We start from the raw sequence: 72,089 nt of genomic DNA on the forward strand, positions 1-72,089 counted from the left end.
AATTTCCATATATCCCAATTTCCTCCTGATCTGCTTGACCTATCCACACCACTTACAAACTTTCTTCCCTTTCCTACAATATCTTCGCCTCAATACTGATCTGAAGATCTTGTTACACAGAAATGTTCATGTCAAATATTAAAGTTAACTAATCAGCTGGCTTCATGTATTTGAGTTTTTTTAAAAAAAGAAGATTTCTAATTAGCCTCTTCAGTTATGTTATACACACCTCTGAAGCAATTAGAATTGAACCCAGGACTCTTGGTACAGAAGCATGGACATTACCACTGGAATACAAGATAGACAGTTTTAACTGAGCAAGGAAATGTGGTTTGCATTACAGTGGCTGCTCCAATTAGCATTCCTATTCAGTCTACATTCCACCTCATTACAATGGAGACGATGGATCTGTGGAGACCCCACGGAGATGATAAACCCTTGAGGAGTATAAAAGATTTATTTCCTAAGCTATTAACCAACCACTGAGACAAGCACCTGAAATTCCACTGGAACCATGACATTAATAAATAATCATTTAGGCATGAAAAAATGGCTGAGGTAATTGTGCAGACAGGAGCTGACCAAGCCATCTTTCACACTATATAATTAACTTTCAACTATTCCTGGCAATTTAAGCTGTGATAAGTCAATCACTTTGTGATTCTGAGCATAGACTCTGGCAGAAGAGAAGAAGAACAAGATTTGAAGGAGGGCAAGGAGCTGCGCTCCACATCCCTCTCTCTCTGGATCTATGTCAGACTGTGCTCTGTTTGTTATTGATCATGCCTCTATTTCCCATGCAGAGATTTCAATTTCCACAGCAGCAGTCCCTGAAGAAGAAGGTAGAACATAGAACAGTCCAGCATAGGAAAAGGCCCTTTAGTCCACCATGTCTGTATCAACCATGATGCTATTCTAAATTAATCCTATCTTCCTGCACATGGTCCAGTGGTAGGGCCCTGCGGAGTGTTGACAAACAGAGAGCCCTAGTGGTTCAGGTACATAGTCCATTGAAAGTTGCATCACAGGTAGACAGAGTGGTAAAGAAGGCATTCGGAATGCTTGCCTTCATTGCTCAGAGTATTGACTACAGGAGTCAGGAAGTCATGTTGCGGTTCTACAGGACGTTGGTAGTACTGTGTACAGTTCTGGTCACCCTATTGTAGGAAGGATATTATTAAATTGGACATAGTTCAGTAAAGGATGTTACCGGGACTAGAGGGTTTGAGTTTTAAGGGGAGGCTGGATTGGCTGAGACTTTTTCACTGGACTGTAGGAGTTTACGTGGTGACCTTTTAGAGGTTTATAAAATCATGAGGGGCATAGTTAAGATGAAAAACAAAGGTCTTTTTCTTAGGATAGGGGAGTCCAAAACTACAGGGAATAATTTTAAGGTGAGAGGAGAAAGATTTAAAAGTGATCCGAAGGGCAACATTTTCATACAGAGGCTGGTTTGTATGTGTAATAACTGCCAGACAAAGTGGTAGATGCAGGTACAGTTACAACATTTAAAAGACATTTGGATAGGTACATGAGCAGGAAAGGTTTAGAAGGATATGGGTCAAGCCAGGCAGTTTAGTTTGGGAAACTTGGTTGGCATGGACAAGTTGGACCGAAGGGTCTGTTTCCATGCTAGATGACTCTATGACTCTATTCTCTGCCTGTTCATGTGTTTGACTAAATGGCTGTTAAACTTTGCAATCGTACCTGCTTCTACAACCTCCCATGGCAGTGTATTCCAGTCATCCACTACCGTCTGTACAAAAAAATTTTCTTGCACATCTCTTTACCTTAAACCTATTCTCCTTGTATTTGGCTTTCATGCCTGGGAAAAAGATCCCTGGGAAAAAGACTCCAACTATCAATCCTATCCATGCCTTTCATAATTTTATATACTTCTATCAGATTGCCTCTCAGCCTCTGACGCTCTGATGATAACAGTTCAAGTTTGTTGAACCTCTCCTTATAGCTAATATACTCCAATTAAGGCAACATCCTGGTAAACCTCTTCTGCACCATATCCAAGGCTTTTACATCACTCTTATAGTGCAGCGACCAGAACTGCGCACAGTACCCCAAATCTGACCTGACCAAAGTCTTACACAGTTGCAGCATTTTCTGAAGAAGGGTGCCTACCCAAAATATCAACTTTCCTCCTCCTCTGATGCTGCCTGGCCTGCTGTTTTCCTTCAGCTCCACACTGTCTTATCTCTGACTCCAGCATCGGCAGTTCTTACTATCTCTGCAGCATAACTTGCCAGCTTTTATACTCAATGCCCTGATGATGAAGGTAAACATGCTTTATTTTCTTATCTTTTCATATCCACTTGTGTTGCCAATTTCAGAGAGCTATGGACTTGGATTCCAAGATCCTTCATATATCAATTCACCTAAGGGTCCAGCCATTTACAATATATTTTCCTCTTGCATTTGACCTCCCAAAATGCATCACCTTGTAGGGACCGCTTTGTAGAGCACTGCAGTCTGTTCGCGACAAACGACAACACCTTCCAGTCGCGAACCATTTCAACTCCCCCTCCCACTCCCTGAGCGACATGTCCATCCTGGGCCTCCTCCAGTGTCACAATGAAGATACCCATATACTGGAGGAGCAACACCTCAAATACTGCCTTGGGAGATTACAACCCAATGGTCTCAATATGGACATTATGACTTTAAAATCTCCCCACCCTCGGCCTCATCCCATGACCAACCCTCCCTCTCATCCCCGCTTCTTTAACCTGACACAACCTGACACAACCTGTCCATCTTGTCTCTCACCTATCTGCTCCTCCCACCGCACTGACCAATCCCCACCACTGCCTACCTGCACTCACCTATCACCATCCCATCTACCTTCCCCAGCCCCACCCCTCCACCCTCTATTTATTTCAGAGCTCCGCCCCGGCTCCCCCCCCCCCACCCCCCTCCCACCAATTCTGAAGAAGGGTCCTGACCCGAAATGTCAACTTTCCTGCTCCTCTGATGCTGCCTGGCCCGCTGTGCTCTCCAGCTCCACACTGTGTTATCACTTCATATTTGTCCAGATTAAACCCGAACCCTATTGCCATTTCTCTGCCCAACTTTTCAGCTGTTCTATATCCTGCTTCATCTTTTGGTATCCTTCCTCAGTCTTCACAACTCCACAGGTTTTCATGCCTCACTAATCAAGCTGCCTGATCAGACCACTGACATGTGCATCCAAATCATTTATATATATCTATAATAAACAACAGAGATTTTAGTAGTGAATCTTAGCAACACCACTAATCACAGACCTCCAGTCAGAAACATGCCCCTTCACAATTAACCTTTGTCTTTTATGGCCAAGCAAATTTTGTATTCAAATTGCCAACTCGCCCTAGATTCCATACATTTTGATCTCCTGGACCAGCCGACCATGAGGGACCTTGTCAAATGCTTTAGTAAAGTCAATGTAAATAACATCCAGCGCCTTAGCCTTATCAGTCATCTTTATCACTTACTCAAAAAACTCAATCAAGTTTGAGATTTAGCAGCAACAACATTCAATTGTTTTAGCTGAGAACAAAAGCCTTTGGATAACCACAGCCAGACAAAACCATCTGCTACCAACCGTGAAGTAAAGTACAACAAAGAATTGTAGATGCTGGAAATCTGAAACAAAAAACAGAAATTACTGGAAGAGCTCAGCCGGTCTGGCATAATCTATGGAAAGAAAGCTGAGTCAATGTTTTGAGCAGGGACTATGCTTCAGAATGTTCTAAAGAAAGGTTACGGAACTCAAAATGTTAACTCTACTTTCCCACCAACTGTGAACTGTTCCCTTTTATATCTCTTTAAAAGATTTAAGCCAAATATAGCCTCTACTGTTTATTTTTTCTCATAACAATGTGAATGTGCATTCATTGTTTACGGAAATGGAGAATTATTTTCACGTCTTAAAATTTTCACCTGTGTTGGATTTTAGTGTAATAAACTAACCCCTTGGTAAACTCAAGAAAACTGGTCTGACTAGTTCTTTGTAATGATGTGAAAGTGCACATAGTTTCAAACACTGAATTGATAAATGAAATCTTATTAATTTAAAAAAAATCTTGTTTGAATCAAACCAGGATGAAGCAAAGAGGGTAACAATTCAAGCCTTCCTTACCTGGCTCAATCTTTTACAGAAACAATTAAAAATAGAGCTATTATTCTGTTGAATGATGCTCAGTCTGATGAGAGATATACTTAAATCCTGCAGATCTTCTAATTACTGTGTTTAAAAACTGAGCTCCCAAAATTAAAAAAAAAGAACAAATTACATCTTAAAACTATTAAGTCATTGATGTTTATTTAAGAAACACAGTGATAAAAAAATGATTTGAAGCAAGTTTATTATGTTACTAGACATGTCTTAACCTGCTATACAAACATTCTCAAAATCTGCACATTTAACTTACTTGTTTTAGAAATCTGAGCATATGTTAACAGTTGATGTTCACTGACAGAAGGAACTGTTTTGGACCATTGAGCTCAATGTTAATTTATCAGCAGTTTCACAACACTCGGGTGATATTTTGTAGGTGAAAACCAGACGATAATTCAGAGGGTCTGAACCTACTCACAACTCAATTGAACCAGTTCACATTGACGTCTGTGTTTGTGTTTCTGAGCTGTGCAGTGGGTGTGATTTGACATGATTCCACTCTAAAGGTACTCCACTCTAAAGGTTGTTGATTTGAATGATGGAATCAGAGCATGGGGAACACCCAGATTTGCTGCTTATTACAATTGCTACTTTGTTCAGTCAGGCGCTGCAGATACATTTCCAGCAATGCTTGTTCCACCAAGTATAGTTAGAGGTAAGGGAGTTGGTCAGCTCAAATGGAAATTGCTGGTGAAATTCAGCAGGTCTGGCAGCATCAGTGGGGAGAAAGCAGAGTTAACGTTTTGAGTCCAGTGACTCTTCATCAGAACTGGACTCGCAACGTTAGCTCTGCTTCTCCCCATAGATATGCCAGACCTCCTGAGTTTTACCAGCAATTTCTGTTTTTGGTTCAAACTTCCAGCATCCAGAGTTCTTTGTTTTATTGGAAGTGGTAGAGGCATGTAGAATTACAACATTTAAAAGACATTTGGCCAGGTACATGAATAGAAATATTTAGAGAGATATGGGCCAAATGCAGGCAAATGGTACTGGATTTAAGATAACAAGGTGTAGACCTTAATGAACACAGCAGGCCAAGCAGCATCAGAGGAGCAGAAAGGCTGACATTTTGGGTCTAGACCCTTCTTCAGAAATGGGGGAGGGGAAGGGCGTTCTGAAATAAATAGGGAGAGAGGGGGAGGCAGATAGAAGATGGATAGAGAAGAAGATAGGTGGAGAGGAGACAGACAGGTCGAAGAGGCGGGGATGGAGCCAGTAAAGGTGAGTGTAGGTGGGGAGGTAGGGAGGACATAAGTCAGTCCAGGGAGGACGGACAGGTCTACACCTTGTTATCTCAGATTCTCCAGTATCTGCAGTTCCTATTATCTCTGGTACTGGATTTAGTTTGGGAAAACTGGTCGGCATAGATGAGTTGGACCAATGAGTGTCTTTCAGTGCTGTATGACTCTATGGTTAGGTCAGTTGGCTGGATGGCTGGTGGGAGATGCCAATAGCATGGGTTGAAGTTCAGTATCAGCTGGTGGTACCATGAAGGTCTCAATTTCACCTCTATCCTTAGAGGTGCTGGTTAAACCACTACCAGTTGTCTCTTTCTAATGAGAGAGTGGGTCTATGGTGACTTTGCGTTTTAGTTGGAGGTGACTGAGCAGAGCACCAAACTAAGTACTAAGTGGATACTAAGTGGATAATAACCTACCAAAGTCATTTACTAAATTAAATACAACTTTTGGTTTAAGCTCCAATTCTTTTCCACTAAACGTTCTCCTGATTAACATACACTCAACTTTCAATGGCACCCAGCCTTCAGTAGCTATGTACTACATCATTTCTTCATTTAATTTGCTGCTATTCATCTTAGTCCGAACGTAAAATGACTATTTGACTCATACTTCTAAGAGGATGAGCACTGGCCACAAATAGAAGAAGTAGAAAAAGATGCAAAGGAGGAGACCTTGTAATATGTATTGTTGCATTGTCCGTAAGGAGCTAGGAACTGATTAGCCAGGAATCAATTGTTACATATACGTATTGCTGGGAGCTTCATGCACATCTGTGCTAGAGATCCATGTGGCACGTAACATGACACTGGCCTAAAGCAGGCTCCCTACAGTTATGTGACAAGCTGCATTAAAGACAAAGAGTTCTAACTCTTCCAATTCTGAACTGTGATTATTTCTGACTCATGAGAACTAACTGACATCAGTGTACAGTCATTCCTCGGTATCCGCAAGGGTTCCACTCCTGAGTAACCCCGCGAATGATGAAATTTGCAAGTCTCGAACTCATTAAAAATAGGTTAAAAATTGCAGATATGTGAGTTTTGCCCACAGATTTGATTTTTTTTGTTATTACTTATTTTTTGACGTGGATAGGTGAATTCACGGTTCGTGATTTCACAGATGTAGAGGATTTACTGTGCCACTCATTTGGAGATAGAGATACTAGGAACTCACAGATATCCATGGACAGAATGACAGTCACCTGTGCCACACACTTACTGATTTTATTTCACCAAGGACAGAACAACATGAAGACTGAGTGTGGCAATGACTGTGCCACACCTAAATCAAATCAATTTATTTTGAGTTCCAGGACATATAGCCAGCAAGCAACCACAGGACATCCACAGGACATCCACAGGATGTGGATTCCCTCATTCTCCTAAGCTGAACCTCTGCTAGTCAGTGAAAATTTTAGGTGGCAAACTAAAGGTACATCTTCCAATATCTCAGGCTACCCTGGAATGCTTCACAGCTAACACAGTATTTCTGAAGAGTAGACATTGCCGTGAGGCAAGGAAACAAAACGGCCAAATTTCACACAAGGTCTCACACAGCAATAAAATATCTAGCCAGTATTTATTGCCATTTGAGAATAAGCTGCTTTCTTGATCCACTGCTGTCCCTATATGAACATAAGAACAAGGAGCAGAGGTAAACCATTCAAACCTGCTCCTCCATTCAATAAGATCACTTCTAATCTGATTGTAACTTGAAATCTATGTTTCCATCCATTCTTGGTAACCTTTCAATCCCTTGCTTAACAAAAACCTATTTACTTCTATCTTAGAAATATTCAAGGTATCAGCATCCATCATCTTTTGAGGAATAGAGTTTCAAAGACTCACAATCAAAATATAGAACATAGAACATAGAACAGTACAGTACAGGCCCTTCAGCCAACGATGTTGTGCCGACCTATTATCCTATTCTAAGATCAAACTACCCTGCATATCCTAATGTTACTATCATGCATGTGCCTATCCAAGAGTCACTTAAATGTCCCTAGTGTATCTGACTCCACTACCACCGCTTGCAGTACATACCATGCAGCCGCCACTCTCTGTTTAAAGAACCTATCTCTGACATCTCCCCTATACCCTCCTCCAATCACCTTAAAATTATGTCCCCTCATAATTGTCATTTCCACCCTGGGAAAATGTCTCTGGCTATGCACTCTATCTATGCCTCTCATCACCTTGTACACCTCTAACAAGTCACGTCTCATCTTTCTTTGCTCCAATGAGAAAAGCCAAGTTCCCTCAACCTTTCCTTATAAGACATGCCCTCCATTCCAGGCATCCTGGTAAATATTCTCTGCACCCTCTCTAAAGCTTCCACATCCTTCCTATAATGAGGTGACCAGCACTGAACACAATATTCCAAGTGCAGTCTGATCAAGGCTTTTATAGAGCTGCAGCATTACCTCGCAGCACTTAAATTCAATTCCCTGGCCAAAGAAAGCCAACACACCATATGCCTACTTAACAACCCGATCAACTTTGCTAGCAACTTTGAGGGATCTATGGACATGGACCCCAAGATCCCTCTGTTCCTCCACACTGCCAAGAATCCTGCCATTAATCCTATATTCTGTATTCAAATTCAATCTTCCAAAATAAATCACTTCACACTTTTCTCGGTTGGATTCCATCTGCCACTTCTTTGCCCAGCTCTGCATCCTGTCAATGTCCCATTGAAACCTACAACAGCCCTCCACACTATCCATAACTCCACCAACCTTTGTGTCATCGGCAAACTTACTAACCCACCCTTCCACTTCCTCATCCAAGTCATTTATAAAGATCACGAAGAGCAGAGGTCCCAGAACAGATCCCTGTGGAACATCACTGGTCACTGAGCTCCAGAATAAATAGTTTCCATCTACTACCACGCTCTGTCTTCCATTGGACAGCCAATTCTGTATCTAGACAGCCATATTTCCCTGAATCCCATGCCTCCTTACTTTCTGAATGAGCCTACCATGGGAAATCTTATCAAATGCTTTGCTAAAATCCATATACACCACATCCACTGCTCTACCTTCATCAATGTGTTTTGTCACATCCTCAAAGAATTCAATAAGGCTTGAGAGGCATGACCTACCCTTCACAAAGCCATGATGACTATTTCTAATCAAACTGTGCTTTTCCAAATTATCATAAATACTATCGCTCAGAATCCTCTCCAATAATTTGCCTACCACAGAAGTAAGACTGACTGATCTGTAATTCCCAGGATTATCTCTATTCCCTTTCTCGAACAAGGGAATAACATTTGCCACCCTCCAGTCATCCGAGTACTATTCCAGTGGACAGTGAGGGTGCAAAGATCATTGCCAAAGATGCAGCAATCTCTTCCCTCATTTCCAGTAGCAACCTTGGATATATCCCATTTGGCCCAGGGGACTTATCTATCCTCCTTCTTAACATCAACCTGTTGGAACATATCAGCCTGTTTCACGCTGTCCTCACAAACATCAAGGTCCCTCTTACTGGTGAATTTTAAAGCAAAGTATTCATTAAGGACCTCCCCTACCTCCTCTGCCTCCAGGCACAAGTTCCCTTCACTATCTCTGATCGGCCCTACCCTCACTCTGGCCATTCTCTTTTTCCTCACATAAGTATAGAACGCCTTGGGGTTTTCCTTAATCCTACCCACCAAGGCTTTTCCATGCCCCTTTCTAGCTCTCTTAAATCCATTTTTTACATCTTTCCTGGTTACCTTGTAGCCCTCTAGAGCCCTGTCCGATCCTTGTTTCCTCAACCTTAAGTAAGCTTCCTTCTTCCTCTTGACTAGATGTTCCACATGTCTTGTCATCCAATGTTCCTTCACCTAACCATCCCTTCCTCGCCTCAGTGGGACAAACTTATTCAGCACTCGTAACAAGTGCTCTAAAAGTCCTCTAAAAGAAAAAAATAAATGACTTATCTCTGTTTTAAATGGACAACCTTTGACTTCTATACAGCAACCTGTATTGCTTGATTCTCCTTTGAAGGGAAACATCCTGTTAACATTTACAGTGTCAAGATCCCTCAGAGTCTTATATGCTATAATCAAATTGTCTCTTACTCTTCTAAATTCTAGCAAATATAAGCTTAGCCTATGCAACATGATCTAATAGAACCACCTGCCAGTTTCAGCTATTAGTCTAATAAACCACTTCTGAACTGCTTCCAATGTGTTTATATCTTTCTTTAAATAAGGTGACCAATATTCTGCACAGTGCTCCAGATGTGGTCTCACCAGTACCCTGGATAATGAAACATAACTTCCCTACGTTAGTATTCAACTCCTCTCTCAATAAGTAATAACATTCTTTTGGCTTTCTGAATTACTTCCTGTAGCTGCATATTAGCCTTTTGTGATTCATGCATTAGGACCCAGATTCCTCTGCAGCTCTGAGCTTTGCAATCTCTCACCATTTAGGTAATATGCTTCTTTTTTTATTCTACCTGCCAAAATAGATAATTTCACATTTTCCCATATTCTATCTGCCTCATCTTTTTCCACTCAGTTAAAGTATCACATACCTTTTTGTAGCCTCTTTATATCCTCTTCGTTACTTACTTTGCTATCAATGTAGGTTTCATTGGCAAATTTGGCAACTCTAACTTCCATCTCTTCATCCATGTGATTTCTGTAAATTGTAAACAGTTGAGGTGCCAGCACTGATCTCTGTGGCACACCTCTCATTATATCTTTCCATCTTGAAAAAGACCCTTTTATGCTGACTCTCTGCTTCCCGTTAACCAGTCAATCCTTTATTCCCAACAATATACTATCCTTGATACAATGAGCTTTAATTTTCCACAACAGTTTTCAATATGGCACCTGATCAAATATCTTCTGGAAATCTAAGTACTGTATATACTACTGGCTAATCCTTAACCAAAGCATGTGTTGCCTCCTCATGGAACTCCAATAGGTTAGTAAAACTTGATTTCCTTTTCACAAAATTATGTTGACTCTGACCAGTACCTTGAACTTATCTAAGTGTCCTGCAGTAACTTCTTTAATGATAGCTTCTAACATTATCCCTATGATAGAAGTTAATTTAACAGACTGTAATTTTGCCCTTTATGTCTCTTCTCTTTGAATTTTTTGGAGTAGCCTCAGAGTGAAGGGATGACCCTTTAGACCTGAGAGGAGGAGCAATTCATTGCTCCAGAGGGTGGTTAGTTTTTGAAACTAATTGCTGCAAAAAATTGTGGAGGCCAAGTCATTGAATGTCTTTAAGATAGAGATAGATAGGTTCTTGATAGGCTCTGGGGAGAAGGCAAGAGAATGGCATTGAGAAACATGTCAGCCAATATCAAATGGCACAGCAGACATAATGGGCTGATGGCCTGATTCTTCTCTGACATCTTATGGTCTTCTGGGATGTGGGCACCCTGTCTGTGCAGTACCTTGTCCAGTGGGTATTCCAGGTCCCTGACTCTAAAGCAGGCTGCTAAATTCCCCTTGTTTGCCACATTCAGGACAGATGTCAGGAATTATGCAGGGAAACTCTGGACTGCCAGCACCCATCCAGGTGCAAAACAGACTTTTAAAGATGGTGCAAGGGCTGTGGTATTTTTGCAGATATTGACTGAGTGGCAGGTTCTTCTGGGAATGACACATAGTATGATAGGCTAAAATCAGACAACAGGGATGTCTTGGGGTGGTTAGGTGATTAAAGAAGCAAATGTGGTAATGTTTGGGAGAAATCTCGCTGGGTCTCTTAGTAAGAATTCCTCTGAAGACCTCAATGTAATTTGCTCTCAGCCAAGAAACAAAAAATTCATCCCTGAATTAATATTCCAGATTTGTAGTAATCAAAAGTATTGCCAGTTGTTACTGCATGTTTTCAGCAGTTTCTATTTCTATTTCAGATTTCTAGAATCTGCAGAATTTTTTTGAGCTGTGTTAAGAAAAGTTAGGAGTTGTCTTTTTGAAATGTTAATGCTGGTCACCTTGTATTTTTTGTCATTTTCTCTGGGTTAAAAAATATATGCTATGATGATCCTCTGTCTTTAAGAGATGTATTTTGTCCTGTCTTTTTTTTCTGAAGAAAGGTTGCGACAGAGGTATTGAGTGGTTGGCCAAAGCCAATAGAGTAAACAATTTGTAAGGCCTTGTTTCTTTTTAGATTGAAACAATAGAAGCAGCTTGAATAGGTCAGTTCAAGCTTTCACAGAACCAGGATTTTTAGTTTTAGCTTTCAGCAGTTGCTTGAGTCTTGAAGCTGAATGTGGAAGCTAAAAGCTGGGGTTCTCTTCTTGCTGCTAGAAACAATCTATTTTACTGAATTTGCCCTTTCCAAGAGTATGTTTATGAGTTGTTACTACGTGAGAATTAATAGTAGTTTACATATATATGTATTATTTTGTTAAGCATTCGATAGAGTTACAGTTAAGCTAATTCTTTTCTTTCATTTTTATTTTATTGTTGTTTTAACTGTGGTAGTGTAGTGTAAAAATAAAGTGCGTTTTGCTTAAAGTTGAGTAGTTTGACCAATCGAATTGCATCTGGAACGCAATGCCTTATACTTAGCTTTAAAATAAGAAAAAGTTAGGGTCTAGGCTATCTTCTAATATATTTTGAGATGGTTTGGTCTAGTCCATAACAACATACATTACCTGAACAATTGTGTCCCCTATTTGAACACATATTGCTTGGAATTTCCTCATGACTTGCATTTTTAAATAAAAAATTTGAAACCACTACTGACCACCAGAGGGAGATACAAAGCAGTTTCCTGGGTCCTGCTCCAGATATTTTCAAATCAACCTGTTCAGAAATGTTAGAACTCATCTCTGGAACAGTAGGGACTTGAAGCTGGGGCTCCTGGCTCAGAGGTAGGGACACTATTGTTGCACCTGTCCTAATTGGATGTATAATATTTATGATTTTTTGATCACAATTTATATGAAGAATCATTTTTTGAGCTTGTTTGTTCAATCTACCACTGAATGTTCCCTCTTAGATGATATGTTTGTCTCTCATTCCCACTTAATTTGAAACATATATGATTCTTGGAGGACTTGACAGGAAAGATGCAAAAGGGATGTTTCCCCTTGACCACACGGCATAATCTCAGCATGGGTGGTTGCATGTTTAAAACAGAAATGAGGTGGAATTTCTTCTCTCAGATGATAGTGGATCTGTGGAATTTTTTTTACCATAGAGCGCTGTCAAAGTTGTGAAATATATTCAAGGCTGAGATGGCAGATTTTTAATCTGTAGGAAATCAACAACTATGGGAAAAGAGCAGGAAAGCAGGGTTGAAGGTTATTAGATGAGCCGTGATCTCATTGAATGGCAGAGCAGATTTGATGGGCTGAATAGCCTCTATCTGCTCATAATTGAATCTTTTCAGTTTTGCCCAGTCTTTCCTCATTATTTGGTCATCTAATACTAAAGGGTAAAATTGGGTAGTGTAGCAAAGCAGAACAGGAACATAATTAACCAGCATGTGGTTGCACTCAATTTTCTTGATTCCAATGTAAAATTAATTGTCGTGTGAAATTAGATGTCAAATGGATTCCTGACCATTTTATATGACTCACAATGACTGTTTCAGGCTTTAGTTATCATTCTTATTTGCTATGCTGTCTTAGAGTTTGAGTTCAAATTTCAATGAGCTAAACTGGGCAAAGTACTCAGTGTGTGGTGTGACTGCACTTTGATTTGTGCTTTCTGCAGAACTTGAGCCCACTTTTGTTTCATTTCAGTTATTTTGGTATCATTTGTGAAGTAAATTTAACGCTCACTTGTCCCAAGTTATCTATGCATTTTCTAGTCCTCTACAAACTTGTACAGCCTTGGATTCTATTAATGGAGAAAACCACTTACAGGTTAGTACAAAGTTGCAGCATGAGATAGCTAGTCGCTGTCAGAACAAAAAAGATGTTTTGCCTACTACACAAATGAGTAAAATGATATGAGTTTCAGTGCTGGGGTGATTTCAGGTAAGTTTGCCATATGTCTCAACTCCTAGTGTACTGTTTCAAACAATATTCCCCATTAACCATTTACAGGGGATAGCATGTTAATTGTACTCAAAAGCCTGTGTTTGCCAGCTACAGAAAATATATCCACACTTATTTGTGATTCTGCAACTAGAAATCATTTACTGAATAATCCAAACTGCACTAAAAATGAGGGAACTTAAGTTATGAGGATAGATTGGAAAAGATCAGTCTGTTTTCCTCGGTGAGGAGAATAATGAAAAGAGGGGATTTATAGGGGTATTGAGATTCATGAGGAATATGGTCAGAATAGTTTAGAAGAAACAATGCCTACTTGTGAAAACTCTGTGAATGGGAGGGCACAGATTTAAACTAATTGGCAAAAGATGCAGAAGTAGCAAGTGGAAAAATTTCATCATACGACAAATTGTTAAAGAGTGGAACGCACTGCCAGAGTGTGTCTTGGAGGTAGGTTCATTTGAGACATTCATGAGGGAATTAGGTAGTTAGTTGAAAAGGAGCAATGTACATGGTTATGGGCAGAAGGTGGGAGAATTTTACTGGATGACTTGCTTATGCAGAGAGACAGTGCAGCCTTAAGGGACTGAATGGTCTTTTTCTGTGTTGGAATAATTCTTTGATTGTGTGATATTGCATGGTTCTTTGAAATAGGAGTAATACTAGGATTGCTGGGCCAATGAGTTGTTAAAATATTGACCCGTTAAAACACAACATTTGTGTTTGAAACAAATCTTCCCTTGATTTGTCACTTTAAGTTGTGCTTTTCCTTCTTCATTTTATATCTTGCTGAGGTCATTCAGTGATATGTCATTAATAAATTAATCATACTTCCTGGTGTGCACTGCCTGATGCTTTTTCTCAGTATTGTGGTCACGGTTAAGAGCTACAATCACTTTTTCTTTATCCAACCTTGCTGCCTGGTGAAGAAGTTGTATGATCATTAACTCCATCACAATAAGCAAAGGCACAATTTCAAAATCCAAATATTTGAAGGAAGGAGAAAATACACTATGAGAAAAAAAATGTCCCTCCGGAACACCTTGTTATCACTGTATGTACCACTGGGTCTGTGGAAAGACATTGCTAATGATGTTAATTGTGTCTTGCTTTCTGAATAGTTATTTTCATCCTTCACAGAATTGAGTGTAGAAATACCCATCTATTCTGTTCATGTACGATTTAGCTCATTACTGAATAGTTAAGAGTCAGAGCTTCATCTGAGCTGGAATTGGAAGCTGGGCTTTTTCAGATGAAATAGCTTGTGCTTTGTGAGCTAAAAGCTTGATATGACTCACTTGTGGTCTCATTTGAAGATTGCAACACACAGTTATGATCTTGGTGGATCGTGGTGAAGCAGACAGCATGCAAACTTTGCATTGCTTGTTCATCTCCATGATTGTGGTGAGTATCGGTAGGGGCCTACTTTTATGCAAGGTTAATGTGAATGCAGGCTTGCTTTAAAGCCAGTGAAAGAGCAGCAGCATCTGAGAGTGTTTCTCACAATAAAGAGAAGACCCTCATGCTATCTGATAGAGCACTGGGGTCCTTCATGAAAAAAGTGAAGGTACATGGCAATTTTTTTTTCTGTAGAGGGGCTTAGCAGCTCAAGAAACATATAATCTGAAGGGAATGCAGATTGGCACAGATGCCAATGCAAGGAGAGTGGTGCAGAGAATCTAGTTACAGGACCAGGTGGCCACAAAGTTTGCAGTATCTGACACTGCTGAAACCATCCGGAATGACCGCAAATTCTTGCTTTAGGCACCTTCTCGAATTCCACTTCATTATCATCCCACTGTCTCGTATAAATTACAAGCTTCAGCAGTGGGACCATTTCACTTTTTTTTTCAAAATCACATCTTCTGACAATCCAAAGCCTTTTAATGTGCTTATGTGGGGACAAAGTTTTTCATTTAAACACCAGTTCATCTGTGCAAGTTTAAGATCTGGAGGTCCAGAATGGTGGTCTGGTGCAACATAACTAATAGACTCGGACTGAATGACACTGTGCCCTCCCATCATGCTTCCAGCACAAGTACAGGATGCCAACAGTGTGCCATCTTTTCGAACATGATGATTGATGTGTAATGTGCCATAAGCCACTAGACACAGGCACCCAGTCGTTGCCAGACTCCCGTAGTACTGAAACCAACAGTGTTTTGGAAATGTAATTTGTAGCCTTTATTGACTTTAAGGGATTTACTAACAGTTGATGGCATTGCAACATTTCAGCTTGCCATTGTTTAAATAAAGTACTTGAATATAGTCAGTCATTCTGCAAACTCAGTGTACTTTTCCCTTGTAGAATGAGGCAGATTTCACCAAGAGTAGCTGTACCCAATCAGAATCAAAATTGGAATGATGCTCCATTTTGCTGACGTGTACCTTCTCACTTGCCATCCTCTGAAAAATCTGACAGTAATCAAACACCCTCTCATTTTCACTTTAACTTTGTAAGATAGAATTTTCAACATTTATTCATAGAAAACATAAAGAATGTTTGTGAAATTTTAAATTAGAAGCTGTACAAAATGGACCTATTAAGAATTAACTTGCCAGCATAAGGCGGTTACTCCATATGCATATATAATATATAAAAAACAAATCTTAGTCATATAAAGCCAATCAAAAATGGCAACATCTAGAGATTATTTAATGGAACATAATCCCCTAGATAATTACTATTTTAATTTTCCATTTCTTCTGTCAACACTGTCTTTTGCAGACATAAAGGACTAGCTTTAACTACCAGCAAAAGGCTTTGACCAATTCGAGACACGTACCTTAAATGGTTAATACCCTGTTAAAATTCACCAGTTCCAAGGGGACCAGGTCCAACTCTGCCCATTTGTACATTAAATTTTTAAATTGGGATTTGCTTAGTTGTGAAGAAAAAGTCGAGCCAGGTTAGGTCTCAGCAGCAATGGAGCTACTGTTGCTTTCCCAATGGATAGACTAAGTCAAAATCTGTGCTCTGTTTCAACTGTTGCAACCCTCTGATATCTATTTGATGTTGTTATTCTTTCTGAATGAAACAGGAGGACAAGTGTCAGCGGACTGTTTGACCAAAGGCATTGCAGTTATATCTAATCTATTTTCACCCACTGTCCAAAGTGCTGCAGGAAGAGCTGGAAACTGTAGATGTTTCCATTGCCAGATTGGAAAGAGACAGACGTAAAGGAACTGGAGGGTGATGTGATCTAAACTACCATTAGTTATTTTGATTGGCTGTAGACATCTTCTATCAGATGGCATACTTTTGAAACTTTCTTTCTGCCAATTAGAAACCTGAACAGGCAGTGGTCCTCAGTTGTGCCATGTCCACATATGGTTGTCCACACATTCTTTTTTTTTCATTCTCAGGATGTGGGCATCGCTGGCTAAGCCAGCATTTATTTACCCTTTATAATTGCTCAGAGGACACTTAAGAGTCAACTATATTACTGTGGGTCTGGGGTTCAGACTAGACAAGAATGGCAGTTACCTTCCTCAAAAGACATTAGTGGAACAGATAGGTCTTTCCAACAATTGATAGTTAGACTTCTAATTTCATAATTTTCTTTTTTTTTTTAATTCAAATTCCACCATCTGCAATGGTGTGATTTGATCCAACAATCCAGGTCATTTCCTGGGTATCTGGATTAATAGTCTAGCAATAAAACTAGTTGGCCTTTACTTCCCAGTAATGACTGCTGTTGGGACCTTAGCATTCTAATGCCAGCTGATATAGACTTCCTTGATATGCCTTCTTTCATCTTAGAGCACTAAAATAGTTCTTTGGAGTTTTTAAAAAGCAATTGTCAATAATTTGTTTTGCTTTGGTATGGAAGCTGGCAGAGGAGTCTATAACCTTGCAACTCGTGAACTGCAACAAATGTTTCAAACTCTTTTTCCTACCCCATTGTTTAATCTTCTTGTTTCGCTGAATTCTGGAGGCTGGTTGAACTTTACTTAAATGTTTGATCATTCTGCACGCAATATACCTCACTACGCACAAAAATTCCCCAATTGTAATAATACTAAACATTGCCAAAAAAGGTATAAACATTAAAAAGCTACTGAAAACAATGTAAACGAAAAAACAAAACTCTTCGATATCCCCCTTTTTACGTCTGGTATAAACCTTAAAAAAAATCAGAATCCCTTCCTTATTACCATATTCCCCTAAAATAAGATTTATTTTTTAAAAATCTGCTTCCTCATGCATGGAAAAATAAATGCCATCAGAAAAGCTTATAAACATTCTGTCTCCAACTGCACACATATACAAACTGTCACATGTAATACTGTCTCAGTAAAGGCTGGCTCTGGACTACAATTTCTTGAATAACTGAGCCATCCTGCCCCTCATCACAACACATTTAAGGCCTTTAGCGTGATGTATATTTTCAAAAGTCTTGTCTCCTGCCATGTTCTGATAGTATCTTTCAGAAATAAATTTTAAATTGCTTCTTTCCTATCTGCTAACATAATTAATATGTCTGGGGTCACAGGCTATATTCGACTGGTGAAAGTTATTTCACCCATCTCCAATAGTCCGTTTAGGGCCCCACTATCACCATTCCTTATTTCAGCATTAAACCAGCACTCTAAGTTACATTACCAACACTGACTATTTTTTGCATAAAGAACTTCCAAACATTTCAATAATCATTTAGGCATTTCTCTTCCTTATTGTTATTGGCATCGTTGAGATTTGAATGATATGCTTTCATTGTACCTTTCCCAGACTTTTCACTCTCTTATGTATTTCAATGAGGTGTGTTTCAGCCACCTCATTTTAAGACTGAACAAATAAAAATGAATCTAGTCTCACACTGCAGTGAGAGTAAACAGCTCTGCATTATCTTCAAGGTTTGGACAAATACTTTGTATCCTAGTGACAAAATAACCACTAAATATACGGTGTCCCCGACAATGCACTTTCCAGATACTGAATAACTAATTCTTCTCTGCTGATGCAGCAATTTAGTATAGCAGTTTTGACAAGTCCGATCCTGAGCACAAATTCTATGAAAGCATCACATTGCTTTCCAGGGCTTGGCCTGTTAGGCTTTTAGAATATAATACTCTGCTTATTTTGTTATTTTTAAACTTACAGGTGCTCTAGATTTGGGGCATTGGATGCAATAATTTCAACACATGGAAAGGGTTGAAAACAAAATCTTCATGAAAAAACTATTGATGTGCATCTTAAGTACTGAAAAGTACAAGAAGGTTCCGAAATCTTAAATGATTGCAATAATATGAAGTGGTACAAAGAATGAAGTGAAGTTGTTTGAAGCAGAAGACAAGCTGGCTTTCCTCGCAAATTACAGCAAAACTAATGAAAACATATTTATACATTTCTTGTTCAGCAAAGTTTATCAACGATGTGGAGATGCCGGTGTTGGACTGCGATGGACAAAGTCAGAAGTCAAACAATACCAAGTTATAGTCCAACGGTTTATTTGAAATCACAAGTTTTCAGAGCATAGTCCCTTCTTCATCTGACGAAGGGGCTATGCTATGAAAGCTTGTGATTTCAAAGTTTATCAATTCTAGTTTATAGGAAAATGAAAATTAATGTTCTGTTTGGCTGGCACCACTATGAATATTTCCCCACAAGTGATATCTTGCTGCCACTTACGACACAGTTCCCATAGCAACAATAGAGAGTTGCAAAGATAAAAAATTGAAGTGCTATTTTACATTTTCTTCTTCTTCACTCTTAGGATCGTCAATGAATGTTTCTATCGGTGTCCAAAAGCTCTTTTCATTAATAGGTTTCTGCGGTTTCTTTGGCCTCAAATAAAAATAAAATGCAACGATGATAAGAGCTATAATGACTATAAATGGATAGATAAATATGAAGTAGAAGAGAGATGGCGATGCACAAGCCTTTGAGTGAAGAGTAGCACCTAGAAAATAAAAACAAAAACAAGTTAGAAATGATAGTATTCTTTGAAACATTGGAAATATGAGCTCCTACTATACAATCTAAAAACGGAATCTGAACTTTAGGTAACTTTTTTCTAAGGTAAGTCCACAGCTCCAACCGGGGCTTGGGGGGTACGGGGTGGTGTGGGAAAGGGAGAGTGTGGGGACGGCCTGGGGTGGAGTGGGACGAGGGTGGTGGAAACGAGAAAGAACAAAAGAAAAAAGGGTGGTACTGGAGCTTAGTGGTTAACACTGCTGCCACACAGCGCCAGGGACCCGGATTCAATTCCACCCTCGGGCCACTGTGTGTGGTGTTTGCACGTTCTCCCCATGTCTGTGTGGGTTTCTGCCAGGTGCTCTGGTTTCCTCCCACAGTCCAAAGATGTGCAGATTAAGTAGAATGGCCATGCTAAATTGTCCATGGTGTGTAAATTAGGTGGATTAGCCATGGGAAATGTAGGGTTACAGGAATAAGGCGAGGGGGTGGGCCTGGGTGGGATGCGCTTCAGAGGAGTGGTGTGGATTTTTTGGGCCAAATGGCCTGTTTCCAAACAGTAGGGATTCTATGATAACTTTAAGCTCCAATTCCAGGATTTTCAACTGTAGAGCAAAAAGCAATCAGAATATAACTTCCATTATACGAAGAGTATGTGGCATTCAATGTGGAACTTATTCTAAAAATGAAGCAGGCTTTCCAGTTTAGTTAAAAGTCATTCATGAAAATCCTCCTTATCAGCAATCCCAAATAAGTATTTTGATAGTACTGAAAATTTCGTATTCAAGCATTCAATTTACACACAGTATTTTGTCTCAATATTCACTTATGTCACACATACCATGCTCTAGTTTCACAACTAAACAGTCACATTAATCTCTGCATTTTAATCTATTACTAAATATTAAACATTATTTCCATATTTTATATTGAAATGTTCTTCTTTAAAGATGAAAGTGTTTTTCTAACACTTTACCACATCTAAGTAATTATGTTTTTGAAGTTCCATTCCAGGAATGGGAAGATGGGTGGCAGATCTCCTGATGCATTGTGGAAGAGGTACTAGTATTAGTAAGTGAGAGATTCCTAGATAACCCACAGCAGATGTGAGGCTAGATGTATCAACTGAACAAGTGAATTGCTCCAGTTATTTCACATTCCTCGTTGGCCAGAAGAAGCCTTCGGCCTCCCCCAGCCCTAAATGCTGCTCCAAACCTTCAGTCTCTATTGACTATTGGCTTTGTCCGCACAGGTCCCCAGTTGTGCTCTCTTGCCCCTTCTTTGTAGCTCCTACCTACTGTCAGACTATAAAATATAGGGAGTATTGGGAAAATTATTAAAATGGGGGACTGTCATTAGGATCCACAAGGCGTTCATTTCTATCTTTTCTTCATTTTTGCTGATCCTTGCTTAGGCCATAGCATGCTTGCTGATTGCCGAACCATCTCGCTCTCCCTGTTAACACGAGAGAGATAGCATTGGGCTTAGTCTCACAACAGGACTCCTGTCTACAGGCCTGAACCAAAAAGCAACCTGCAGGCTGCAGTAACATGTGGGATTGATGGCTGCACCTTTTTGGCTACCAGAACTCAGTCCCTCTGTGCCAGGAGTAGTGCCCACTGCTGGAAGAAGAGGATGGCATGGAAGGACGTTGTTGTCTAATCAGTTAAGTGGGGTCTGGAGCACAGGGATCGGTCAGATAGGAAAAGCAAGAACTGTAAATGGTGGAGTCAGTGTCAGTACGGTGTAGAACTAGAAGAACACAGCAGGTCAGGCAGCATAACAGGAGCAGGAAAGTTGATGTTTTGGGTCCAAGCTATGCCTGCCTTTTCGTAGGATACGTGAAACAGTCCCTCTTCCGTGGTTACTCCGGTACCATCCCTCACCTCTTCCTCCGTTACAGTGATGACTGTATCGGTGCTGCCTTGTACTCCCGTGAGGAGCTTGAACAGCTCATCAACTTCACCAAAACCTTTCACCACAACCTCAAATTCACCTGGACTATCTCCGCTACCTCCCTCCCCTTCCTGATCTCTCCACCTCCATCTCCATCTCCGATAACCATCTCGGCACCGATGTCTATTTCAATCCCACTGACTCCATAACTACACCTCCTCTTACCCACCCTCTCATCCTGCCTCCTTGACCTGACACTACTTGTTCATCTTCTTTTCCACCTATCCACCCCACCCTTCCCACTGACCAATCCTCACTAACCTCTGTCTGCATCCACCTATCACCATCCCACCTACCTTCCCCCAGCCCCACCCTCCTCCCTCCATTTATTTCCCAGCTCCCTTCCCACTCCCCAGCTCTGATAAAAGGGTATAAACTGAAATATCGACTTTCCTGCTCCTCTAATGCTATCTGACTTGTTGTGTTCCTTCAGCTTCACACTGTATTGATCAGTCAGGTAGGCCCTGAGGAGGGAGTGGGGTGTGTTGGGCTGACATTATGGATATGGCTATTGTTGCTATGGTGAGGAGGGGTCATCTATGAGCCAAACAGTGTCCAATTAGGAGGTCTAAACCCCTTGTCCTATGCGCTGCTCCAAGATGCATCAAGTTGCAGGTTTCCCACGGTGCAGAGGTGCCTGGTAAAATTGAAGCAGTGGTGAGAAGAGATCATTAAATATTCACCTAAGTGGCTCAATTCCTCTTTAGGTGGGAGGAGGACAATCAGATGCCTCCAGATACTGTCAGATGGAAGGATATTAGGAATATGTTGGAAATACAAAATCCCACCTTCCCATGCTATTTTAAGAGGTGTTTGACTCTAAGTCATCCTAAGAGTGGTGGTAAAATCCAATGCTTTGTCTTTTGAAACTCTGAAAACAACAACACACAATTTGCTTGATGGTTTGTATTTTGAGCATAATCTTGAGTCTGGACTATATGCTACTTCCAGCAGCTTCTGTATCAGAGTCCTCATTTACAGTGATCCTAAATGTTGCTGTGGGCTCTTTCAAGGGTGTCACATCAATAGTCAGAGCTCCATCAGTATGACCTTCAGGGACTGGTCATGTTGGTTGCTCATTGGAGTCAATGACAGAGTTAGCGCAAGCTCACAGCAGCTGCATGGTCCAACCCTAAGTAAATGGTCTGACATGCTGAGAGAGTGCCAACACCAATACCACTGCAGGGGTAAGTAGGTAAGAAGAAAATGTTTCTCAGGATGACTCATTATCTCTGCTACTAAACCACATCAGTCAAAAAACATAACCCAAGTCCAGCTATCATGTATTATGACATTGCATATGCCATTAGCTTTAAGTATGCACTTTTCTTTTCATGTAGATTTGCTGCTAGAATTTTTCCTTGTTCCGTTGAATTTGCTTTGTGCTAAGGTGAAAGCTGCAAGGGAAGCTACGTATAAATACTGAAATGTATCAAAGTAATAAAGATCTCAAAACAATCAACTGCACCAGGAGGGGAGTTTGATCTTCACTGTTCTAACCACAATGTAAAATCCAGCCATTGAATGATAAAACTCTATCATCCTGATTTAATATAATAGATGGGTAATAAACTGTTACGTCCATTCACTTCAGCTGAACTACACAGCAAATGTACTTTTCAAATACTGCTACCCTAAAAAAATGACTTTATGGAGTCTTTGATATTCCATTATGTCCCATTGAATTATGTTTTTAGTAAAATCAGGACAGAGAGATAATTAAAGCAGACTGTGACTGCTCTAGTAATGATAATATAGCATGTAATAAACAACTATCGGAATAATTTTGTTTATTCCACATGGTATTATGGTATTATGGTACAGCAACTTAAATCATGAGGCAAAAGCCTATGAGAACAATAGACTAGATGAGGTTTGTGTTATTAAAGCCCTGGTGCAATCTCAATGTTGACTACATTTCTACATCTGTACATAATAAATGATATATCACCAACAGGGTTATGTGGAGAGACCATGTAGTGCAGTAGGTAGCAGCCCTGCCTCTGGACCAGTAGTTCAGGTTCAAGTTCTTTTTCAGGACTTGATAGCCTAGATTGGCAACTTCTAAGTTATTTTAATATGCTCATGGTGGGCAGCAAGAGCAGGGTACTCTCTTGTTCAGCTTGATGCTGGTGCTCCGCAAGACCTAGCGTCTGGCAACAGACCCCTGGTCTATTCATGAAAATTCCAGCCATGGCAAGCATAAGTAAGCATGTGGTTTGTTTCCCTCATGCACCACTGCCAATGGAAAGAGTAAATAAGAATATGGCTATATACCAATACAATTACAATCAAATCCAGATGTAAACTAAGGAAAAGTTCACTTGCTATTTTGCATTCGTTTGAAAAGTTTATGATTTTGGTAAAATAAATTATTTTAAGGCTTTTTTTCAATTCAGAACTTTTACACAGAAATAATAGTTATTTAATCAGTATTTTAAATATTGTGTTAAAGAGCAAGACTATTGAAGAAAATGCTGTGGCATTCATGGAACTTGAGTTAAGTTTGAGGACTTTAACCTCAACAAAGAAATAATTTGTATAATTATTGCATTCTGCATTATTTCAGAACTTCAGAACACACTGAAAAACTAATTAAATGCTTTTGAAGTTAGACATTGTTATTATTTAGGGACAGGACTTGTTTCAGTTTTTCAAGGACAATAAGAATGGGTAATAAATGCTGACCTTGCCATTGATGCTGACATTCCATGAATAAATGAAAAACGATAGAACATTCCTGTACAAGCTTTAAAGTAATTCCATGTTTAACTTCTTATGTGAATGTTACCTAGGTACAGTACTGCAATAAAGCTCCAACCTTAGTCCATATCTCATTATTGATTTCACTATTATCACTGGACTCAAATGAAATTCTATTTTGTTGTTATTGCTGTGATTGACCCTGAAAATCCCATTTTTTTTTCTCTCATGCAAAATCTTTATTTCCTTTCAATGACTCTTACCTTCCTATAGGATTCATTGATTAACCAAATTTGAATCCTGCCCCTCACCTGCATTTCAACTCCCCCTCCCATTCCTCAGACGACATGTCCATCCTGGACCTCCTGCAGTGCCACAACGATGCCACCCGAAGGTTGCAGGAACAGCAACTCATATTCCGCTTGGGAACCCTGCAGCCCAATGGTATCAATGTGGATTTCACAAGCTTCAAAATCTCCCCTCCCCCTACCGCATCCCAAAACCAGTCCAGCTCGTCCCCGCCTCCCTAACCTGTTCTTCCTCCCACCTATCCCCTCCTCCCACCTCAAGCCGCACCCCCATCTCCTACCTACTAACCTCATCCCGCCCCCTTGACCTGTCCGTCCTCCCTGGACTGACCTATCTCCTCCATACCTACACTCACCTTTACTGGCTCCATCCCCGCCTCTTCGACCGGTCTGTCTCCTCTCCACCTATCCTCTCCTCTATCCATCTTCTATCCGCCTCCCACTCTCTCCCTATTTATTTCAGAACCCCCTTCCCCTTCCCCTTTTCTGATGAAGGGTCTAGGCCCGAAACGTCAGCTTCTCTGCTCCTATGATGCTGCTTGGCCTGCTGTGCTCATCCAGCCCTGCACCTTGTTGTCTCGGATTCTCCAGCATCTGCAGTTCCTACTATCTCTCTAATAGCAACTCACCTGTGTTTGAGAGAGACTGTGTGAAAATGTTAATTTTTGTCAGATAGGTGGTTCCACCTCTCATCTCAAGCTTCCAACTTCTATCTCTCTAATCAAATGTACTTAATTACAAGTATCAGTTATAAAGCAGACAGACATTCTGCGTGTCCTTTATTTTTAGTTACGAAAATACATTTTTCTGCTGATGACCGTGCTGATTGCTCTGCCAGTATTTTTATTTGTATTTTTCCAATGAAAGACGGTGAGTAAAGGAAAAGTAAAATGCATACATTTTAAAGACCTCGTTGCAAATCCTCTGAGCTGCCACCACATCGCAATAACTCAACTGAGCCAGTGTATACTGACAAAACCCAGGAAGTCTGCAGCTGATCGAGCCAATCTCAGTTGTGAACTCATTAGACTGACGTTTCTACGGGTAATTTTAGCTTACTGACCAACGAGAAACAGGCAGATTGATAGAAACAACCATTTAATTTAGAGTCATTGGGTTATTAGAGTAATACAGCATGGAAACAGGTCCTTCAGCTCAAACTGGTCCAGGCTGACCATGATGCCCACTCAGCTAGTTCCAATTGCCTGCATTTGGTCCATATCCCTCTGAACCGTTCTCATCCACATACCTATCCAAATGTTTTTTAACTGTCAAAAAAAAACTGAGGTGCTAAAGAAGGTAGCTACTGCAGCTTTCCCATCAGGGGAAGATAGTGGGAGGAGGAGTGGTGACCACAAGAGTCCTGAACAGCTAGGATCTTTTTTCTCACCTTTTGTGGCCACGAGTAGCGGCAGTGCTCCTCTAGATTGCACAGAGAAAGTTTAGGCCTCTCCCTTTCATGCAAGGTTCTCCCACCACCAAAACCCTCCCCCACTTCCCAATTGTGGGATTCACTGTTGCAAAGTCCACAAGGCCAAATCTAGGTAATGGCAGGAACCTGGTATTGGCAGGAGGTATTTGCTTTTCTGTGTTTCCCATTGGCTTCCTGACAATTATTGGTGATAAGTCGGTAAGTGAGATTTAATAAAGACTCAGGCGTTCAAATAATCAGATTTCTGAGGTGACAGATAAAATTTCAAATCACAGTGCTTCTCACCCATCCAAAACCAATTTCAAATCTTTCAATTCAGATTTATTACAGTCAGATGGAGTATGTACCACACCTTATTCTGATTTCCATAGTGACTTTGGTCTGACCTCCAGAAAGTACCTTCTACAACATAGTAGAACACACATTCTCTGCAGTCAGAGCAAGATCACTGAGTTAAAGCCAATTAACCACAAATTGAGGAACAGGAAGGAAAGTGGAGTTAAGACTACATCTTATCAGCATTGATCTTACCAAATAGCAGCACAAATTCAAAGGGCCAAATGACCTACTCGTGGTTCTAATTTGTATGTTGTGAGAAGTTCTGCACTTTGAGAGCACAGGCATTTAGAACTGAACTGAGTCTGCCTGAACTGACTTCATGTATGGCTTTTATAGCCAGAAGATAGGGAAGTTTTTATCTTTAGAAATTGAACTAAATTAAAACCTAAATCCCTGAGATAAAAAGCAGCTTCCTTCTACATTCCTCAATATATATAGCATTGGTAATTATTAGAACAAGTTACTGTCGTCAATTTGCATTCTCTCTGGATCATATAGGCATTTACTGCAGTGTTCTGGTCAAGTTTCAGAACGGAAACTTTCACTTCCTTTCTACATACTGGCTGTCTACTAGAATTATAGAGGTATAAAAATAATAGCCGCACACACATTACCATAAGTAACTCATCTTTCTGAATATTGTGTTTGAGTCTAATGTCAGTGAAGTGAAAGGAAAAAAAGGTCAACATTTAATATAAAATTAATCCAAAATCCCATTCTAATATTGGCTTAACTTGCATCATTTCTATGCAGCCTGGTTCAGAAACATATTCCAGGAGACATATTTCTAATCAAACAAGTTGGTTTCTGGTGAAATAGTTATACATATTACCTGGTGTCTCAACTTGAAGAATTATTGATCCAGAGCGAGCATGTCCTTGTATAACCCATTCGTTCTGGGTGCTAGAGACCCATTCTTCCACATCGCAGAAGTAAACACCACTGTCACTCTGCGCTGCCTTCTGTATTATCAATTTGTAGGTGTTACTGGAGGCCTTCACACTTTGGAATTTCATCATTTTCTGAGGATCTATCTGCAGATCTCCAAAGTATTGCAGGATATTATTTCGATCAGTTTTGAGAAGTGCTGTCTCCTTGGTATTTGGATTATCATCTTGGAAGTACCATGTGACTGAAAATTGTGATTGTCTCTGTGTCTGGTTAATGATCTGGCATTCAAGTTCCACAGCAGCATTCTCATTACTTGAGAGAGTTGTGTTATTGTTACTGATTTGTAGGTTTGCATCTGCAGAAACAATACAAGACAAAAAAACATGAAACTTGCTTGGAAGTGAGGAAAATCACAGTGCATTTTGGTGTTGAACTCAGAGAGAATGTGCCAAGTAAATTGCAGTATTGTTTTCTTTGGGGCTTAATTGTAAATTCTACCTTGAAGATCTGTGATCAAATCATCACTGCACAAGTTTTACTTTTTCATTTTACTTTAATCAAGTAATGAGAGACACTACAGTTATGGACAGCATTGTATATTCACCAGTTTGTTGTATGCTTTGTACGTCCTATTTATCTCTGAGCAATGCAGAGATGACACTAGAGCTAGGTCTGAACAGCTTTACTTACAGTGCTTTAAAATGGTTCCACAATCACAGGAGTTCTACACAAATGTTCACAGCTTGAGTTTTTCAGGTTTTTCTGGAAGCATTTGTTCACTTTAGCATTCAGAGATTTCAGCCAGGCCCATTTAAGTACAATGAATGTAAGTCAATTAAATATGCCAATGATAAAACTCAGAAGATTTAATCCATTGAACACTACAGAGAATAAATCTCCATTCACCAAAATAATGTATTGTATCATAAATGCTAGGGATATGGATATTTTCTCATCTATACTAAACTTTCAATTTGATACAGACCTTCATTAACCATCATTAGTCTAACGAATTAACTAACATTTAAAGATCACAAGTAAAATCTAGAATTCTGTCTTAATCTTACTAGAGTAACTAGTTTCTGTTGAATATGGGCACATGACATTAGGAGTACAATTTGTGTGACAGATACACTAACATAGACCAAACTAAATTTTGAACTCTGTAAAAAAGGTGCTTCAAGAGGAGGATAGACCTATTAAGTCTGAATGTTCAAATTTTCCTGTTAATGCAAAGGCATGGGCAGCTTGTAAGAGATCCTTCATATCTGGATGCATAGGAGTAAGAAACTTTTATTATTTGTGCTGCTCTATTTGTACAGCTCTATACCCCATCCCTTCATTATTACTACATAATCCCCACATAATATCATCAGAGCTGCACCATCATTGCATTGTTTGAAATGGTTCAAACGGTTCCACTACTATCCTTACAATGCAACGAGGGATGGATAATGCAGTTTTTTTTTAATGGATCAAATTTAAACAAATATTCAACAGAAAGGAGGTTGAGAATTTCTGCAACTAAGCTTCCTCTGCGCTTTAAAATAATTTGTTCAAAAACGTCCATACAGCAAGACAGGCGTGTAAAATTTTCTGATCCTGCCAACCAGCACTGAGGTGGGTCAATTACTGCCCATCACTCTCTATGCAATCATTGACTAGGTGATGGAACGGGTCATCAACAGAGCTTCAAGTCGCTCTTGCTGAGCAACAACTTGATGTTCAACTTGGGGTCCATCAGGGTCATTCAGCTCCTGACCTCATTGCAGCCTTGACCCAAACATGGACTAAAGTGCTGAACCCTAGAGGTGCAGTGGGAATGATTGCTTTTGCTATCAAGGCCACATTTGACTGAAAATTAGGGTTAATAGGAGTCAGGGGAAAAACACTGCTGGTTCTAGCTCAATAGAAGATGGTTATGATTTTTGGAGGACACAACCAGGGATGTTCACTGATGATTGAGCAAAGTTCAACACCATTCACGACTCCTCAGGTACTAAAATAGTCTGTTGTCCATATGTAGCAAGACCTAAACAACATTGAGCTGATGAGTGGCGGGTACATTCATTCTTTACAATTCCTGGCAGTTATTATGTTCAGGAAGAACCATCACCCCTATAGCATTCAATGGCATCACTATCACTGAATTCCCCACCGTCAACACTCTGGGGGCTTAACGTTGGCCAGAACCTGAACTGAACTAGCTTTGTAAATGCAATAGCAATGACAGCAGGTCAGATGCTGGGAGTTCTGTGGTGAATAGCTTATCTGTCGTCTCGTTAATGCCTGTCCACTGTCTACAATGCACAAGTCAGGAGTCTGTTGGAACATTCTGCACTTGCCTGGATGAGTGCAGCTCCAACAACACATGGTTGACACCATCCAGGACAATTCAGCCCACTTGATTGGCACCCCATTTGCTGCCTTAAACATTCACGCATTCCACCCATAGTGACAACAGTGTATAATATTTACAAGATGCACTATTGCAACTCATCAACTCTCCTTTGGCAGAACTTTTCAAATGAAGTTCTGTAACCTCTACTAACTGAGACAGAGAAGGACAACAGATACATGGGAACATAACCTGCAATTTCTCCTCCAAGTATATCACCGCCACTCTCCAGTCACTGGATCAAAATCCTGGAGCTCTCTGGCTAACAGACTTGCGGATGTGCTATTACCACACTGTAGCAATTCAAGAAGACAGATCATCATGACCTTCTCAAAGGCAAAGGCAATTAGGAAATGACAATAAATGCTGCCCTAGCCAATCTGTGAAAGAATTTGAAGAAATGATTTAGCTTAGTAGGTGGAATCACATAATTCAGGGTTAATATTCCCTCTAAGGCCTGGACAGTGAATTAAAACCTTCAACATAACCCATGAAAATTAATGTTCCACTATTCTGCTGTGTTATCCACTTTTTGTTATTTCTCCACATTGTATCAACAGTGACAGTGCTGACTCCACAAACAACACAGAACCTTTACACAGTGTCCTATGCTACTTCCTTTATGTTACATGTTTCTCAATCCTTCTAAACAACATAAATTAATTTAACTGTATCAAAATTAGATTTTCTCCACAAATTGTGTGAGCAATTGCAGACCAAATTGAAACCCTTCTTTCATTCTTAAAATTCTCTATATTTCATGTAATCTCAAAAATGAAAAACTGTTTTTCTATTCTGGCTAATAAGGTCATAACATCAACTACAGTGATAGGGTCATTAACACTGTCTCCATCCAGTACCCCCAAACTCTGACCGTGTTTCCCATTTTTTATCTGATTTTTTAAATTCAATTTCTTTAAGTCACATTCTCTCCTAGATTCCCATGAATTTTGTTTCATTTAACATATTCCTCCAAATTGAAATTTATCAAAGTTCTTACTAAAAAGTGAAATTAATGATAATGATATCGCAAAAATTTCACCATTTATTTGTAACATCATCAGGGAGGTTTAAAGGGGTTTTCATCACAGAAATGTTTCTTCCTAAATCCAGGATGACTTTAAAGTTATAACGTATGAACTGACTTATATATCTATTGTCCTTTCACTGTCACAGTGTCAAAATCATAGAAATTATCTTTGTAGCACTACATTGAAGGCACCATCACCACAAGACTGTACTAGTTCATGAAATTGACCTACTACCACTTTGTCAATTACAAGCTGACATTGCATAAAAGATTTGCCATTTCATTGGACATTATTGTGTAGTTTCTATCCATGAATCTACTTTACAGTATCTTCATCAATATTTTACTCAGCACCAACATAAGTCTTTTGGTCTGTAGTTGTCAGAATCAGATTTCTCTCCTTTTTGAATCATATGCACAACATTTGGTTACTTCTAATCCTGTGTCACTTCTATAATACCCAGAAATCTTTCAACATTACAATCTGCTATTTTCCACCCTAGTCTCATTCTGCAACTGCTGTATGTCTGGCAGGATTTGTCTTTATTTCTTTTAACTCATCAAATAGTCCCACCTCTCACATTTCAAAATATTCTGCAATGTGCCACAGTTATTGAAAATCAAGAGGTTGCTGGTGAATACTTTGAGACTGTAGTGATAAAATAAAATAATCTTTAAGTTATCCCACCACTTTCATCTTTTAAGGACATAGGCTTGGATTAAGTAAAAAACAAGGGCAATCAGGGTGAGTCTGTTGACTGCCCCTCTTCTGTTGCAGTCACTGATCCACTTTCTGGAGTCAGAGATCATTATTTATGCAGGTCGGATTGGTGGGAGCCATGTCAGCAAGCAGGAATGTGCCACTCAACAAGCAGTATGGGATCCTAAATTTAAAGGAGATGGAAGGGTCCAAAAATAAAATTACAATTTTTCATTTAAACAATAAATTTGTCTGATTCTGTCATCTCTCAAGTGATTGGAGCCTCAAAGAGGAACAGGTACTCATTATGTGACCTCAAGCATACCATGTACCACTATCCAGAGTGGACCAGAAGGTTGGATTCAAGTTCCACTTGCAGAGGTGTGTCATAACATATCCAATCTGATTGATTAAAAATAAGTGTCTATACAACTATCCCAGGCCTGTTGGTGCCTGAAGTCAGCTGCGGCAGCGGCAGCGGCAGAAGAGAATTAAACAGAGTCCATTGGCAAGACCTGCTTTTTCATCATTTTAAAAGTGCTGCAGCAATCTGGGATCAGACAGTATAATTCCTTGTGAGAGTCAATTGTATAGACACCTCATTTTATTTCTGTTATTTTCCACGATTATATAGCCTGATTTTGGACAGAATAGTAAAGGGAAAATCATATCCTCCTTAGCCATTCTCTCTTGAAATATGATAACAAACAAATTCTACTCTAATTGATTCTGCCTTTTTAAACTCAAAGCCAATTATTACTCATTCTTAGCATTTTCTTATATTTCTTCTAATTCTCTTAGCTCACTTCTCCCCACTGGTTTCGTTTCTCAACATTATTTTATTTTCTTGGTTCACCTATCCATTGTGGAAACTATTTAGTTTAACGGCCATTCAATTTCATGATTTAGAAGTTATGCACTGTATGGGCCACAGCCTGCTAATTTCCAACAGGACAGCAATTATGAAAAGTTGCTTCTTTAGTTAGCATCACATGCTTCCCTCCATAAAAGACATTAGAGGAGCAGATGGGTTTTTCCCAACAATCAACAATTGATTCATGAATCATAGAGTCTAATGATGATCATGAATCCATTGTCAAAAAACCCATCCGGTTCACTAATGTCCTTTGGCGAAGAAAACTGCCATCTTTAACTGGTCTAGCCTATATGTGACTCCACACCCAAAGCAAATTGGTCGACTCTTAGCTGCTCTGAAGAATGGGCAAGAAATGCTGGCCTAGCCGGTGGCACCCTCATCACGAGTGAATTTTAAAACAATAATCACTGCCAAATTATTATTTCTTTGTGTTTGTGCTACTGAGAGCTCCATACATGATTTTCACTTCAGCATTCCTGGTTGCAGGGTGCAGTTATGTAAGAACATATGAAATTGGAGCAGAAGAAGACCAGTCAGCCCCTAAACTGTGCCACCATTCAAAACATCATGACTGATCTGATTGCATTTCAAATTCTACATTCCTATCTACCGTGATTAGCTCTGATTCTCTTGCCAAGCAAGGATCTATCTAACTCTGTCTTAGCTCATTGTATTGGACAAATCAATTATTGTTTGTGCCAGTGCTACAATATTTATGAGAAATTTAGGAAACTTGTTTACCTGCTGTACGCACTTGGACAATTGTCATTGCTGATGTATCCTCTCCCACTTTATACCAGATGTTGTTGGGATCCAAGAGCCACTCTGTTACGTGACAGTAGTAATTCCCACTGTCATTTACATCAGTTTTCTGTATCATCAACTTGTACACATCACTAGAGGGCTTCTCATCCTGAAATTTCATTTTCTTCTGAGAATTAGTAAGCAATTCTCCATAGTACCGGACAATACTGTTGCGATCAATGTTCAGAAGATTTTCCCCTTTCACGTTTGGTCCCTGTGTCTTACTGAAGAGCCACGTGACTGAGAATTGGGAATCGTTTTGAGTTCGAGCTAAAATTTTACATTCAAGTTCAGTGATGTCATTGATTCTTTTATATATTGTGGTAACTTGCTTAGTAAGCTGCAAGAGACAAGCTACAAAAACAGAAAAGACAGCCTGTCAAAATGATTTCACAGTATTTCTCTGCAGCATTTAGTTTCAACATGATGTACCATGGAAATCAGTCAATAGCTAACTACTATTTTCCTTATATAAAAACTTATCCATGTTTAATAATCTAACAGCACCAAAGATACTGCAATTATGAACTTATGGCACTAGTGATCTTGTTGTCTTTGCATTCTTTTTATTGTAAATTAATTTTTATCCCATTCTTTCATGTAACTGTCTTAATTCTAGACATCAGTGAGTTAAAAGAACTGGTTACCTTACTCTTGGTTAATTCTGTCATTGCTCAATTAATGCTGTTTAATTCCCAGAAGGTACGGAAACAGCAAATTCAAGGGATAAATTGCAGATTTTCAAAGATAATATGAACAACTTAACTCCTTTTTATTGCTGTCAGGTTCAGTGTAATATTTCATAGCAGAATATATACAAAGAATCAATATATGTTAAAATACAGATTTTCTTCTAAAGCATCAAAAACTGCATTTTAGCATTAAGTTAACATTGTATTACTGGCATAATACAGCCCCTTGAATGTCTTGTCTGACTGTAGTACCTTAGATAAATACAAACAATCTCATTTAGCCAAGAATCTATTTAATTAGGAAGGACATCAAAACAAAAGTAGGTCATTCAATCCCTTGAGCTTGCTCTGCCATTCTTGATCATGTCCCATCACCTTCCTTAATACAATTTCCCCACCTATCTCCAGAGCCCTTTTGATGTCATTAGCATCTGGAAATCTATTGATATCCATCTTGATCAATGAGTGAACTTCCACAGCCCACTGGGGTAAAGAATGAGATTACCTCTCATTCTTCAAAACTAAAATATCCCTTCAATTTCTCCTTGTAGCTTAGTCCTGCTATTCCAGGAATCATTCTGGTGAATCCCTGCTGCACTGCCTTTTTGGAAAGAATGTATCCTTCCTTATGCAAGTTGATTACAGGTGATCGAGCACACAAAACTAAAACACAGTGGTGGAATTTTAATTATCTTATTGACGATTTTTAATATCGAATTATAACTGTCACGACCATAGGTCAGAGCTCTGAAGGACAAAAGAGAAGTACGACACAGGAACAGGCTGCTCAGCCCTACAGGCCTGTGCCGATCATCATGCCCTGACTAAACTAAAAAACAAACCTTCTACCCTATGGACAATTTGGACTACTAAGGACATTCTGGACTTGTAATTCAAAAAAAAAGTGTTTTTTTTAAAAAGAAGGCTGATGCAGCCAAAAAAAGTGGCTGTAAATTAAGTGGCTGTCTGTAGAGAGAGAGAGAACCATGGAATTTCACACTTAGAGATGCAGTGGAATTTCTAACAAAGAGCAAAGAGGCGAAGAGGCAAGTCAAGGCAGACTGGACTGTGATCTCTTGTGACTACAAATGTAGCAAGGTTACCTAAATAAAAATTGAAAGAACTGCAGATGCTGAAAATCAGAAACAAAAACATAAGTTGCTAAAAGAGCTCAGCAAATCTGGCAGCATCTGTAGAGAGAAATCAGAGTTAACATTTTGGTTCCAGTAACTCTTCCTTAGAACCCTCAGTTCCACTTTGATGCTGTAAATATGAAAAGTAGTCTGTCACCTTACCTGGGGGTCCAACCTTTACTTCCAGGATGTTTGATGTTGCACTGGCTTTTTTGACCCATTTGTTTGGATTATGCCTTCCCCATAATTCTGCAATACATAGAAACTTCCCAGCTTCCAATTTACTGGCCCTTGAAACACTCAACCGGACAGCATTGGACACAGATTTCACTATAATCATTTTTCCTTTGAAGTTCTCTGCTTTGTTCCCCCACTTAATCGCAGTATCATGGGTGAAAGTTACAAGGTTGTAACTGTCATTAGAATTGGCTGGTTGGAATTTCCAGGATACAGATGCTGGCACATGGGTAATATCTATCGGCCTAATGATACACTGGAGTTCAAATGTACCATAGTATTTCACAGTTGGTGTCCGGGTGATTGCGGTAACCTTAAAGTTGCTTTCTGCAAACACAAAAGAGAAAAATTAAAGACTGTGGCAGCAACTCTTCTGAGACTTTCTAGTACAGATAATTGAATCCCAAACTATAATCGGTTTAATTAAAACAAAAGAGAGTGTTCCCATAGAGTGTAAACATTGTTTGCAATATTGTGATGTCAATTCCCATTTCAATATTTTAGAAACAGCACAATTCTGGGTTTACAGGACGAGAACGATGTTCTTTTGTTCAATTCAATTAATTTTTGAACAGTAAGACCATGGTTTTCTCGATAGCCAGGTTCCAATAGGCAGCTTCTCTGAAAGTGGAAGTTGCTTTTTAGAAATTCTAAAGCTTTCCTTTGCAGAACCACAAAAAGCAGAGGTAGATCATACCGAAGACCCGCCCTGCTAGTTACCCGCTAGTCAGAGGCTCTTCTTATGTAGTAGCTAGTTCTGTGCCTCTTTACATCTATTTCAGGTCAATAAGTGGACAAGTAGCAGTAACACGAGGCCTGCTGGTTAAAATTGTTATGGCCTACTGCTACTTCTGTCATTTGGGAAACCAACTCACTGAAATGGTTTCTGTCATCAACTTGTTCAGAGTTAAAATACAAACCTGCAAGGAGGTGTTGTACCATAAGATAGGACTGCGTCAGTAGGTCCATTGAAGCTGCTCTGACATTTGGTCAGATCAAGGCGGATCTCACAGTGACCTAACTCTGCCTTAAAAATATTCAAAGACCCAGCCTCCACCACTTCTAGGGAACAGAATTCCGTAGCTCATGATCGACAGAGAAAAAAAAATCTCATTTTTAAAATTCATTTGAGCTTTTATAGATTCGCTGATCGTTAAGGCCAACTATGGATTTTCAGCATTTTTTTCAATCGTGGGATATGTAAGAAGAGTACTTACCTCCTCATCTCTCTTAAATATTCTCCCTCACCTATTCAGCAATTAATCACAAGTCACTCACTCATTTATTCAGAGTGGCATGATGGTAGGAGACACTGAAAAGAGCTTACTTTTATTGAAAATTGGTGAACAGAAAAGTATGATTTTTCATTAAACTGATGGCAAAATTCAATGTAATCAGTGAATATAGAACATAGAACAATACAGCACAAGAACATGCCCTTTGGCCCACCATGTCTGTTTTGACCATGACCATGAAGGCAATGGAAATTCCAGCTTTCAATGCAGTATGCTGCGACTTGATTTTGTAAGATAGAATAGGGGCCATCCTTTACAAAAAAAAATCTTGATTTAATGTCTAATTGAGAACCCTGCAATTGTTTAAATGAAATACAGTAATATTCCACACTGAATTGCTTACCAAGGGATTTGATAGTTACTGCCCTCTTGTCGCTAACATATTCTCCAATTAGGTGCCAGTTTCCATCAGATTCTACTTCCCATTCCATCACGTTGCAAGCATAGTGTCCTTGATCTGAAGGCTGGGCATTATAAATGCCCAATGTGAAGGTATTTGATTTCACTCGTGCCATTCTGATGTCACTGTTGATTACACGCTCCTGGTAAGGCTGGTAAGTAACCTGAATACCATCTCGGTTCATTCCAATGACGTCACTGTTTTGGTTCTGGTTGTTTATGATTTGCCAGGTAATAGAGAGCTGTCCATAAGCTGCACTTGCTAAATGAATATCACAGGCAAACTGAATGGAATCACCTTCCAAAACTTCAGTCGTACTACTGTTGATTAATACTTTGAGGTTGGCTTCTGTGAAATGACGAAAACAGGTATAATGTGAGAGATACGTGGGGGCCACATTTGGAAAAGTGGAAGTTCTGGATTTATTCAAGGATGCGAGCTAACATAGTAAAGACCAAGAGGTTTGTGAATATCAGCAGATGATGATAGCTTACATTTATATAGCACACCTAACAGAGAAAAAGCATTACAAGGCACTTAACAAGAACCTTGGACTTCTTTTGACATTAAGCCACATGGTGAGAAATCGGGAAAGATAACCAAAACGTTTGATCAATGAGATTGGTTTCAATAACCATCTTAACAAAAGAGAGAGACAGAGAAATGGAGCATTTTGTGGAAAAAATTCTAGCCTATGCCAAGAATTGCATAAATAATTACGTGAAGAATTATATGAAGATCATCCATCAAGATCACACTGAAGATCATCTGTCAAGATTGACATGTGGTTCACTTACACTTGCTAAAAACAACACATTTACATGCAGGGGGCTGCCTTTGCAAGCAAAAGGACATCTCTACATATAACACCTTTTCTATCAAATCAAAAGCTTGGGGGACAATGCTATCCTGGTGCATTCTCTATAGGTTGCAACCAATCAGAGTCAACTTGCCTTTTCTAAATTCCAGTCAGCACCCTATTTCTTCTTTTGTATAAATGATTATTCCTTTTGAAATTCGATATATCTGCGGCTTTGCTGCAAGAAAAAGATTTTAGAGATTTCTGAAGAAGGGTCCAGACCCAAAACGTCAGCTTTCCTGCTCCTCTAATGCTGCTTGGCCTGCTGTGTTCATCCAGCTCTACACCTTGTTATCTTTTTAAGAGAGTGCCTTTTGTTTCAGCCTGTTTTCTTCCTATCCCAAGATGGGTCTGTCTCTCATTTTGTGTCTAAAATGTTTATAATTCCTGGAAAGCAACCAACCTCCCAGATAGGAATATAGGAACTAGGAAACAGGAGCATGCTCTGCAATTCAACTAGATCATGGTTGATCTTTTATCTCAACACCATTTTCCAGTGCTATCCCATATCCCTGATATCTTTAATATCTAGAAATCTATAAATTTCTGCCTTGAACGACTGAACATCCACAGCCCTCGAGGGTAGAGAATTCTAAATTTTCCTCCTCATCTCAGTCCTAAATAACCGACCTTTTATTCTGAGACTTTGCTCCCTAGTGCTCGACACCCCAACCAAGGGAAACATCCTTCCTGCAGCATTCCACTATCAATCTTTGGAAGAGTTTTGTTTGCTTCAATGAGATCACCTCATATTCTTCTAAATGCCAGAGAATATAGACACAATCTCTTTAATCTCTTCTCATGGAACAATCCCAGGAATCCAGCTGATGATTCTTTGTTGTATTTCCTCTATGGCAAGGATATCCTTTAATTAGGTAAGGATATCATGATATAATACAGCTCTTAATCACTAGCAGAAAATAGAATAAATTTATTTGCATGTTTCTTACGTGGTCGTTGCACAGTGATTGTGATCTCGTTGGATTTATTAGTTGAGAATGCTGCAGATGATATTTTCTCATTCTCCTCCACCTGACAGTGATATGTGCCACCATCTTCCACTTGAATCTGATATATTTTCAGAACATAAACCCTGTCACTTTTCTTATGGACCATCACCTTTCCCAAGCTCTCTCTCATTTTATATTCCCCGTGAAAGGATGGTACTGCATTTGGTCCAAAACGGATTATTTCTCTGTTGTTTAAGAACCAGGCAACAGAGAAGAAACGATCTGGGAAATTCTGAGCTTCTACTGTGCAGATTATTTCCAATGTGCCACCTACATTAACGTTGACTTCAGTGGCTTTAATCAGAGCAAGAAACTGGTTACCTGCATGAAATAAAATGAATATCATTACTGTGTCAGGCAGCGTATAGAGTTTAACAAAAAACAAAGTGAGCAAATTTGTCAAACTTTAGCCTGATAGAAGACCTCTATTTCAATTCCGACCTTAATGTAGTACAGAGAAAACAAAGCCATGCAAAGATTATTTGGAAATATGCATGGCCTTGCACTGAATCTGCTTTAATGGAGAGAATGCCAGAGAAAATTTCTGTGGATTGTATAGGTATCCTGATGGTCCAGGGAGATACTTGCAGCATAATTACTTGCTTCCTTTTTAAAACAAGATGTGTTAAATTTTTCAATGTTTTCGACAGTTACTTAACTAAAATGGATCTAAATCATCTTTCCTATTTGCTTACAGATCCCATTGAGCAACATACCTTCATGACTGGAGAAGGGTAATGAAATGTGCATGGAGATTAAGGGATCAAAATGAGATGGAAGCAATTGAAAGTAAAATTCAGGCTCTGTAATGCTTCCTTAGCAATATTCAGAGACTGTCACCAGCTCACTACTGGCAGTTATCCAAAATGAGTCAACTTATTGCATCTGCCTTTAAGTGGTGCAACCTGGACCATAGAGGTTAATTTTAAATTGTAAAATGCGCTATTTGGTGTAAACCGAAAAGTGCCATTGAAGCTGAAACTGATCACATCAGCATTTGAAGCCTCTTGAAGGTTAAGGGCAGTGATTCACTCCATGCATTAAAACAATACTGTCGTTCATCAAAAGGTCAGTGATTCAAACTTCAACAAAAGCACTTCAGTTTATACATCTCAGACTGTTTTTGCTATAATTAACCTGTCTAGTACATTGTTGTTTCTTATGATCTCCTGTCACTGCCACTTTGACAGAGGCCTAGCAAACTGTTCAGTAGTTGTCATCAAAAGGAAGAGTACAGCTGAGAGCTGCATAAAATAGGAAAGTTTTGAATATATATATTGGCCTGTGTGTGTTGCTTTTTTGTAAATGTACCTTCGTCAGGAATTCCCTGTTGGCATGGTAGAAGGCAGGGCTAACGGGGAATTCCTGACGAAGGTACATAAAAAAGCAATACACACAGGCCAAGTACTGAATTTCAACAGTGACCACCCTAACACTCACAAATGAAGTTGCATGAAAACACTATTTAAACGAGCGACAACACACTGTAGTACCTGGAACAAAACCAAAAGGAAGAAGAGCACCTCCACCAAGTATTTAACGACAACGGATACCCAAACAACTGGATCCGACGATGCCTATCACAGGAACAACAGGAAGATGCTGCACGCCCTAACACACTCGTCACGCTACCAAACATCAAGAACATATCTGAACTGACAACAAGACTCCTACTACCTTTGGGCATCAGAGTAGCACACAAACCCATATCAACCCTACGCCAACTGCTAACTCAAACCAAAGACCCCTTACCCATTATCGACAGAACCAACGTAATATACAAAATTCCATGCAAGGACTGTGACAAGCATTACATTGGACAGACAGGAAGAAAATTGGCCCCAGGAGTACATGAACACCAACTAGCAATAAAAAGACACAACCAGTACTCACTCATCTCCATTCACACGGATAAGGAGAACCACCAATTCGATTGGGACAACACCTGGATCCTAGGACATGTCAAACAGAGACAAACATGGGAATTCCTAGAGGCCTGGTTCTCCACCAAGAAGGCCATCAAACACATAGAACTAGACCCTATATATACACCACTGCAAAGGAAAACTGGAAATGAGGTAATCAAATCCATTGGACCTCAGAGTTTATATACCAGGTGGGAAAACACAGCAGTGCTTCATCGGAGGCTGCACTGATGATGTTACCCAGCAGAGTAATGAAACGTCTGTGAACTAACGAACCAGCTTAGTGAGCAAACCAACCATGATCCATAACCCAAGCTACAAATCTACTCAAGAACCATAGAGACTCAAAGAAGGAGTCTACTATTATAAACCAGTATGCAAGGCTGCAGATGGGTCGATGATGGATTCCTTTACCCAAGTCATCATCGACAACATACTGCTCAACATAATTGCCAATGAATACATCAATTTTTAATGCTCAGAAAGCATTTTTAAAAAATAATTGAGAGGACTAATTTTGGTATTGTGATATTGTGGTCAGAACTGAAGCATTTAAGATACTGGAAACTGCGTGTAATTTTAACTATCAGAGATTGATCATACACTGAGTTAATGGAAGATTAAGCAATGTTAGTTAATCTCCTTAGTCACTGCCTCCAGATCTGTGGTATCTTGTCCATGGGATTCTCATTTGCAAGCTCTGTTATATTGTTGAATGTTTATTCAAGGTGTTTGTTCTCAGGTTTAGCTTCTCAGAGCACTCCTGTGAGTCAGCTTTGTGCCTGTTAACCAAAATGTGCTTTTACTTGATCATCAGTTAAGTCTCTTGTAGCCAACCAAGAACTGGACAGAAAATCCTCAATATTATTTTTTGGCTCCACAGTTATATTTCAGGCTTCTGGTGAAATTTCTTAATTTTGTGATACAGCAGAATGATCAGTCCTAGATCAGACTGTTTAACAGATTTAACACAGATTTATTGAATGGTACCAAGGACTCACTACAAAGTAGCCATTGTCCAATATTAAACTTTACAACATGTTTTATTGTTCCTGGTGCTTTTCTGACAAATGCATCACCTTTTACTAGCGTCCTCAACCTTTTTGCTTTTATTGCTTTCTCATGTCTTGAAATGGATCACAGACTTTGAACAAAACCAGATGAGAAATAACTTGTTGCAAGTTTGCCTGGGACATATAAATGTTAACATTTATCTCAACTCAAAGAAGGCTGCCCATCACATGTACATATTCACATGTATAAATTACATATATAAACAAATCCAAAAGATGCTTGTATTTGAACTACGTATCTTCTCGTCTCTCCTGGACAACAGAAGCAATTTGACAAGTCATTTTTCTGATTGGATGGAACCCCACCACAAATTCACTTGAAAAATTACCCTCCACCTGTGTTAAGCTCTGATTTTCTGGAGTAGGTCTCATTTAAATTATTTGGGCAATTCCTGGTGGATTCCTATCTCCATCAAGGATGTGAGAATGGGAAACAATTAAACAAGGCCTACTTCCTTTGAGGTGGCTGAAGACAGAATAGTTTCTGTCAATTTTGCAATTAACTTGGTAGAGATTATAATTGTTACTCTGCTTCCTCAAAAGAATTTAAATGTTAAATCTCTCTCCTCTCTCCATAGCAGTACAAACTGCACTTTGCTTTATTTTCTACACAAATGACAAGAAATATTCGTATGACACCTTGACGTGCCACATGAATAGACACAGCCAGAATTAAATGGACATATTCTGCTGTATCTGTTGAAGAATAATTTTGGAAATCAATTCAGTCTACCAGGAGCCAGTTGAACAATTCATGTCTTGAATTTTCATCCTATAATGTCCCAGATGCATCCCAAATAAGCATGTACACAGGAAAGTCCAACTTGTATTCTGAATATTTTTCTAGATTTTAGGTATTAAAATGAATTGGACCTTTGTGATACTTCAGTGAAAACATATGCTCCTTTTATACCATACTATCTTACAGTCTAAGTACCCTTGTGATCATTTGGTATCATTGCCCCTCAGACAGAACCAACAGCTGTGTCAAGCCCCATCTAAAACTCTGGGTATCTCCTGTGCTGTTACATTTTCGCCCAGGTATCCAGAACCTCTTAAGCAACTTATAACCTTGAAAAGCTAATGAAAACTGCAGCCCTTCAACCCTGCAGCAGCGGCTAATTTCTTGAATTGTTATGGACCAAAGCTCCCTTTCAGGCAATAGCAATGCCAGAAGTCCGCTTGTTGAAGCTGGTCACAGAATTACAACAGGAGTCTGTTCTCACATGACTTGACTTTAGTTCAAGCTTACATCCAATTGCACAGTCTTTTCCTTTGAGTCTATCTTGCCTTTTCTACTAATAAAACTTATGTTCATGCACATAAAGTGGATAGTAAACATTCAATTTCCAGCCTTTCTCAACTTCACCACAAACTGTGAAAATGTATGCAGGAAATTCAGCGGTGCATTGCGTGTGATTCTCTTACTACAATGGTTGAAGCAGTCACACTATGAAACTATAGCTATATAAAGGAGATAGTTTTCTGTACTTATGAATCTTACCTATGCTCTTAACATTCACTGTGGTACTTTCAGTATTTTTACTAGACAGGCCATTCCAGGATTTGTCTAAGTCTTGAATCCACTCTGCACCTTCACAATAATAATCTCCTTGATCTGACAGCTGTAGTTTGGAGATGGTGAGTTTGAATGAAGTCACACCAATCTTATCCAGTTGTACATCTCCTGCTGCCTCTCTCTGCTTATATGAATCTCCAGAACGTATGATGAAATCTCTTGTTAGAGAGATGACCGTGAGTTTCTGATCTCCCTTCTGTATGTACCATGTGACAGCCACGTGTGTGTGCTGTGATGTTTCTTTGGATACTTCACAGATCAGTTTCAGGGAGTCACCTTCAACTTTATCCAGGGTTTGGGGTGCCAATGTTGCACGAAGTGTGTCTGGAACGACTAAGAACATATGTTTTTGATATGTTTTTTGTGATGTACGAAAGAAAATCATATTCTGTATACAATAATGCAATACTTCCACAATCTTACTTGTGTTAAAGGTACCTTAACATAATCAATATCACCCATACATACCAAACTCATTCTTAGTATGACAGGAATAAAAACATGGAAAAGTAAATTACAAATTTAATACTTTACAGGACCCAGTTGCTATAATGAATTAGAGACCTCCCAGCCATTCATTATTTTCACCAGTGTTCAAATCCAGCTGGGATATAACTAATGAGAGATTTTGAGCAGAACATTTGTACACTGTCGCCTAATGTATTAAAATACTCGATTTTCTAGGCATCCTCAACGGATCAATGAATTAGACAGCTGTATTAGATGCTATTACACTGCACACAACCAGATGGAAATAGACACCGCTTCCTCAGCAATCTTTGACTAGGATGGGAGTAGCCAGAAAAGGATCCTGTTCCTAAAAACAGTGTGATCCCTGCTGGCAAATGTATAGTTTTCGGTTAAGAATTAGCTTGAGCTTGAACTCACCATAAACTTGCGTAGTCTGCCAACACTGCTGATCCAACTTATTCACCGATGTCCTTTAGGGGAGCAATTCTGTCTTTCTCAGTCAGTCTAACTTATATGTGACTCTATTCCCACAGCAATTTGGTTATCTTTTAACTGCCCGCTGACCATTCGACTATTACCAAGGATAAAAAAAACTTATCATAAGTGAACAGACAAGAAAGAAGTCTGAGGTTGTTTTGCTGAACCTATCAAAGATTATGGGGACACTTGATAGAAACATTCAAACATTTCTGGTGTTATGATAGAGTGAATGAGGAAAAACTGATTTCAGTGGCAGAAGGTCAGTAACCAGAGGAGAGAGGTTTACGTAATTGACAAAGGAACCAGAGATCAGATCAAGAAACTTTCTTTTTGGGCATAGCAAGTTATTATCTGTCATCAACTTCATGGAAGAGTGTTGGAAGCAGATCGAATACTGACTATCAGCAGAGAATTGGAGAAATACTTGATTGAGAAAAGAAATGCAGTGTTCTTAGTAAAGCGCAGAGACTAATTGAATATCTCTTTCAAAGAGTGTAGAGCCAAACATATTCCCTCTGTGCTATGACATTCAATGATTCTATAAATTGAACCTATGATCTCTAGGGCTCAGTATCACAGGAGGAATTTCCATCACAAACTAGGCCAAGGGATCTGGCAATCAAAAAGCATTTTGAATATTATAAGCAATGAAACTCAATATTGCTCCTGAACCACATGAGCAGACTGCTTATCTAATTCAGTTGATAATGAATGCACTTTCTCTTTGATTCACTTCCCAGCAAATCTCAAAGAAATATGTTCACCTGTAAATAAGCAAACTGCATGTACAGTAAAATTATATGATTCATTTCTTCATGCTGAATAGGACTTTTAAAAAAGCAAATCTGTATGTTCAACAAAACAGGTTTTAAAAAAGGTATATTTCAAGGTGCTACATGCTTGCAATGTGGACTCAATAGAATTTTATATTTGGAATTCCCTTTCTCAAAAGGTGGATGAAAATTTTTGTAATTTTTTAAGGCAGAGGTAGAAAGATTCTTGATTACTAAGGGAATGAAGGACTATTGGGGTTATGCAGGGCTGTAGAGTTAATGTTAAAATCAGAAGAGCCCTGACTGTATTGAATGGCACAACAGGCTTGAAGGTCTGAGTAATCTGCCTTTCTTCCTGTACCATATGCTCGTATGTTGTACTTGCCCTTCCATATCTGTATAATCAGATTTCCTAATAGTGCATTAATCTAAATGCTCAAAGGTGTACAATTCTGCATTGGTTTGAATGTAATCAGATTCATAATGGTTTATTGAGATTTAGATAAGATTGATTGTATTTATTGCTGCGTTTTCAATAAATTGTAATTATAAACAACAGCAGCCATCTTTCTGATTATCAACTTCATAGTTCTGATAGTTTCAATGAAAAGATAAAGTAAAATCCTGAGAAAAGAAATAAGAAAGAAGAATGCTTTAAATACCCACCTGTCAAGTTCATCATGGCACTGTAGGACCCCCAGTATGCATTGTCTGTACTGGGAGTGGCACACTCATACGTGCCTTCATCACTTTTCTGCAGCTTTGTAATGTGTAACAACACAGAGTCTCCTTTAATCCTTTCGATATAGATCTCATCCTTTTGCACTCTTTCTCCAAACACAGCATAAGGGAACTCAGGATCATTTGAGCTGATAATCTGGATTTTCAGTGTAGGCTTATCTGGACGAAAGATGGACCACTCAAAGTTCTGCACTGGTGATCCCTGATACCCGCTCACATCACATTGAATTGTGATGTGGTGACCCTCAGCCCGGACTAGGGGCCCTTCTTGTAATTTCACTTGTCTTTGAGCAGTGCATGAATCTATATCAAGACATAAAACAGAAGAGACATTTCAGTTCATTTTTCTTGAAGTGACAATATATTATGAACAAGCTAATCTGAATGTTATCCTGAAGACAGGAAATTACAAATCTAATATTTTTATAAAGATCACATTGACAGATGAGGACAGGAAACTGTACTAATGGAAACTAATGAACATTTACTAGCTATTCACACTATTGTCAGAGATCTGGTTGAGCAAGACATTACAACCTTCTTCCTAGGTCTTCAGAGGTCAGTGGCTGCATGGCTAGTTTGTAAAACAGTGCAAAGCTGACTGTATGGGTTCAATCCCTACACCAGCTGAGTTTAGCATGAGGGATTCTCCTTCTCAGCTGGAGGTGTGGTGACCCTCAGGTTAAACCGCTACGAGGAGGACTGTGGTGACTTTATCTTTATCAGGTCATCTGACATCACTGAAGATGCAGTCTATCTATTAGCATAACAGCTATTAACTCCGCATAATATAGTATTCAACTGGGGCAGTAATATTGAAACACAAGAGTACCCATTAAAAAGCTCACAGAAGTCCACTGCAATCATCCGGTGGACAGTCTATAAAACAATCATTTTACGCTTGGTGATTAAACAGTTGCCTCATGTGGAATACTATAGGTGAACAAAGCCAAAAAAGAAACCTTAAGCTAGAATGAATAAGTAATGGTTTCTTACACATTTAAACTGATTAATCTGACCAAAGAACTAGAAAAACAAACTATGAGGGAAACCTTTTACACAATAAATATTAGGATTTGGACCACACTGTTTGGTAGAATACAGCTTCAACAATAGCTTTCAAAAGGCATTTGGATAGATACATGGAGACAGATTTGTGGAGATATGGAGAAAGAGTCAGAAAGTAGAAATAACCAAATTGCTTGTTAGAAGAGTCTGCCCATTGTCTTCCTTCTGTAAATAATAGTCTATTAATCTACTTTTGTGCTATGTTAACTTGTTTATTTGAAAAGATGTGATAACTGCTAAAATAATGCACATGAGAAACTTCAAGATCCTCACCATTAGATGTGGAAGCTGCAGACTGACATGGAGAACAACTTATGTTTGCGCCTATGCAACCTGCTTGTAGATGCAAAGGGCTACTTTGAATAACCCAGAGAGCGGCTGTGTGGATTGTGATGTGCATACTCAATGATGCAGGCAGTGTGCATACCTTATGCTGTCTTCTAATCATAATGATTGTGATGTGTTACTCCCAGCATTGAACACAACCTTGGCTGACTGTTCACCACAGATCTGTTACAATGGAGTGGTAAAGTAGAGATTTGTCAAACATTTGGGATTTGGAAGTTTATTCATGGGATTTGGAGTCAAATACTGAGCTCACAGGCAGCTTGCCTGGAATTGTATTGTACCAGATGTCTCCTGCCTTTCTTTCCTTGTTTCACTTTTTCTTCCTCTTCCTCTTGAGCTTGTTGTTGAACCCTGGTAGTAAGAGGTGTGACCTCATGATAGCCAAGTTGTTAAAGATTCATTGGAGCTCCAGGAATGGGAACACTTACTGCAGCAACTACTGGTGAGCTCCTGTAGACAGCAGTATCACTGCTTCAGTCATATGGTCTACCTGATGGTGTCCTCATATCAGTTTGGTTGTCACTAGGTTGCATGCTGGCTAAGTGTGGTTGGATAATAGAGAGTAGTCATTGTAGAGTGGCCAACCCTTGTCAGAAAGCAGCCACACTCTACCTTGACATGTTGGTTGAAAGGTCGCTGGAACAATGGGTAAGTGCAGGCCGAATGAACCATGGCTGCCAAGGTAGCAGACAATCACCAGCATGGCGTTCTGAATGTAGTCACATGACAACATTTGGAAATTGGTAATTTTTAACAGTTTTGGTGCAATTCAGCATTGTGATATGGTCCCTGCAAATGTGTCTTGTTATGGCCAGGTGACAAGGATTAAAACAATTCCTTATTTTCAGCCTCTGTGATTAGTCAGAACAAAGCTTTATGTTCTTTTTAATACCAGGCTATACATTTGTCAAGGTAAGGGGAATGTTGCAGCATTCTTTTACCGATAAATACAAGTTGGTGATCAGCAGTGAACATTATTGAATATTGCAAGGCACAAGAGCATAAAATTCTGTTTTACCTCCGGGCTGAAATTTCCAGAAACCAAGTAAGTGTACAGTTTTAAACTTTTTGTAGCTTTAAGAATTACAGTCGGCAGCTGTCAGAATTTGAACAAGCAAGTGGTCAGCAAGAACTCACGTAAAGACCAACAAGAAAGAAATGGCACTTCACTTCAGGTTAAAGCCATTATGTCTGTCCTGGTAAGATGGGCAGATTAAAGTGTGTGGATGCAAAATCTTAAAGAATAATCACATCTGACAGTTACAAATTCCATCAGAAAGCATTCTCAGTTAGGAAGCAAATATATTGGAGCTTCAAAAGTAAAGTTAAAAATCCCTGTAGGGCAATTGGAGAAACTTTAAATTAATGGCACAAAAATCAAACAGGGTAAGAGGGCTAGAAGCTAAAATAATGAGTACTTATAGCTCACATTGAATGTTATAGTGCTGTTATAGTGAACAGGCACCAAGAGACACAGCTACAGTAGTGGAAACAAGGGCCACAAGAGTACTTCGTGCTTAGGTCACAGTGTTGAAAGCATCAGAAATCAGTGTAATGGTGACAAAAGAGAAAATTTCCAAGCTAAAGTGGATAGATTCCAAAGGAAGAACCCTTTTGAGACTACAATGTTGAATAGATTGCAAAGGTTCACCACCATCATCTCAAGGACTTCTAGAGATGGGGAATAAATATTTGGCCAGCCAGCGACATACACTTTCCAATAGTGATTTTAAAAATACATTGAAAGATTAATAATTTAAATAGCGGTTCTGGGCAGGAGCATGCAGGCGCAAGACTGTATTTGGAAAGGTCATGCATTATGAATCAGGCTGTGAAAGGCGGGAACACATCCATTTTGCCTGTGGAAAATCAAGAAATGTCCATTTTGCCTGTAGAATGTGGGAAACCTCTATTTTGATCACAGTGATGTGGAAAGCCCACCAGTATACAGTTATTTACCATTATTTAGTCTAGTTAAAAGCTTCAAAAAAAAAAAGGAAACAAATATAGTATTGGAATTCTGAACTGTTTGAAAGCTTAAAGACTAAGAAGAACTAGAGAGCACAGGTTTAAGATAAGTGGGGAAAGATTTAAAAGGGACCTAAGGGGTAACCTTTTCATGCAGAGGGTGGTGCATGTATGGAATGAGCTGCCAGAGGAAGTGGTAGAGACTGGTACAATTACACCATTTAATAGGCACCTGGATGGGTACATGAATAGGAAGGGATTAGAGGGATATGTGCCAAATTTAGAATATCTGTTCAGCATGGATGAGTTAGACAAACGAGTCTGTTTCCATGCTGTACCACTTTATGACTCTATGACTATAAGATAAAACATAATTGCTGTTTACAGAAGTACAAGTCTTCAAGGGAAACAAAATTCACAGTATCATAGAGATATGGCCGAATGTAAAATATAAAGTGATAAGAATAAATAATCACAGTATGAAGACACAGCAAGAGAAATAATACTGCATTTGAGATTTACCTTTGTTTGATCACAGGATTAGACATCTTAGAGAAAAGAGATCTTAAGGTACAGAACTGTTTCAAACTTAACATTAAATCATATGCTGAACAAGTAAATATATGGTCGTATTTAATAGTATCTACTGCTGATATTATAAACTAACAAAACACTAAAAAGGCATAGATAGTTTTGATGAAGATCTGATGGTTAACTGAAGTTTCTCAGACAGCAAAACTGCTTGCAGAACAATTTGTGATTGCAGATTTAAATTGAATGTCAGGGAATGAGCTGACATATGTTCAAAAGGAATATTTCAAATCTTTGTACTCCAGAGCAGAACGAACAGTGTCAGTGACAGTGATAATGCTAAGGAGGTATCAATCCTCCAGTACCTTAACTAAGGATGGGAAAATGTTATTTTAATCTTGAGAGAAAAAAAAGTCTTGAAACAGCAAGATTTAATAGGTGAGTTCAGCAATCAGGGGAATCCCTGGTTTTGATAATTTTGTTAATTATCTCTACAGATTATTAGAAATCTATGCCTCTGGAACTTTGAAATCAGAATTCATAAGAGACAGAATTAGTCTTGAAATTATTGATGAGTGTGCAATCGAAAGAACATTTGACTTTGAAGGTAGCCATGCAGATCATACAGAAAACAAAAACCAGGAAGAATCACAGATGAACCCTGGGAGGAGAAGGACATTTTTATCACAAGAGAACAACAGAATCCATTTTGTTTATGAAGTACAAAAACCCCATAGACCCACATGGTACACAGAGTAGGCCTGTGGAACAAAAGATCCTGACAAGCACAAACAGAGCCCAGCTATGACAAAGGATACAGCATTCATTAAACTATTAGTCACTTCCACAGGACGGGTACAATTAGAATGCAGTTTTAGTCACGAAAAAGTCAAATGCTCAGTCATATAAAAGGTGTGAAAATGATAGGATCACCAGCATTATAAAAGATATTCAATGCAGTCCTAAGGGAAATTCAAGATCCAAATGACTTGAGTTTGACAGAACCTGTTTATGTCAAGGGTCATCTCATTAATTTTAAGCTTAATTCAGGGGTGATTATAACTATTTTATCATATTAAATACCATGACTGAAGAAACAGAAACAGCCCACAGGGATTAAACAATATGGTCCAGAGAGTATAATTCTCAACTTTAAAAGTATGCTGCAAATTATTCTGAAACACAAGTAGCATAAAAGAGTTGAGAGCATATATGTGCTTCACATCAACACTTCTCACTTTTGAGTCTGAAGTTATGTCTTGAGCTCAACATTGTTCAGGTAGCAGCAGGTGTTCAACTACTCCCAAGAGACGTTAAACAGGTCAAGGGAATCAAGTTTTTCTATTTTTACTCAAATAGAATGGAATCAGAAAACAACTGGTATAGGAACAACTAGGGTTGTCCAACCAGTCCAAAGTCAACTAGTATAAGATTCCAGGAACAAGAACAAAATTGCTGGAAAAGCTCAGCAGGTCTAGCAGCATCTGTGAAGGAAAAAACAGAGTTAACATTTCGGGTTCGGTGACCCTTCGTCATTGGGTTTCTATGTAGGCATAAGAGAACTGTTTAGTACTGTCAGGAAGGAAATTTACAACCACACAGGAGTGGTGGAAATATTTTCCATTCTTATCTTCATTGAAGAACATTTGGGTTGCAAAAATCAGCAGAGTTTACAAGCAGAAGCATATTCTGATAACAAGAATAAGCAGTACATCCCACGAGTTCATTGGGGAATGGTTAACTGAAGTTTCTCAGACACCAAAATTGCTTGCAGAACAATTTGTGATTGCAGATTTAAATTGAATGTCAGGGAATGAGCTGACACATGTTCAAGAGGAATATTTCAAATCTTTGCACTCCAAAGCAGAACAAATAGTGTCTGTGACAGTGATAATGCTAAGGAGGTATCAATCCTCCAGTACCTTAACTAAGGATGGGAAAATGTCCTCTGCACCAGTACAACAACCAATGAGGGCAAATAAAGACAACCAATCTAATCAACAGGTGAAATAAAGAGTTACATACATTAACACAATCTATCAGCAGGTTGAAAGTAAAGATGTGCTTGAACAAAATGCAGATGAACTACACATAATTCTATGGAAACCAGACAATGTCCACAGATTTAGGACGCTGTTGAAAAGAAGAATATATTCAGTGTTGAAATCCAGTCCAGAAACTGCAAAGAAGAAAGTAGTTATTTCCACAGATTAGCCATCTAGCATGATGGAAATTCATGAGATTAAAAGTCTACCAGATGTTGTAGCTGGGCAACTCTTGATACAGTAGGGATGTGTTCCTTTGAAAATGACATTCAGGAGATAAGTGGCCTCCAGAAAAGGTAACGGATCAGCCACTTTACTTGGCAGAAACAACATCTACTGCAAAGGAGATCTAAGAGATAAATGGTCCTCCTGTTGCGACACAGTGTATGACAATGCATGGTCAAGATCAGAATCAAGGTCAACAGTGCTCAAGCCCAAGACCTCCCAATCTTCCAAGTCAAAAAAGAATGCATTTTGGAAACATTGGAATACCTCCAGGCTACTAGTTACGCTGGCTAGTTAGACTTTGTTACTACGTCTATTCGAAATCATAAATAATACATCTGTCCCTTTCAAGCTATTCTCCCAATTACCCCATCCATCCAATATTAAATCATTGTAATATTACAGACCTGGTAGGAGATGGAATTATGGTAAATATTGTTTTATAAATGAATACATATATGTTAACAATGGGAAAAAATGTTTAGGGGATATGTTGAATAGGGTAAGCGGTTTGAAAACATTAAAATGTTGGAGAATGCATTAAGATCCACCCAATTTATGACAATTTAATATAGGATGGATGGGGAAATTGGGAGAATAGCTTGAAGGGGACAGATGTATTATTTATGATTTTGAATAGACGTAGTAACAAAGTCTAACTAGCCAGCATAACTAGTAATTAATTTCTATTATACAATATCTGCATCCTGTTAAGATAAGAACCTTTTCTTAAGACTCTCTCATGTTTGTTCCTCTACCACTATAAATTAAATAGGCCTTAGACACAAAAAAAGGAACAGGAATGGTGGCAACATCCTTGTTCCCACAAAGACTAAATAACATATCTCATGAACCATGCCATAAGCCAAATTTGCTACAACCCATCACTCATAGATACATATCTAGCTTGCATGCATAACACCTCATCTCATACAGCAATGCTAATTGTAAGCCACTCACCCACATCTCACAGTTTGTATACAGTGCCAGCTATTCAACATCATCTTATGACAGTATTGCAGAACATTCAAAGAAATTCAGGCCATTCACTGACACACTTTGCTCACTCTTGCAGAACGAAGTGGCACAGAACTGGAGAATTGGAAGCTAACTGCAACATATGCCAGCAAATTCTGATCCTTCTCATCTGTTTAGTCTTAAGATCTAATCAGCAATCATAACTGTACCATGAATCCTGGCTTCACATTGAAGCAACATACCACCAAGATCCTAACAGTATACTTGAGGTTGGATTTCAGATCAGCTGTGAAGTTCTGCTTCACATTTATATACACACACGTATGCACGTACAGCAGATTACAATACATAGAATACCTTGCATAAGCCTGAAGATGAGGTTAAACTTACTTTCAGTCTTTCCTTTACTCAATCAGTTATGGTATAGTAGATCAAAATACACTGTTTTGTTAATAATGTGACAAAGTTTATCATTTAGATCTTTTGGCATACAACATCAAACAATGTGTCAGCAACGGTTCATTGGTGCAGGTGCTAAAGTCTGAGTTCAAGTTCCACTCCAGAGTTTGAACACAAAAATCAAAGTGAACTTCTAGTGCCATACTGATAGAGTGCTGCACTCTATCAGAGGTATTGCCTTTCAGATGTGGTGTTAAACTAAGGTCTCATTGCTTCCTAAGGCAGACAAAAAAGATCCAATGGTGCGATATCAATGAAGAGTTGAGTTATTATCCATGGAGTCTTTGCCAGTGTTTATCCCACAATCAAAATCACAAAAACTGATTATCTGGTCATTGTCACGTTGCTTTTTGTGGGGGCTTGACTGTCAGATTACCTACATTACAGCAGTGACTACAAAAGTACTTCACTGGCTGTAAGGTAGTGACAGAAATTTGATTGATGTGAAAACAACTAGCATTTATGTATTGATGTTATACACTTCAGAACTTTAATAACTGTTCGTGGATTGAAAACAAAGATAAACTGTTAAATATGAAAGAATCAGCGATACCTCTGTCTGCAATAAACTATGAAGCATTAAAGACAAAAGTATGCAGGAATTACAGGCAATTAGCCACATCTGGGAGAAAAAGCAGTCGAAGCTACATGAACAAGAATGTTTTGACATCTGCTTGATAACTGGTTGCCTTATGCCACTGATTGCCTGCAGAAGAATTTAAGGAGTTAGTCACACTAAAACTGTATCTTCAAATAGACAGTCATTGCCAAATGTAACAAGGAACAGGGAAACTGTTTGTACTTCTGATAAGAAGAAGTCAAGCTGCAGACTTCATGGTTTCAGAGGAATAGTCAATAACATTCATGAAAGAATCTAAAGCATGATCAATGATATTACATTGCAGGCTTGAAGGACAACAAAACTGTATAAGAATCTAACACCAGAACTCTTCATTAGTAGAACTACAAAGAAGAACGTTGCACAAGGATTGAATTCTGGACACTTCCAGAGGCAGACACTCTTAGTTTAAATTGTAGCTAAATTCCACCATTAATCGGATAATAGCCAAGTTGAGTTGTGAGGTTAACTTGCTTACTTGAAGGGTCTTAATTTGGTTTCTACATGCAATAAAGTTTAAATCATTGTTTCAGTGCCGGATTGTCTGTGAGATTTCTAAATAAGTAGCGGAATTAAAGGTAACTGGTGTTGATTTACCTACAATAATAGCACCTTCAACATATTAAAAATCCCAGGATACTTTGAAGGAGCATTTAAAAAAAAACACACACAGATACATAAAGAGAAATAAGATCATCTGAGGTTAAGAGGTGATTTTAAGGTGTGACTTAAAGGAGAAAAGTGAGATTGAGAGACAGAAAGGTGTAAGCACAGACTTTTAAAGATTGTGTCCTAGATAACTGAAGATATGGGCACCTATGGTGCAAGGCTAGATAACTGAACCCGTTTGAATTAAAAGACAGGCATTTGACACTTAATGACCCCAAATTTATTGGAGGCCAGAATGGGGGAGAAGAGCAAGGAGTGTACTGGAAAAGTCGGGTCTAAATATAATAAAAGCATGGATGAGGGTAACAGCTATAGATAAACTTAGAACAAAAACAAGGTTGCTGGAAAAGCTCAGCAGGTCTGGCAGCATCTGTGGAGGAGAAAACAGAGTTAATGTTTTGGGTCCGGTGACCCTTCCTCAGAAAAACTAAGGCAGGGTAAAGTCAGGCAGCCTTGTGGAAGTGACAATAGGTGGTATTAGAGGTGGAATGAACATGAAGTTGGATACTCCTCTTGGGATCAAGGTTATGAACAAACTGGCTTAATCTCAGAGTGTTACCAAGGAGAGGGATGGAGTCATTAGTTAGGTAATGTGAATGAAAAGCACAAAAGAAATGCAAGCCTGTTTTTTCTTAAACTAGAAACTTCAGTACCCCAAGATCTAAACACAAACTAAGAATCACTCTTCAGTTAGTCATTTTATTTCTGCGTTGAAACATCTTGTCAGTTTTGGTTAGGGATCAGCTGTTAGCACATAGACAAGAACTTCTAATATGATTCAATGTGCAATAATATTTATACAAGATAGTTAATACTTGCAATATTAAATATACTGCTATTTCAAAGAAGCCTAATCTATAAGTAATTACTGAAAGATCTAGGCTGTGAAATCTATAATGAGTCTGCAGATAATAAATGTGACTAAAAATGCTTCTCCTTCAGCAGATTTATTCAGAGAGCAGCCACTGTTCCGACTTGGACAGTTGTAGGAATGTTTTCCTGAGTTTGAACATAGTGAATATAGAACAAATCAAGAACATAGAACAAATTAGTCAGTTCTGAAAAAGGATCACTGGACTCAAAAGGTTAACTCTGCAAAGATGCTGCTGGACCTGCTGAGGTTTTCCAGCAATTTCTGTTTTTGCTTCTGATTCCTTGCATCCGCAGTTTTTTTTGTTTAGTATAGAACAAAACAACCTGTTTGGAGGAAAGACTATTAAAAAAAACCCTGCCTGTTTTCCTGTCTTTTTCTAGCATTGGTTGTTTTTGTTTACAGTTAGATGTATTTGATTATGTAATCAATGTGCAGCAGGGTCTCTGCTCTCTATTGCACATTTTGTATTGAAATGTGACAGGTTCCTTGTTGGAATGTGATCTTTTCCCTTGCCTAGTTGGTTGTTTCTCACCTGAGCCAGAAGATTGAGGCTTCAATCCCGCTTTAGAGCAATCTGGGCACACACCTCAATGTAAGACTGAGGGAGTGTTGCAAAGTGGGTGGTGCAGTGTTCTAAATCAGTGATTCTTCTCCCTCAGTTCGATGTCAAAAGATCTGAAGGCGGAGGAAGGGAGTTCTCCCCAGTGTCCTGACTCATACTTATGTCGAAATCAACGTGACTGAAACTGATTACCTGGTCAATATCACTCTGCTGTGTGCTAACTGCCTGCTGCGCTTTCTGCAGCACAAGATTGACTCCAGTTCCGAAGTACTCCATTCAATGTAAAAGGGTGTCCTGAGACCATGAAAGATGCTATATAAAGAAAGTATTTCTTTCTGAAGTGTGGAACAATTACCATGGCAGCAAGCTTTCACTTTGATCGCCTCTGCTCCACCAATTGTTTTACAATTACTGCCAGTTAATCAGATATCGTTGAGCCATTCTTTAAAAAAAGGGGAGCGGCTTCTCGAACTAGTATTTCTGGAACAGATTAAGCGAGGGCCATGCAGGTATGATATTTTAAAACGCTTGTAGCGCCGAGTGATACAGTCAAAGAAAAAGCATTACTCACCCAATGAGAAAATCAACGAAAATACAAGCAAAGTTCCAATCTTCAAATATGTCTCTTTAAAACAGGACTGTTCCATTTCACTCAGACAGCAGTTTGACTAAAAGACAGCTGTAGACGAGGTTTATCTGCGTAGAGGTAGCTAGGAGAAAGACAAACCGCAGTGTTCAGCAAATTTACGACTAAAATGGTTAAAACCACTAGCAGCAGCAACGGCAGAAGTGGTTTAAGTATATTTTCAATATCGTGACATTAAGGGAAGTCAGCCCCGCACGGATCCTTTCTTCAATGTGCTGAATATAGTTCATGTCAATTGATTAAAAAAAAGACTCGTTTAAAGGAAATCGGCTCTGTAGCAGCAGATGTAGCGAGGCTCATTAGGTGTGAATTGTGTTCTCCCGTTTGTCCTCGTTTCCAATTTCAACTGTACGTAAATGGGTCACAATATCTCGCCTGCAGTGATTCTAAACTGGCATGGTGTCAATTAAGAGTTTAGGTTCCGGAAGTTTACTAATATAGGCAGCGGCTGCCTGGGAAAATTAGATTCTGATATGGAGAGAGAGTATATGTAAGAGAAACAACGTATGACAGTGATGTCTGAGTGTAAATAAGAGTCAGATTTGGCTGTGTGTGAGGGAAAAAGAGTCTCATCTGTGAGTGCGTATTGAATGACCTGTTTGTAAGAGTTCAGGGATCTGTGTATGTTTAGATGTGGCAGCAAATTTATATAATTTCTGGGCGTTTGTGACTAAATATTTACTGTCCCTCCCCAGTTGCTCAGAGGGGATTGAAAGTGTGCCACTTGGTTGGAGCCTGGAGGCACATACAGCCCAGACCAGGTAAGAAGGACAGATTTTCTTTTTTCCTAAAGGACATCAGTGAGCCAGATTTAAATAAAAACAATTGACAATCTCCATTTGGTTAGCTTTTCATTCCTGACTTTTATTAAAACAAATTTCACGTTCTTCTATGGATGGATGCAAACACATATCCACAGAACATTAGAAGAGGGGCCCCGACCCGAAACGTCAACTTCCCGCTCCTCAGCTGCTACCTGGCCTGCTGTGTTCCTCCAGCTCCACACTGTGTTATCTCTGACTCCAGCATCGGCAGTTCTTACTATCTCCCCAGAACATTAACTGGCAGTCCTAGTCCACTGATATTACTACATCTGTGCCATCACCTTCCGATATGTAATTTATGCATGATTGACAGTATGATCTGTGCACACTGTACGTTTGTGAGATGTGATCTCTGTATGTGTAAGATTATAAAAGCTTAAGAAATAGGGGCAGAAAAGCCTTTCAGCCATTGAGTCTGTTTTGATATCCAATAAGGCTATGGCTGATCTGATAATCTTCAACTCCACTTTCCGGTTTTTTCCCATAACTCTTGACTCCCTCATTAACAATCTGTCTACCTCGACCTTGAATATAGTTAACAACCAAAACTCAACAGCCCTCTGCAGTAAAGAATTCCACAGATTCACTGCCTTTTGAGAAAAGAAATTCCTTCTCATCACTATCTTAAATGAGTGACCACTTACTCTGAAATCATGCCATCTGGAGATAGATTCTCCTGCAGGGCTAAAGAACCTCTCTGTGTCTATTCTGTTAATCTCCCTAATAATCTCATTTGCTTCAATAAGGTCACCTCTCAGTCATCTAAACTCTAATGAATACAGTCCTTATCTGCTCAAGCTCTTGCACACCTGGGATCAACTTAGTGAACCTTCCCTGGCTGCCTGCAAAGCCAGTGTATCTTCCCTTAGATAAGGGGACCATAGTTGTTCACATTAGTCTAGGTGTCGCCTAACTAATGCCTTATAGTTTTTGCAAGACTTCCCTATTTTTATTCTCCATTTCATTCCCTTGAAATAAAGGTCTTCACCATTACCCATTGAACTTGTTTGCTAGCTTTTTTAAAATTCATGAAGACCCAACTCCCTTTGTACTGTTGCTTTCTGCAGTCTTTCTCCTTTAAATAATATTCAGTTCCTCCATTCTTCCTGCCAAACTGCATCTCCTCACAGTTTCCCACATTACATTCCATCTGTGAAGGTTTTGTCATTCACTGAACCTGTCTATATCTCTTCGTTGCCTCATTATATTATCCTCATTACTTGGCTTCTCAACTATTTTTGTGTCTTCCATAAAACTGGTGAGAGTACATTGACTTCTTTCCAGTTATTGATATATAATGTGTATAATTGTAGTTCTAGGTTGTCATCCTGAAAATGCTCCCTTATCCCAACCAACTGTCTCATATTAGTTAGCCAATGCTCTATTCATACTAAAATACCAACACCTTAGGCTCTTTTTAAGTAGCCTTAAATCAGTACCTTGTTAGATGCCTTTTTGAAATCCAAATACATTACAACTATTGGTTCCCCTTTATCTGTCATGCTTGTTACCTTCTCAGAGAATTCAATTAAAATTTTCAGGTATGATTTCCCCTTCTTGAGGCATGTTAACCCTGCTTGATTATTATATATTTCTAAATGTTCTGCTATTCCATCCTTTATAGTAAATGCTAACATTTTCCCGATGACAGATGTTAAGCTAATGGTCTTCAGTTGTTTTTTTTCCCTCCTTCCATTTTGAATAAATATGTTACATTGACAGTTTTCCAAATATCTGGGACTTTTCCAGAAACTGAGGATCCTTAGAAGTTTACTACCAGTGTATCCATTATCTCTGGAGCTACTTGGTTTAATATTGAAGGACATAACACAATATGTCCAGGGGATCTATCAGTATTTAGTCCTATTAGTTTCCTTAGTATTTTTTCTCTAGTGATAGATGTTGTATTTATATAATTTTCCCCTTTTACCCTTGTTTATTTAGTATTCTTGGGATACTATTTACATATTTATTCAACTCCTGTCCCCCATTTTTACTTGATCCCCATTATTATTTCTCCAGCCTCATTTTCTAAGGGGAATATATTAATTTTGGTCTCTATATTCCTTTTTATCTATTCAAAGTAGCTCTTCCTGTCTGGTATTACTCACTGGTTTATTCTCAAAGTTTATTTTCTCCATCTTCAGTAGTTTTTTGGCCATCTTTTAGAGTCATAGAGCCATAGAGATGTATAACAGGGAAATAGACCATTTGGTCCAACTTGTCTATGCTGACCAGATATCCGAAATAAATCTCCTGCACTTCGGCCCTCACCCCCTCTCTTCCCTCCCACAACAGGAATAGAGTTCACCCTGTCCTTACCTACCATTCCATCAGCATTCACCTCCAGAGGATCATTAGCCACCCATTTCCGCCACTTCCAGAGAGATGCCACCACCAGAAACAGATTCCCCTTCCCTCCCTTGTCCACCTTCCACATGGACGGTTCCCTCCAGAACATCATAGTCCACTGTTCCGTGACTCCCAATACCCCGCCACAGCACCTTCTGCAATCACAGAAGGTATAACAGCTGCCCATTTACTTCCTCCCACTTCAGTATCCAAGGGTCAAAACACAGCTTCCAGCTGAAGCAGCACTTTACCTACATGTCACACAATGTAGTCTCCTGCATTCGCTGCACACAACGTGGGTTCCTCTATATGGGGGAAACAAAGCATAGACTGGGTGACCACTTTGCAGAACACCTACATTCTGCCTGCAAAAAAGACCCTGAACTTCCAGTCGCCTGCCGCTTTGAGACACCACCCTGGCCAACATCTCTGCCTCAGGCTTGCTGCAGTGCTCCAGGGAAGTTCAGCGCAAGCTAGAAGAACAGCACCTCATTTTCTACTTGGGGACCCTGCAGCTTTCCATACTCAATATCGAGTTCAACAACTTTAGGGCTTGAACTCTACCATGTCCTTTCCCCTACCCCCCTGTTATCACAGTCTGCTATTATACACGGCCCATTGTTAGCTACTAGCAGTCCCCATTAATAACTATTCACCCTCCTAGCCAGATTGTTATCCATTCCTTTGACCATCCAAATGTTCTTCTTTCTCTTTGGGCTCTAACCCCAACCACGCCCCCCACCCTATTTTCTGCATATAAACTGACACTTTCCTACTGACCATCAGTTCTGAGGAAGGGTCACCTGGACCTGAAATGTTAATTGATTGCTCTCCACAGATGCTGATGGACCTGCTGAGTTATTCCAGCAATTTCTGTTTTTGTTGCCATCTTTCCCTTTTCACAGACCTTCCCCTCTCTGCACCATTTCACAGTCATGTTACAAACCCAGAGGTACTGCCAACACAGCTCTTCTATCTGGATCAGCTATTCTTCAACTCAATTGGCAGAGCTTCCCTATCAGCAGCAGGCCTCAACCACATTCTGGGAGCACAGCAGAAGCAGAATAAGAGATAAGCAAGCACCTGAACTTTCTTTAAAACTAAGGAGAACATTTGGAAACCCCTGGCTTTACTTTCTGTGTACTGCTCCTTTAAGGACTACTGGCTAAAGGTGCTGTAGGAACTAAACGAAAAATTTAAATGGAGCAATTTGAAAGAAGTAATAGTCTTGGCAAGAAATCATTTTTGCCCCTGTTTTCCAGATAACAAACAAAAGGTTCAGGGCTTGAGGGATGAGTTTGAAAAATAATCATAAATTTGATTTTAGGGGAATCTGTTTCCAGCATTTAAGAATCATAGCATTATAGAAATGTACAGCACGGAAGCAGACCCTTCAATCCAACTCGTCCATGCCGAGATATCCTAAATTAATCTAATCCCAATTGCCAGCATTTGGCCCATATCCTTCTAAACCTTTCCTATTCATAGACCCATCCAGATGGCTTTTAGATGTTGTAATTGTACCAGCCTTCACCAGCTCCTCTGGCAGCTCATTCCATACATGCAACACCCTCTGCATGAAAAAGTTGCCCCTTAGGTCCCTTTTAAATCTTTCCCCTCTCACCTTAAACATATGCCCTCCAGTTTTGGACTCCCCCATCCTGGGGAAAAGACCTTGTCTATTTACCCTATCCATGCCCCTCATGATTTTAAAAAACTCTACAAGGTCACCCCTTAGCCTCTGATGCTCCAGGGAAAATAGCCCCAGCCTATTCAGTCTCTCCCTATAGCTCAAACCCTTCAAACCTGGCAACATTCTTTCTATAGCAGGGGGACCAGAATTGCACACAGTATTCCAAAAGTGGCCTAATCAATATACTGCACAGCCACAACATGATCTCTTAACTCCTATACTCAATGCACTGACAAATAAAGAACAAACAACAATATAGCACAGGAACAGGCCCTTCGACCCTCCAAGCCTGTGTCGCCATATTTTGCCCTTCCATACTAAAACTGTCTTCACTTACAGGATCTGTACCCCTCTATTCCCTTCCTATTTATATATTCATCCAGGTACTTGAATGCTGCTATTGTGTCTGCTTCCACCACCTCCTCTGGCAATGCGTTCCAGGCACTCACCACCCTTTGTGTGAAATACTTGCGTCACACATCTCTTTTAAACATCACTCCTCACACTTTGAACCTGTGTCCCCTTGTAAGTGACCCCTCCACCCTGGGATAAAGCCTCATATTTTCCACTGTATCCATGCCATTGACAATCTTTTAAACTTCTATTAGGTTACCACCCCCCCCCCCCCCCCCCCCCCCCCCTCCCCCGTTCCAGTGCGAGCAAATCAAACACCTTCTTCACTATCCTGTCTACTTGCGAGTCCACTTTCAAGGAACTATGAACCTGCATTCCAAGTTCTCTTTGTTCAGCAACACTTCCCAGGTTCTTCCCATTAAGAGTATAAATCCTGTTCTGATTTGCAAAATACAGCACCTCACATTTATCTAAGTTAAACACCATCTGCCACTTGTCGGCCCATTGGCCCATCTGATCAAGATGCTGTTGTACTCTGCGGGAACCTTCTTCACTGTTCACTTCACTTCCAATTGTGGTGTCATCTGTAAACTTACTAACCATACCTTCTATGATCACATCCAAATCATTTTGTGTGTTTTTAAAATTTTCCCAATCCTCTGGCTTACCATTATTCACCACCACATTGCATATTTTTCTTTTTTTCCTTCAATTTGATACTGTTGTTATTTTCCTTGATTAATAATGCTTGGTTTATCCCCTTCATTGTTTTCTTGTTTCTCACTGGAATATATCTTTTTTGTGAAAGTCATGAACTATTTTGTTAAACATCTGCTGTTGTTCATCAAACATCTTTTCTGCTACACTCTTCTCTCCTACCATTCCAACCAACTCTGCCCTCATTCCTTTGTTATTACCCTTATTAAAGTTTACTCATTGCTTCTTCCCACCTTTCTTGCTGTTAAACTGAAATCTAAATTCTGCTTAAATATGGCCACTGTTTCTTATGTGATCTTGTGTTCTGAGATCATTTATTAAATATGCCTTATTACAAATTACCAAATCCAAATATTCTGAACTCTGGTTTCATCCACAAAGTATTATTCTGGGAATCTGTCCCAACTACACTCTATAAATTCTTCCTCCTGGCTACCTCTGTGATTCTGATTTTCCCAATCTGCACAAAGTCACCAATCATGAATGCGCTGCCTATTTTACATACTCTTTTTCTCTCCAGATCTATTCTCTGTCCTACAGTATATCTACTTTATCTACTGTGAGGGGGCCTATAGACTGTGCCCACTAACTTTTTTTCTTATCTTCATCCATATGGATTTTGCATCTTCTGATCCAAGATTATTTCTCGACATCGCACTTATTCATCATGTACGAACAGATCTACCACCACCCTTTACTTCTTGCTTGTTATTCTGAAAAGTTCCATATCCTTGAATTCACACTCATGCTTTGGTCTTCTTCTAAACATATCTCTATAATGGCCATAAAATCATGCCATTTAACCTCTGTTTGTATCATTGATTCATTTATTTTGGTCCAAATACTGCAGGCGTTTAAGTAACAAACCATTCATTTTGCTTTTTAATCATAATTTCCCCCTTTGACCCTACACGCTGATTTTTTAACGTTTCTACACTCTGTTCCTCCCTGTGAGACCTTTTGTGTCTTTACCTAAACAGCCACCCTGTAGTTCTAACATTTCCATCTGCCTTTTGGCCAATGCTTCCCCTTTCCTGAACCCACCTTTCATCTATTTAGATTAAAATCTTCTCTACAGCCCTAGTTATTTGATTCACCAGGACACTGGTCCCAGCATGATTCAAGTGTAGCCCATCCCATGAGAATACCTCCCATCTGTTCCAGTACTGGTGTCAGCATTGCTTAATCTAAAACCCCCTCCTCCCACACTAATCTTTGAGCCATGCATTTAGCTCCCAGACTTTATTTACCCTATGCCAGTTTTTTCTGTGACTCAGTAGTAATCCAGAATTTTTAAATCTTGTTTCTAACTGTTCAAATTTTTCAGCAAAACCTTCTTTCTATTCCTATCAATGTGGTTGGTACCAAATGGACAATGAAAACTGGACTCCTCCTCTCTTCAACAGGTCCTTACACAGGAAAAGCAACACAGCCTTCAGGACTCATGGTCACATTTGCAGAGAGTATTATCCATTCACCTAATTATACTGATTTACCACTACTATATTGCTGTTTCATATGCCAAATTTAATGGCTGTCTGTTCCATGGTGCCATAGTCAATTTGCACACCCTCCCTGCATTCTCCATGCTCTTCCTCACAGCTTGCAAGAACCTTGTAACTGTTGAACAATGGCAGGTACTAAGGCCCCACAAATACCACCACTGAGTCCCCATATCTGCCTCACCTGCAGGTGTACCCTTCTGTCTCTGATCACAGACCAAATTTGAATTGCCTAATTTGAGGGCTGTGACTGTGTTCTGGAGCAAATTTTCCAGGTAACTTTCTGCCTCTCTGATGTGGTTCCTCAACTTGATCAACAGTTCTTTGTTTTCAAATGCTTATTACATACGTAATCATCTTCATGTTAACAGCTCCGTATGCTGCAGCAGCAACACGTGACCTATCCTGCCATCACTATCGTATTTTGTGTGAGAGGATGAGATCCGTGTGAATGTGCGAGATTGCCTGTATGTTGAGTAGTTCAATCTATGAGATAAAGTGATTTGTATTTGATAGTGTGAATAGTGTATGAGAGGGAATGAATGTGTTTGCATGAGAGACTGTGATCTATGAGTGATCTGTGTATGTGTTTAAGAGAATCTGTGAAGTGTGTGTTGATTGAATCTGTGAGGAGAGAGTGCAATGATCTTTTTGTGTGAAAAGGAAAGATTGTGCATGTCAGTGAGAGAGTGAAATATGGTTGAGTGTGCATGCTGAACCTATATAAGACACTAGTTAGACTTCAGCAGGAGTATTATGTGCAGTTTTAGGGAGTTACATTTTAAGAATGATGTGAATGCATTGGAGAGAATGCAGAAGAGGTTTACAAAAATGGTTACAGGAATGAGAAATCTCATTTATGAAGAAAGATTAGGGAAGTTGGGACTGTTGTCCTTAAAAAGGTGAGCGTGAATTTGAAATGATATTTGATTGAAATTTTCCATATTGTGAGATGTTTGGACAGAGTATTCGGGGAGGAACTGCTGCCATTTGTAAAAGAGTCAAGACAAGAGGACACAGTTTTAAAGTGATTTGCAAAAGAAAAGAAATCAATGCAATGGGAAATAAACCACATCATAAACCATTTCACACAGTGATACCTAGGGTTGAGAGCACATTGTTTAGAAATGAGGGGGAGACAGCATCAAACAGGCATTCAATTGAATAAATAGAATAGAATAGCCTTTATTGTCACATATACTCATGAGTATAGTGAAAATTTTGTATGTCGTCAATTACAGTAGCGACCTTGATACCAGAGTACCTAGGCACAGCATTTTTAGTGACAAGATCTTTTACAATACAGAAATAAAATGTCTAGCATTGCAGAAATAAATGTTCAGTACAGCAGACTACACTGGCACCTAGCTTCCAGTCTGCACTGGGCCCTGTCTCCACAATGCACTGGCAACACGACACGCTGGGAACCCACTGCAGGAGGCTGGAAAGTCTCCACGCCACACTGGGAGACCCTTATGGGAGAAGGCCGCTGCAAGAGGCCAGGAGGTTGTCACGTCATGTCGGGAGGGCCTCTATGTGAGAAGGCTGGGAGGTTACCGTGCCACACAGGGGTTTAGATGTTTCAGTAAGATCAGGGAAGGTGGTAAAAGAGGGGGAGGTGTGGCATTGTTAGTCAAGGACAGTATTACGGTGGCAGAAAGGACATTTGATGACAACTCGTCTACTGAGGTAGTATGGGCTGAGGTTAGAACCAGGAAAGGAGAGGTCACCCTGTTGGGAGTTTTCTATAGGCCTCCAAAAAGTTCCAGAGATGTAGAGGAAAAGATTGCAAAGATGATTCTGGATAGGAGCGAAAGTAACAGGGTAGTTGTTATGGGGGACTTTAACTTTCCAAATATTGACTGGAAACGCTATAATTCGAGTACTTCAGATGGGTCGGTTTTTGTCCAATGTGTGCAGGAGGGTTTCCTGACACAGTATGTAGATAGGCCAACAAGAGGCGAGGCCACATTGGATTTGGTACTGGGTAATGAACCAGGCCAGGTGTTAGATTTGGAGGTAGGTGAGCACTTTGGTGATAGTGACCACAATTCGGTTACGTTTACTTTAACGATGGAAAGGGATCGGTATATAACGCAGGGCAAGATTTATGGCTGGGGGAAAGGCAATTATGAGGCGATGAGGCAAGATTTAGGATGCATAGGATGGAGAAGGAAACTGCAGGGGCTGGGCACAATTGAAATGTGGAGCTTGTTCAAGGAACAGCTACTGCGTGTCCTTGAGAAGTATGTACCTGTCAGGCAGGGAGGAGGTGGTCGAGCGAGGGAACCGTGGTTTACTAAAGAAGTTGAATCTCTTGTCAAGAGGAAGAAGGAGGCTTATGTAGAGATGAGGCGTGAAGGCTCAGTTAGGGCGCTTGAGAGTTGCAAGTTAGCCAGGAAGGACCTAAAGAGAGAGCTAAGAAGAGCCAGGAGGGGACATGAGAAGTCTTTAGCAGGTAGGATCAAGGAAAACCCGAAAGCTTTCTATAGGTATGTCAGGAATAAAAGAATGACTAGGGTAAGATTGGGGCCGGTCAAGGACAGTAGTGGGAAGTTGTGCGTGGAGTCCGAAGAGATAGGAGAGGTGCTAAATGAATATTTTTCGTCAGTATTCACACAGGAAAAAGACAATGTAGTCGAGGAGAATACTGAGATACAGTCTATTAGACTAGACGGGATTGAGGTTCATAAGGAGGATGTGTTAGCAATTCTGGAAGCTGTGAAAATAGATAAGTCCCCTGGGCCGGATGGGATTTATCCTAGGATTCTCTGGGAAGCTAGAGAGGAGATTGCAGAGCCTTTGGCTTTGATCTTTATGTCGTCATTGTCTTCAGGAATAGTGCCAGACGACTGGAGACTAGCAAATGTTGTCCCCTTGTTCAAGAAGGGGAGTAGAGACAACCCTGGTAATTATAGACCAGTGAGCCTTACTTCGGTTGTGGGTAAAGTGTTGGAAAGGATTATAAGAGATAGGATTTATAATCATCTAGAAAGGAATAATTTGATTAGGGATAGTCAACACGGTTTTGTGAAGGGTAGGTCGTGCCTCACAAACCTTATTGAGTTCTTCGAGAAGGTGACCAAACAGGTGGATGAGGGTAAAGCGGTTGATGTGGTGTATATGGATTTCAGTAAAGCGTTTGATAAGGTTCCCCATGGTAGGCTGTTGCAGAAAATACGGAGGCATGGGATTGAGGGTGATTTAGTGGTTTGGATCAGAAATTGGCTAGCTGTAAGAAGACAGAGGGTGGTGGTTGATGGGAAATGTTCATCCTGGAGTTCAGTTACTAGTGGTGTACCTCAAGGATCTGTTTTGGGGCCACTGCTGTTTGTCATTTTTATAAATGACCTGGATGAGGGCGTAGAAGGATGGGTTAGTAAATTTGCGGATGACACCAAAGTCGGTGGAGTTGTGGATAGTGCGGAAGCATGTTGCAGGTTACAGAGGGACATAGATAAGCTGCAGAGCTGGGCTGAGAGGTGGCAAATGGAGTTTAATGCGGAAAAGTGTGAGGTGATTCACTTTGGAAGGAATAACAGGAATACAGAGTACTGGGCTAATGGTAAGATTCTTGGTAGTGTGGATGAGCAGAAAGATCTCGGTGTCCATGTGCATAGATCACTGAAAGTTGCCACCCAGGTTGATAGCGTTGTTAAGAAGGCGTACAGTATGTTAGGTTTTATTGGTAGAGGGATTGAGTTTCGGAGCCATGAGGTCATGTTGCAGCTGTACAAAACTCTGGTGCGGCCGCACTTGGAGTATTGTGTACAGTTCTGGTCACCGCATTACAGGAAGGATGTGGAAGCATTGGAAAGGGTACAGAGGAGATTTACCAGGATGTTGCCTGGTATGGAGGGAAGGTCTTATGAGGAAAGGCTGAGGGTCTTGAGGCTGTTTTCGTTAGAGAGAAGAAGGTTAAGAGGTGACTTGATAGAGACATACAAGATGATCAGAGGATTAGATAGGGTGGACAGTGGGAGCCTTTTTCCTCGGATGGTGATGGCTAGCACAAGGGGACATAGCTTTAAATTGAGGGGTGATAGATATAGGACAGATGTCAGAGGTAGGTTCTTTACTCAGAGAGTAGTAAGGGCGTGGGATGCCCTGCCTGCAAAAATAGTAGACTCGCCCACTTTAAGGGCATTTAAATGGTCATTGGATAAACATATGGATGATAATGGAATAGTTTAGTTTAGATGGGCTTCAGATTGGTTTCACAGGTCGGCGCAACATCAAGGGCCGAAGGGCCTGTACTGCGCTGTTATGTTCTATGTTCACACCTGGAGCCCCTATGGGAGGAAGTCCCTGCGCTAGGCCGGGAGGTCATCACGCCACAACAGATAAAGTGGATATTTGGTGATTATTTAAATACAAACAATGTACAAAGTCATTGGGAAAGAGCAGGAGAATTGCATTTATTCAGAAAAATAATGCAGACGTGATGGACCAAATGAGCCTTCTCCTTTTACACCATAGCAATTCTGTGATTCTGCAAAGAATGGCCTGGTGCTGGTCCTTGCCTCTGATGCACATTTAATAGAGTCATACCCTGTGCCTATCCCAAGTGATGTGTTAGGATAAAATGGCATTGAAGCTGTATCAGGTTGAAATAAAAATTGAATGTGAGATGTGTTTTTTAGGCATATTAAACACACACTATCTCTGCTGAACAATGGTATAAAGGCTTTATCAACCTGTCTGAAATCCAAGGACATCAGCTGGGTTACAGCTTGCTATCTTGAGGATCTTTGAGCTGAGTAATTTGCCTCAAAAATCAGGGGAAGCCGATGTTTTCAAAAGGATTGCTGTACAATTCCAGATTGGTTGTAATTTTTGAGCTTCTGCAATTTCAGCATGGAGAGGGTTGCTTTGATAACAGAATGGTACCCTTGCTTCCTGGGCACACTTTGGACACAGTACAGCACAAACGCTGGAGAGGGCATGAGCAGCAGGCACTGAAGTATCCAGGGAGGGCTGATAGAAGCATAGACACAGAGAAAAATAGGCAGCACAGAAGGAAGACATTCAGTAGTCCACCTGCTGGAGAAAAAGAGCTATCTATGCTAATCCCACTTTCCAAAACTTGAATCGTTGCCCTGAATGTTTCAGTACTTCAAGTGTATATCCAAGTTGCTTTTAATTTTATGAGGGTTTTTGTTTCCAACACCACTGAGTTTCAGAGCCCAGCTATCCTCTGGCTAAAAACAAAATTACTTTTCAACTCCTCTCCAATGCTTCCTTTATATAGTTTAAATCAAAGTTGCATGGTTATTGATCCTTCAGCTAAGTGAAATAAATCTTTCCTGTCCAATCGGTTTAGGTTCCTCATAATTTTATACATTCTAATTAAATTTTCCATCAGCCTCCTCTGTTCCGTAATGAGGAATAAAAACAACCTTTCCAGTCTTTCCTTATTGCTAAAATTCTTCATTCCTGGCCACATCCTCATAAATCTGCCCCTCACCCTCCGTTTTATGATCACATTCTTTTTATAAACCAGAAATCACAAGAGTATACAATATCCTTGCCACAGTCTTAGTGTTTCAAACAGTTCTGGCACACCATTCCTATCTCTTTCTTATAAAGGAAAATAGCCCATATGCCTTCTTAACCATCTTGTCTATCTCTCCTGCCACCTTTGGGAAACTGTGAATATATACTCCAAGGTGCTTGTGTTTCTCTATATTTCTCAGTATCCTACCAATTATTGTTTGTTCCATTGTCTTCTTTGTCCTCTCTAACTGGGAGGATTATGCAACAATTCAGTATCCCTGTGAAGCAAACTGGGAGAGTGGACCTTTATGTAAGAGCAGCGAACAGGGGAGATAAAATGTGGGGACAGGGAATCCCTCCAACCTGTTTCTACCAGAAGTGTTATGTCATAGGAAAACAGGTCGGTGCACTTCCATACCCTTTTGATTGGCCTAGTGGTTTAAATCAGGTGATGTTATTTACAGTTGAAGTGTACAGGTTGGAAATTCACTTCTATAACATTTAGCATACAAGTTCATGAATTAAATAGAATAGAAATAGTTGGGCAGTCAATGTATTTCAGCAGAAGTGTGGGAATGGATAGACACCTGTTCAATCCACAGTTATTACATCCACAGCAAGTATTGGCTGCTCAAGGAGATCAGAGTTGATGAGCTGGAGTCCAGGCCATGGACACTGTGACACGTCCCTTAGATTAACTGCATCAAATTTTGTCTCTGATTAGGGACGGGAGGATGTGACTGCGAGTGAGGCAGATCTTGGAATCCAGAATTTAGATTTGGAGGCGTCTCAGTTGGTGCCTTTGTCAGATAGATATGAGGTTCTTGCTCCCAGAGCAGATAAGGGCACAGATCACAGGGAGGATGAGTGAATTGTCCAGAGAACCATTCAATTGGGGGAGGTGGGGGGGAAAAAAGAGAAATTTAGTAGTAACAGCATAGTTAGGGAAACATATACTATTTTCTGCAGCACTGGCAAGAGTCCTGAGGGCTGTGTTACCTACCTAGTGCCAAGATTAAGGACTTTTCAGCTTGGGAGGAACTTGGGAGTTGGAGGGGAAGGTCCAGTTGTTGTACTCTACATAAGTACCAAAAGCATAGGTAGGACTAGGAAAGAGTTGCTGCTGAAGGATTCAATTTGGGCTAAATTATTAAGCAGAACCATGAAGGTAATAACAGCAGGATTGCTACCAAAGCCACATGCAAATTAACACAGGGTAAATAAGATTAGAGAGGCAAATGCATGGCACGAAGATTGATTGATTTTGATTGATAGATTGATTTATTGTTGTCACATGTACTGAGATACAGTGAAAAGTGTTGATGAGAAGGATGGATGACCCACAGTTGACAAAGGCAGTCAAGGAGACTCCAGCATGCAGTCCTTACTGTTCTAACATCTGCAGTCCTCACTGTCTCCCAGTCAAGGAGAGTATCCACTCAAAAACCATGGCATACGAAGAGGTGAAAACTAATGGTAGACCAGAGGATTTGCAATTTTTTTAGGAACTAGCAGCAGATGAGTAGAAAGCTAATAAAAAGGGTAAACATTGATTATCAAAATAAATTTGCTAGAGGAGTGCAGCTAAAATTAATGTGGAACCCCGATGGGGAATTGATAATGGGGAACAGGGCATTAGCAGATAATTTAAATAAATGTTTTACATCAAGATTCACGTTTGGGGACGTTACAAAATTAACAGACAAGTAAGATACTAACGGGAAGTAAGATCTTGTAACAATCTCTATCATGAGAGATAAAGTATTTGACAAACAAATGAGAGTTAAGGCAGACTTGTCCCCAGGAAATGGTTTGCACCAAGCTTTTAAAGGAAGTGGTGAGAGAAGTATTGGAAGTATTCGTTAAAATATTCCAGAAGTCAATGGATTCCAGGAAGGTTCCAATGCATTAGAAAACTGCTAATGTGACATCCCTGTTCGTGAAGGGAGGGAAACAGAAAATAGGAAATTATAGGCCAGTTAGCCTTACATCTGTTATTGGGAAAATGCTAGAGTCATTGTCAAGGAAGAGATGGCAGGACATTTAGAAAAGTTTAACACAATAAAACAAAGTTAACATGGGTTTTATGAAAGGGTTTGACAAATTTCCTAGAGTTCTTTGATGATGTAACAAGCAGAGATGATAAAAGGAACTGGTAGACGTAATGATTTAGACTTCCAGAAAACTTTTGATAAGGTGTCATATAAAAGGCTATTGGACAGGACAGGTCTCATGGTACATATATTCACAGTGCTTAAGGAACAGTTCACGTACAGAAAACAGAGAGTTGGGATTCATAGGTCTTGTTCAGTTTAGATGGATGTAATGAATTGAGTGCCACAAGGGTTAGTCCTTTGGCCTCAATTATTTACTGTGTATACTAATGACTTGGAGGAGGGGGCAGAGTGTAATAATGGTTTTTGTGCAAACTTTTCACCTCCCTACAAGGTGACATGTTCAGTGTTGTTTAGCCTCCACTGAAGCGCTGTTGTCCTGTCCCACTCTGAATTTATATTGTCTGGTCTGTCTTGGTGGGTAGTCTTGTTTCCAGTTTTGCACCATAGTGGTATGTAGATGGGGTCTATTTCAACATGTTTGTTTATCGCACCGATGATTGAAAATCAGGCCTCCAGGAATTCTCATGCTTGTCTTTGCTTTGCTTGTCCTAATACTGCAACTTTGGCCCAGTTAGATCATACATAGAACACAGAACAGTACAGCACAGTACAGGCCCTTCGGCCCACGATGTTGTGC

General features: G+C 39.7%; 1 protein-coding gene across 1 annotated transcript; it reads right to left on the minus strand.

The window, feature by feature from the left end:
* Positions 1–15,542: 15,542 nt before the first annotated feature.
* Positions 15,543–56,793, minus strand: igsf3 (immunoglobulin superfamily, member 3). The gene is made up of 9 exons (XM_020517406.2): positions 56,323–56,793; positions 45,331–45,708; positions 42,866–43,273; positions 38,304–38,684; positions 36,438–36,842; positions 34,725–35,126; positions 32,675–33,091; positions 26,870–27,283; positions 15,543–19,285 (listed from the first exon to the last, which is right to left on the minus strand). Exons 1-9 carry the CDS (start codon positions 56,396–56,398, stop codon positions 19,068–19,070), a joined length of 3,099 nt encoding a protein of 1,032 aa, XP_020372995.2. The 5' UTR covers positions 56,399–56,793; the 3' UTR covers positions 15,543–19,067.
* Positions 56,794–72,089: the final 15,296 nt, after the last annotated feature.

This window comes from Rhincodon typus, chromosome 11 (assembly GCF_021869965.1).
Source record: "Rhincodon typus isolate 14 chromosome 11, sRhiTyp1.1, whole genome shotgun sequence".
NCBI classification, from domain to species: domain Eukaryota; kingdom Metazoa; phylum Chordata; class Chondrichthyes; order Orectolobiformes; family Rhincodontidae; genus Rhincodon; species Rhincodon typus.

Coding starts and splice junctions, on each gene's coding strand:
- igsf3 (XM_020517406.2), bottom strand. CDS start 56,398: ATGGAACAGTCCTGTTTTAAAGAGACATATTTGAAGATTGGAACTTTG. Junction 27,284..32,674: donor TGTCCAAGTGCGTACAGCAG/GTAAACAAGTTT, acceptor TTGTTTCTGCAG/ATGCAAACCTACAAATCAGT. Junction 19,286..26,869: donor TCTTCAAGTTGAGACACCAG/GTAATATGTATA, acceptor TTTATTTTCTAG/GTGCTACTCTTCACTCAAAG.